Raw genomic sequence first — 68556 nt, forward strand, 5'->3', positions numbered from 1 at the left:
CGGACAGTGGTAGCGCTCAAGATGCCTTCCCCATGCGGAGGGGCTGAGAACAGGGGATAGGGACTGGCGCATGACCTTAATTTTACTGCATGCTATAGTCACGTGCCATGCCAGACACATGTGAAGATTCTCACTCTCATGATACCTACTCAGTCTGTATTACAGCTCACCAGATCCATAACTCGCTATCAAAGTCTTTTTACACACTTGGTCACAGACACATTCCAGAATGGGTTGGGAGGACATCTGGGCCTATGTGGCTTTTGCCAAGTTCCTAGTGGAGGTGGGTAAATATTGTCAATGTCATTAGCCCAGGGGAGATGAGATACTTACACCGCATGGGTCAAGCACCTTTGGACTTAGGAGTCTCTGGGGGGATATTTAGGACTCAACCCCTGGAGCTGATAGCCAGCTGCTCTAGACTTAAGTGTGGATCTCACCAGCGGGCCATCCCAGCCCAAGCAATGCAGGGAGTATCGCTCCTCTGGGCCCTGGCTCTGCTCCCAGTTGCAGCTCCAGCAACTCTGAATCCGTAAGGTTTTCCACTTTTGTTTGCTGGGGCTCAGTAGACAGGAATGTCATTGCAGGGAGAGGAGGGGAGGTGGCTGAATTGGCTAGAATCCCAGTGCTGAGCTTCTGGGAGCCTTATCTTCATGGGTGCCAAGCACCTGCAGCTCCCAGTGACTTTAATGGGAGTTGTGGCACCTATGAAAATGAGCACAGCTGTAACTAGGCATTTTAGCATCCGGGACAAGCAAGCATATTTGTGCCACCTATTGTGGGAGGGGTCATTTTTCTGTCCCACAGCTTTGTACCCTGGGCGGCTGCCCCACTTGCCTAACCCTGGTCATGGCCCTGAAAATTAGATCTTTGGTGTTGGCCTTGTTCTCTTTTTTCACACCATTCATGATTTTATAGACCTCTATCATATCCGCCTTTAGCTGTCTCTTTTCTAAGCTGAAAAGTCTCAGTCTTATTAATATTTCCTCACATTGAATCAGTTCCATTCCCTTAATCATTTTCATTGTCCTTCTTTGCACCTTTCCAATTCTAGTATATCTTATTATTGAGATGGGGCAACCAGATCTGCACGCAGTATTCAAGATGTGGGCGTACCATGGATTTATATAGAGGCATTATGATATTTTCTGTTTTATTATCTATCCCTTTCCTAACGGTTCCTAACATGCTGTTAGCTTTTTTTGACTGCTGCTGCACATTGAGCAGATGTTTTCAGGGAGCTAACCACAATTATGCCAATATCTCTTTCTTGATGGGTAACACCTAATTTAGACTCCATCATTTTGGATGTATAGTTGGGATCTTTTTTCCAATGTGCATTACTTTGCATTTATCAATATTGAATTTCATCTGCCATTTTGTCACCTTATGACCTAGTTTACAGTCAGCTTTGAACTTAACAATCTTGAGTAATTTATTATTGTCTGAAAATGTTGCCACCTCACAGTTCACCCCCTTTTCCAGATCATTTATAAATATGTTGAACAGCACATGTCCCAGTACAGATCCCTGGGGGACCCAGCTCCATTCCTCTCTCCCTTCTGAAAACTGAACATTTATTCCTACCCTTTGTTTCCTATCTTTTAACCAGTTACTGATCCGTGAAAGGACCTTCTGGCTTATCCCATGACAGCTTACTTTGCTTAAGAACCTTTGGTGAGGGACCTTGTCAAAGGCTTTCTGAAAATCTAAGTACACAATGTCCACTGGATCCCCCTTGTCCACATGCTTGGTGACCCCCTCAAAGCATTCTAATAGATTGGTGGGGCATGATTTCCCTTTACAAAAGCCATATTGACTCTTTCCCAACATATTGTGTTCATCTATGTGTCTGATAACTCTATTCTTTACTATAATTTTAGCCAATTTACCTGGTACTGAAGTTAGGCTTACTAGTCTGGAATTGCCAGTATCACTTCTGGAGTCTTCTTTACAAATAAGTGTTATATTAGCAATCCTCCAGTCATTTGGTACAGAGGCTGATTTAAGGAATAGGTTACATACCACAGTTAGTAGTTCACATTTGAGTTCCTTCAGAACTCTTGGGTGAATATCATCTGGTCCTGGTGACTCATTACTGTTTGATTTATACATTTGTTTCAAAACCTCCTCTAACGACACCTCAATCTGGGACAGTTCCTCAGACTTGTCACCTAAAAAGAATGGCTCAGGCGTGAGGATCTCCCTCACATCCTCTGCTGTGAAGACTGATGCAAAAAAATTTATTTAGCTTCTCCACAACGGCCTTGTCTTCCTTGAGTGCTTCTTTAGCACTGTGATCATCCAGTGGCCCCCAGGATTCCTGCTTCTGATGTACTGGAAAATTGTTTTGCTGTTAGATTTTGTGTTCTTAGCTAGTTGTCCTTCAATTTCATTCTTGGCTGATCTAATTATACTTTTACACTTGACTTGCCACAGTTGATGTTCCTTTCTATTTTCCTCATTAGGATTTGACTTCCAATTTTTCAGTGATGCCTTTTTGCCTCTAATCCCCTCTTTAACTCTGCTGCTCAGCCATGGTGGCATTTTTTGGTCCTCTTACTGTTTTGTTTTGTTTTTTGGTGAGGACCTGAGGAATGAACTAGAGCAGTGATGTGTAAACTGGGGGTGGGGGGGGGAGTGGGAAGAGGTTCTTGGGGGGTGAGAGGAGGAAGAAACTAGGATCTCATGCTTCCCACAGGACCCAGTGACATAATAGCAGAAGTAGGATAAAATTAGAGTGGGTATTGCGAGGACGGAAGTGGGATTAAAACAATAGTTCTCCCATGCTGCAAACAATATGAATGCCCTGGCCAGCAGCTGCTGCTCTCTGGCCACCCATATCTGAAGGCAGCGCCGCCACCAGTAGCAGCACAGATGTAAGGAATTAATTCAAATTACAAGTAATGGAGTGGAGGGGACATGACAAATTCTGTGAATGGTAAGGGGGATGCAACTGGAAAAGTTTGCACACACTGGACTAGATTACTCCTGCCCTGAATCAGACACTCATCTCCTAGGTATGATAGATCTATGCCAGTGTATTGTGCCATGTTCTGATTCCATACTGGGCACGCTGCCTCCTCCTGCCTGGGATGGGAAGGAAATTGCACCACAAATTCCCCCACTCAGGGTCTATGAAATCTCTCTGATCCATGGTGTCTTCCTCAATTGGAGCAGTAGACAGTCCTCCCTTGGCTTGCCCACCTGAGAAAATGAATTACCCATTCCTCATTTTCCCCATCTCCTCCTCTCTCCTAGTTACTATGTGGTAGTAATCCCAGCTATCATTCACCATCCTGGCCATGAGAAGGTCTGCATCCACCTCAGCTCCCTCCCTGAGACTGTCCACCTGGCTGTCACCTTGGAGATTCAAACCCAGAATCACACCCTGGTGGAGAAGGATGTAGAGAAGCCAGGAATCTTTGAGTGCATCAGCTTCAAGGTGAGCTCAGGTGCTGCTCCTGATTCTATAGGGGGCGCTCTCGCCTCCAAGTCAGAAAAGAGCCCTGTGCCCCTAGTACACACTATGTTATACCCCACTGCTGTGTGTGATGCTATCCTGAGTTCTGTAACCAAGCAGGTTCAGTCCATCCCCACCACCGCTGGGCAGAACATCCAACAGTCTAACAGACTAGAAAAGATTTCCATTATTTAAACCAAAATTTACTACTTTGCTCAGTTTCATGCCATTTAATCCTAGTTAAACCCTGCAGGAAAACCAGCCCTCTTCTTCCTTGGTGTTTACACTGTTCAAATATTTGTAATTCATTAACCAAACTAATGTATATGGACTAAGTTCTTTTCATCTTTCCACACTTGTTAAGAGTGTGGTTCTGCCCTAAAATGTGACTAGGTAAAACGGTTCCCTTCATATGCAGTAACACACAAGCTTCTATGTGCATTCAGGTTCATGGTTCCTGACTCTCCTGACACGCTGCTTTTGCTCCCTTTCACTCCTGATCTCCCCACAGAGTCAGCCCAGCCCAGTGAGAGGGAGCTGGAGTCTGGTCTGGTCTGGGTATCAGCAAAAGAATTACTAAGTTCTCATTGCAGAACCTTTATTGCAGGTGATGATGTGGGTGAAGGAAAGAGCCCAGTGTGACTCTCAGAGCCCAGGGGGAGTATGCAGTTAGTAAAGATCTTTCTACTTGGAAGCTGAGTCCCTTCAATCTAGCCTGAGAGACGATAAACATGGAGCCCAACACAGCCATTCTTACAGCGTCACTTTTCAGAGTAGAACTGCTCTCTACCCATTTGTGGTGCTCATCACTGGATGTCCCCAGGCTTTATTGACATCACCCTGGTACTGAGGTGCACCGAACTGTGCACAGTATAATAGTCGTACCATGCTGTGTTAGTTGGCTGTACATCAGACGACACATGGCCTCTCTTAGTCTCCAGGGTCCCGCTTACAGGTTGGTCTTCAAGTGGTGCAACCCTACAATAACAAATCAAGAGTCATCATTGCACGTGGGTGAGTGCCCCACCTCCCACCATGCCCCCTCCTGCTCCTTATCCTTCCAAATGTTCCTTGTAGGATCAGGTTGGCTAGAAATCGGTTCCAGCCACAGAATTTGGAGCCAGATCTCCAATGTCCTGCAGTTTCGGGGTTGTTTAGCTCTGAGGCCATTTACCATCCTGGGTGTGAGAAATAAAATCTCACTGATGTATTTGTTTTCTTTTTTCCTCTTGCCTCAACTCACCCCTTCTCCCCCTCCCACCCCCCATTCTGCAGGTGCCAGCCTTGGTTCCTAGTGGAAAACAGTTTGATGAACCAGTAAGTCTCACCTTTTCCAACCCCCTTTGTTCCCACAAACCAGAGGGCTCCAATCCTCCCCCCTCCCAGGGACTAGGAAGAGAGAAGGAGAAGATATGGAGGCTGAGATGAGACAGCAAAAAAGGAGGAGGAGGGAAAATGGAGACTTAGACAATAGGAGGAGGCTGGGCAGAGGAGGGGGAAGGGGGAACAAGGGGAGCACAAGAATGGGTATGGGAGGGAGAAGAGGAGGAGGAAAAAGCCTATTGAGGGGGAGGATGGAGAGAGATAAGAGGAATGGGGATTTTTTTTTAATCCATCATCTCCTGGGAACATAGGAGATGGCAGATAAAGGCCTGTCTCCTAGGACCTACCCTGGGTGGGTTGGCAGAGTAGCTTCCCCACACAAAGTGGCGTCCGGTTCTCAGTCCTGCCACCGAGGCACCAGTTTCCTTTGCATCTCTCAGGCAGAAGTAGTGGCCTTTGTGCATGCAGTGATCCACAGAGGGGAGAGGGTGAGCTACGAGGGCCACAAGAAGGTGCTGGTAAGAAGACAGAATCCAAGGATTGTCATCGACACAGACAAGCCCTTCTATAAACCTGGAGAGACAGGTACGAATGGCAAGAGGCCCGTGGAGCTTGGGGGTGGAGACTCTGTGGCTGTCCACAGCAGGGCATGGTGATCTCCTCAGATATAACCAGCTATGCAGGACAGGGCCTGAGGGAAAACAGGTGCTGCAGGGAGTGGGGTGTGTGTCACTACAAGGTGTTCTCCCCTCTGAGTCAGCATTGATCCCAGAGGCACTATGGTGGTGGAAGTACTGTCTCTCAGGTGGGACCTGAAAGCAAGGCCATGGCTACTCAGGTCATGGGACATCCCCTGGAGCTTTTGCCAGGGTATTATGGTCTGTATTAGAGCAGCACCTAGAAACACCACACCAGATGTCCATTGTATTAGCTGCTGGGGAAACACACAGTGAGAGACAGTTACTGCCCACAAAAGTTTACAGTTTAAAATAAATAGACCAGACAGACAACAGGTGGGAGGGGCCAAGAAGAGCTGCTGTTTTATAATAATAAATAAAATAAATAAATACAATTACATTATTATTATTATTCCAGGACACATGTAATGCGTTTGCCGGGCCTCATCTCTGTATAAACCATCATAGGCAGGTGTGTGTTATTGCAGGGGCTCTTCGGGAAAGGGTCGGCAGCCCTGAAGATAAGAACAGGGAGAGGATATCTGAGAATAGGAAGGGAGGTATAGAGCTATCCAGGGGTCTGTTGCACACTCAGTAACTTGCTTTGCTTTCTATATTTCTTCAGTGAAGTTTCGAATTGTGACCCTTGATCAGGATTTTAAGGCCATTGATAAAGTGGTGAGTATCCCTCTGGCTTTCCAGGAAGTAGGGGCCATCAGTGTGCTGAGTGTGCCAAGTTTCAGCAGATAAACAGAGTGATACCCACAGGAATGACACTTGTGAGAGACACTTAACCTGCCCCATGTGCCCCCTATTAACAGAGAACAGGGCTGGGATAGCTCCTGTTGTTTTAATTTAACTGGAACAAAGGGGCCCAGAGAGCCGAAGGTGTTAGCATAAACAGTGTCAAACAAGGTTCAGGGTTTGGCATACAGACAGCTAAGCTTGCTTATTACCAAGGCAAAAACACCATTAAAAATCCTGCCAACTTTTCATTAAAGATCCAGAAAAGAAGGCAAGACAGTTAATGCCTTTGAGATGTAAAGTATTAAGTAAAGCTTTCGTTTAAATAATATCCCTTGTTCCCTTTCCCTTTAGCTGTAAAGAGTTTTTAGAAGGAAACCCCCCTTCTGACAGGCTTTTAGGTAGCATCAAAGATGGTAATAGCTGTTCTTTTTGGGGGAAAGGGAAGTTAGTTGAAATGGGCTGGAGCTGTTGCTGCTGCTGTTGTTAAGAAGACAAAACAAGACAAACACACACAGGAAGGGAAGAGAAAAGACCAGCAAGACAGAAAATGCAGCTTCTGTCTCTGAGGTTGACTTTCACTTGCAACGTCACTGCTGGAAAAGCACAGGAGCAGCTGACAAACCCATGTGCCGTGCCTAAGGCCTGGCAAACTTTTATCAACATCGGGCTGGTTAGGGCATTGCTTTTAGTTGCCTCTTTCTGGTCATAGGCTTACAGCAGTGCTGTAAAAGATACAGTCTTGGCCAATTAAGCCAGACTCTGAGGGTGAGTCTATGCTGCAATAAACGACCCATGAAACAGCCACAGCTGGCCCAGGTCAGCTGATTCGAGCTCGCAGGGCTTGGCCTGTGGGGTTATAAAACTGCAATGTAGACACTCGGGCTTGGGCTGGAGCCTAGGCTTTGAGACCCTGCGAGAGGGTGAGGGTCAGAGCCTGGGCTACAGCCTGAGCCAAATGTCTACATTCGTATTGTTAGCCCATGAGCCTGAGCCCGAGTCAGCTGACCTGTGCTCTGTGACTCAGTGCCATGAGGAGAGGGGTAGGAAAGAGAAGAAATAAGGTGGGGAAGGAAAAGAGCACACAAAGGGGGTGACGCACTGGGGGCGGAGGTTGTGTGGTCTCACATCCTAGGTGGTCTGTTGGATTCAGCTGAAGCTGGTAGGGGTGACAGTGTCATCTGGCTTCCCTTTCTGTCCCAGTCTGGTTAGGACATCTCTCAGGACTAGAATAAAGAAGGTCCAGGGCTCCAGGGGACAGTGAGGATGGCACTCATGATGGTGAAGCTCGCTCCAGTCACCAATTTTTCTCTCCAAAAAGGAACGAGAGGTGGAGTAGCCTGTCCCCTATTATTCTGTCCACCAGTTAGGCTGAATTTCCAACATACCAATTTTGGTTCATTGATTTTCAGTCTCACTGTCTTGTTTACCAAGCATGATCTTAACACAGTGCCTGAATCACTTTACAGTTGAGCTCACAATTAGGGTACATTTGTAGGCGCAATGACCACAATAGGGCCTGGGACTCCATGGGAAACACACCTCTTGGGGTCACCTCCCCAGCACCCTCCATTCCCGTGGCAAAGGGAGCAGAGACCTTGGTGTGAAATGGGGACAGTTTGGGTCTGAGTTTAGGTAGGCTCTCCTGAGGTGGGGCCGGTGTCTGGGTGTTAACGATGCTGGGGCACGTGAACATTGTTGCTCTCTACATAAGTGATGTTGTTTCTCTCTTGTGTTTTGCAGCATCCCCTGGTGCTGATGCAGGTGAGTGACCAGGAGCTGATCTCCGGGGGCTTTCTTTTCTGCTCCATCATGCCATTTGTGCTCCAGGGGGGTGCCATGCCCTAAATTGCTACCTCAGAGATAAGATATCTCCATCTTGGCTGTACCCTGCCCCAACACCCTGCCCCTGCCGTGTTATCAGTGGTTAATGGCCCAGGGCGAAAGTAGAGGCATGACTTGAATCAACAGTAAATGAGGGAAATATCCAGCTATCCAAAAAAAATCCCCCAGAAAACAAAGAGGATGAGGCGACTCAGGGTGGACTGTGACCCCTCAGACAGCCTGTGCATTGGGGCAATGCATGGGGCTGTGACCCCTCAGACAGCCTGTGCATCGGGGCAATGCATGGGGCTGTGACCCCTCAGACCGCCTATCCATCGGGGCAATGCATGGGGCTGTGATCCCTGGTACTGTCCTCACTCATTCTGTGTGTGTGTGTGTGTGACTGTGCTTCTGAGAGGCTGTGCATGCATACATGACTGTTCGCAGCAGTGCACATTTGAACACATGTGGTTATGCATGTGTGTTCCCGCACAGGATCCCAATGGGAACCGGATTAGCCAGTGGGTGGACGTGAAGCCAAGACAAGGCATTGTGGATCTGTCCTTCCCCTTGGCCTCTGAAGCAGCCCTGGGGAAATATCAGATCAAAGTGGGCAAGAATATGCCTCAAGGGCTTGAGGCAACCTTCAAGGTGGAGGAATATGGTGAGTCTCAGAAGGAAGTGTGAGACAGCATTAGGAGCTGGGGAATGGAGCCTGTAATGGGAGCCTCCCTGCTAGAGTCCAAGTTTCTATTCATTAGATTTCTCTGCTTAGGTAAACTGCAGTTTTGGGGTACAGAGTCCCCTCCCCCCATCCAGTCCCTAGTGCTTTCCATCCTGTGCTTCATTCACGCAGCCACACACTTCTTCCCTGGTGGCACCCCAGTCCCACTCTGGAGGGAGAGAGTGGAATTCAGCTCCAACGTGCATTCAGTCCTGAGTTCCAACTACTTATAGGTACCAGTGCACAGACCTCCACAGTGGGGCCCTAACCCTGTGCTGACAGCTCCTCCAGCAATTTAGTCTCCATGTTCATTCAGGCCAGGACTTCACTTTCACACAATCAGTGCTCCTCTAGTCTGGAGGTATCCCAGTCTCCTGGGAGTGAGGAGGAATTCACTCCCCATGTTAACTCAGTCCTGACTTCCTGCTCCCTTCCACCCTTCAACTGCTCTCTCCCTGGGACCCCTGGCCTGATGGTACCTATTCCCTCCTAAGGGTGAGTTACTCTCCATATCCATCTAGTGCTGGGTCAGTGTGACAGAGATTCTGCTGTGGATGCAGTGGGTGAGTTCCCCTATTTGGATTATTCCCTCAACCTGCCCCAACTCTCTTCTGCAGAGCTGCCCAAGTTTGAGCTGGTGTTTAATGTTCCACCACTGGTCACCACTTCAGAAGAGGAATTTCACTTCACGGTTTGTGGCAGGTGAGTGGCACTGCTCTGTCACTGTCCCATCCCCCACATCGGAGAATGACCTCTTGCTGCCAATGTACTGGCAGGAGTGTAAGGACCTCCAGTGGTGTCTTCTCTCTCCTAGTGCTGGGGGCCCAAATCACAGCAAGGAAAAGATTCCTCCAACACCCAATCATTAGACATGTCTGAAGAACCACAAGGTAGAGGTGTTCGGAACCTGGAATTCCTGTTCTGTGAGAAATTCCTGAATTAAAAACAAACAAACAAAAAAACTCATTGCTCCAAAACAGAACAAAAACAATCTGAATTTACCACAGGACCACAGCTCCCAAATTTGGTTTTGACCATTTTGAAACGTTTCCAAGACTCCCCACCCTGCCCTGAGCCCTGACAACCTGCCAGGTAGGGAGCCAGACAGCTTAGAGATGCTGGGAGCTTGGAAACTGGGGCGTCCAGGGCTTCTGGGCTGCTGATGAGCCAGAAGCTTGGAAACCCCGGTAACCCCAGGTCTGCAGCAGTCCACCTAGCAGATGTCTCTGGAGCTGGGGAGCTGGAGCCTAGAAGGCTGCCCTTGGCAGCTTGCCAGGTGGGCTGCAAAGAAGTGGGGGAGCCAAAATGCTGGGAATGACTTTCCAGTGGAAAATCAAAATATTCCTGACAAAATTGAAAATTTTCCACAGAAAATGCCTTTATTTGTAGAAAGTAAATTTTCCATCAGCAAAACATTCTGACAGAACTGCCGACTAGCTCTGCCACAAGGGCTATGTGGGGAAAGCCCAGACCTCAGTGGAGATACTGATTGAGGAGGATCCTTTTATACAAACCCTGTTCCCCATTTAAAGAGGATACAGTGCAAGTGAGGTGACTTCCAGGGGTGTATATCCTGCAGACATCTCAGGCCCTCTTCCTTATTTCAACGGGGGTGCAGTGGCTCGAGAGGTAGACGCTTTTAATATCCGTCTTCTCCCTCAGAAGGGTTTGCTGGTGCCCTTCATTCTAATCTTTTTGCTGAAGTATCTGATCCATCTGTCAGTGTTTTCTGTCCTTCTGATCCAGGTACACCTATGGGAAACCTGTGCAGGGGACGATACAGGTTGCTTTGGTTCGGCAAATAGTCTATCTCCATCAAAGAGAAGAAAACATAACATCGTCTGTGAAAACTGTGGAGCATAAGAACCAGGTGAGCAGATGAGGAAGGGGAGGATGACAGTCATCTGCAAGAACAGAATGTCGGTTCATCTAATGTATCTAGGCATTTCTAACGTGCCCTGGTCCAGCTAGTCTGATTATTATTATTTCTCCTGCCTCACCCAAGCAGATCATAAGTCGAGCTGCCCTGTTATCTTGCCACCTAACTTACTACATTAAAGCACTGGTCTTGCTCCTCCTGTCTCCCATATCTGACAGAAGCCAATGCTGAATGGTTGGGGCGGGGGGTGGGGGAGGAGTATTGTAGGGCTGGCTTGACCTGAGTAACTGGAGATGGGTGAGGTCTCATTTCTTGGGAGACAGGATTAGGGAAGTAATGGATCAACAGCCTGGAAACAGAATGTCTGTGTTAGCTAAGCCCTCTAGAATGCGCAACACTATCCGACAGCAGGAATTTCTTCTTCCAGTACCCTCCGTCATATCACATGGAATCAGATCACTGGTCTCTCGCAGCTCACCTCTCATTAAACCAGATCAGACCACCAATTGTTCCATCTATTCCAGCGGTCTGTTTCCTCCCATAATCAAACAGATTACTGATCCATCTCGGCTGTCTGGTATCCTGGTTCTGACAGGGGCCAGCACTGGATGCTTCATAGCTAACCCCCATACACAATGCACCTAAATATGCAATTTGTTCTATATACTTCTTCTCCCAATGACTCCAGATTCTCCTCACTCAATCTACAAGTCAAACCAAGATTTTCTAAATGTCAGCACTCAAAGCTGAGACCTGAAAGTCCAGCTGGGTTTTTGCAGTGCTAACAACCCAACCAGCAGTAAAGGCTCTGCAGCTGGAACCCCGTCACAGTTCTGCCAAGGAGGCACAAGGCAGGTTGGATTCCAGCTCTCTGCTGTATGGACTCTGCAGTGTTAACAGAAGCAAAACTATGTGTGTTAGACACAGACCACAATAACAACACTTCTTTGCCCTCTCTCCTGCGTCGGAGAGGCTGAACATACCCTCAGAGAGGTCAGAGATTTCCAAGACCAGACGGGATCACCACATCATTTAGTCTGATGTCCTGTCTATCAAAGGCCACCAGCACCACCCAGCACATGCATACTAAGCTCAACAACTGTACTGGAACCAAAGTATTTTGGCCTTAAGAGACTAAACTATTATGTGCCACAGGCAGAGAATAGGAGAGACCCTCTACCAATACTACCAATACTACTACTCGGCCTAGCTCAAGTTGTCAAAGCCTGTGTTTTTACAGCTAAGGGCATGGGATCTGGTCCCAGTTCTCTCTAGGAATGTGTGTCAAGTATCAGAGGGGTAGCCGTGTTAGTCTGGATCTGTAAAAGCAGCAAAGAGTCCTGTGGCACCTTATAGACTAACAGACGTTTTGCAGCATGAGCTTTCGTGGGTGAATACCCACTTCGTCGGATGCAAGTAGTGGAAATTTCCAGGGGCAGGTTTATATAAGCAAGCAAGAAGCAAGCTAGAGATAACGAGGTTAGATCAATCAGAGAGGAGGAGGCCCTGTTCTAGCAGTTGAGGTGTGAAAACCAAGGGAGGAGAAATGTGTGTGATTTCTCTAATAAACGTACCTTTTGTCTGCAGCCACGGATATATCATTAATCGGTGCCTCTCTAATCGGTGTCATTTGTCCTCTCCCTAAGCGATAAGATGTACATGGGTTTGAACTTCTAAGCAGTCATGGGACAGAGGGGAGGATTTTTAGGACTACTCAACTTCTATAAACCCCAGCCTCACTAACGTGTCTCTTTCTCTCTTTCTTTCTCTCCATCCATCTGTGTCCCCAGACGAACAAGCAAGGCTGTGCCATTTTTACAGCAGATTTGGCTGAGCTAGAAATAAACAGCACTGTCTACGGGAACACTATTATCATTGCAGCAGAACTGGAAGAAGAAGGAACAGGTGCGGGGGGGGGGGATGGCAGGAGGGGAAGAGGAGAGGGGAGACACAGCCATCAGCTACCCTTTTTACGTGAAACCTCTGACTAACTGCATTTGTGTTTGGTTGCCTCCACACTTCTCCATTTCCAGTACAGGTTGTTTTTTAACCTCAGCCACCTCCAGTTTCTGGTATCTTCAGGGGGACTGAATTCCATTGTGTCTTGGTTATGGGGTTTATTAGGGGTCAGTAGTCTTCTGCCACACCAGTGATTAGAATTCCTTTTTCTAGTGTCCCTGCTCACTAGATTTCTTAGTTCCCCAAAGAGTGTCTAACAACACTCACCAGCCAGTCACTAAAGTAAGCTCCAGCTCCAAAAAATGTGACTCTCAATCAGCCACAGAACCATAGCTAGCCGTAGGCTAAGCAGCATCTTATCATTATGTCCCCAGTCAGTCATAAGACTCTTTCCCCAACAGTTAGTCCTTCACCACAGTCTCTTTGATAAGTTCCTATGATAAGGATTAGGTAGTCTTGTTCACATATTCCTGTCCTGCTTCTGCTCTCTGGCATCCCCAATACCAACACTGCTTTCTTCTAATCTGCTCCAAATGCCTCCCCATCCATCAGACCATAGCACGCCGTGCTTCAAACCCCCACCAGCTGCCCCTTGCTCACTGTATCGAGCTCTAGCTTTTCTCCCCTGCCTTCAGGGCTTGACACAGCTCCACCCCAGCCTATGTCACCTCCTATTGTGTCCTTCTTTGTTCTGTCTCAGCCCTCCATGTCCCACCTCTTCCATCTCCATGCCTTTCTCTGTGCTGTCCCCTGGGCTTGGAATAACGTCCCAATCCCTGTCTGGTTGCCTCCCAACCCTCTCCTCAGTCAGGTCCCTCCTGAAGACTTGCTTCTTCTGCGTGGTCTGCAAACACTAATCTTCATCAGTCATAAGTCCTCTCTAGGCCAACCGCACATGGGAGGGAAGACGTGGGAGAGTAAATGGAGCTTGACATGTTTTACTAAAGTAACACAGTCCCTTGGCTCTCCCAATGCATCTTATCAGCCAGTAATCAACTGCCTTAGTTGGTGTGACAAAGTGTCCCCATAGTGGCTGGCTGCAGTGACCAGAGCAGCCTCCTACCTACCCCCAAGTAACATAGTTGCTCCTTTTGCTCTAGTAATAGTGGCTGGTGCTGAAAGTTGTGGGTTCAAGTCTCAATGTCCAAATGGTTGTGGCTCAGGCTTGTTATGTAGCTGACATTTAGACTGTAAGCTTCATGGGGAGGACACTCGCCTTATTTTTTGTCTCCTCTAGTGTTGAGTGCTTAACAAATGAGTCAGTTTTTAACAGATGTCTCCTCTCTCCACCCAGGAGCCACGAACACAGAATTAGTCACAGTTGCTATCGCTACCAAGATAGTGGAGGTGAACTTTGTCAATCTCAACCCCTTTTACAAACTTGGATTTCCATACACGGGAAAGGTAACGCACATTCCCCCCTTCCCTTACCAAGGCAGTGACCTCTCTTCATACTTGGGAGGCAGGCATGGGGGAGAGGAGAGAATAATATTGCTGGTAATAAACTATGTGGAAAATACTTAGCTGGTGTAAGTTGGTGTAGCTCCACTGAAGTCAATGGTGCTATGCTGATTTATGCCAGGTGAGGATTGGCTCCTCTGTGTCCACCTGTATGAGAAATTCTGACACCCCGCCCCCATTCCCTCCTCTCTCCCAGCCTAGTCACCAAGTTAACTGGGGAGTTAACTGTTTGGAAGATGGATTCTGTGGTCTTTGGAGGGTTTGTAGGCACATTTCTCAATGTTCTCCAACAGGGATGTACTCTTCTGCTCTTAAAAATCTGTCTCTGTAAAGACGTACCTGCAAGGGATGGTGTTACCTTTGGAAAGGTCTCTGCACATTCACTTAAGACCTAGCATAGGCTACTGTGTAGTGATTTGACAGCAATCACTTCTGACCCCAATGCCCTAGTGTGGTGCTAGAGAGCATGGTACTGCAGTGAGCAGTGTCGTGGCTCAATAGGGGATGCTTTCCTCTCTGGGTCAGTATTGACCTAATGCCCCAATGTGGGCTAGGAAGAATTATGCTGCTGGAGTTTCTGATGAGATTTAAAATTGAAGTCCGAACCGTTTCTAATCTTTAAGGACTAACACTGTACTATTATGCAAAGGAAAAGACGAGTTAAACTCAGTAGCCAAGATAATTATTTTTCTTGTCCTTAAAATCCCTTCAGTGGTCTCTCCCTTTCCTTCTTGTCCTAAATTCTTGCATATTGTTTCTCTGGCACAGCTGCTGATGTTGTTTCAGCAATGGATGTTAGGACCCCTATATCCTGCCTGTAACCTGTCAAGCACTTTATGATCCTTTACATGGAAAGGGTTAGTATTAAGTGCCAGAACTCACCTGATTTCCAGCATGTAGATGGTATCACGTCTCCCAAACCCCCAAGCACAGCAATTATTGGAACAGGAGGTGTTTATTTCCCTTTCTTCTCTGCAGATGACCTTTACCATCAATAATGTTCCCATAAAAAACCACACTGTCTACCTGACTGTGGATGTCAATGATGTGGAGACGCACCTGCCATATGTCACAGATGAGAAGGGCGAAGTCCACTTCTCACTAGACACTGCGGAATGGAACAATACTCTGGTTTCTCTGAGGGTGAGTCACACAGGTGGACAAGCAGGGTCAGATCTAGGGGCAGGGCCAGCTCTAGGCACCAGCAAAGCAAGCAGGTGCTTGGGTGGCACATTTGCAGGAGCGGCAGGGATGCAGCATGGGAGCTGAGAACCAACTGGGGGCCCTGGGAGCTGTAATTCCTTGGTTAGCTTCCTGCCTATAGAGCCAGCCCTGGAGCAGGGAAAGAACTATGTTTCCCAGCATTCCCTTGGCAGTGATCAACAGGAAAGGGAGGCAGGGAGGGAGGCAGCAGAGACCTCATGCTGCAGCTTGCTGTGAATGGAGAGCTCACTGCTAGAGCGGGGTGGCCCTGTGAATGGGGGAACAAGTATGCCCAAGGAGTAGAAGGCTTTGGCCCAGATCTCCCCTTCAGAAGACATCCCCAGACTCAGGGCCAGCTCCAGACCCCAGCGCGGCAAGCACGCGCGTGGGGCGGCCCTTTCCCGGGGGGGGCGGCAGGCTGGGCTGGCAGACCTGCCGCAGTCATGCCTGCGGGAGGTCCACTGGAGCCCCGGCACGACCGGACCTGCCGCAGGCATGACTGCGGAGGGGGCGCTCGTCCCGCGGCTCCAGTGGACCTCCCGCAGGCATGCCTGCGGCAGCTCAAGCGGACCCGCCGGACCTGCGAACCGTCCGCAGCTGCGGGAGGTCCAGCCGAGCCGCGCGACCAGCGGACCCTCTGCAGTCATGCCCGCGGGAGGTCCGCTGCTCCTGCGGCTCCGGGGCGCCTCCCGCGCATGACTGCTTGGGGCGGCCAAAAAGGTAGAGCCGCCCCTGCCCAGACTGGATTAGGGATACTGGTGTGACCTCACCTTGCAGCCCCCAAAGAAGGAATTGGGTGGACTAAATGGACAGTGCACCTCTCTATCTGAAGCTTAGCAAGAGAGGTATGTGGATCCCACTAGAATTTAAAATGAAAAGTAAGGGAGGGGAGACTCTACTAGAGGACCTGGGCAGCTTTAGATACAGTACCAGGCAGGTAGGAGGATTTCCACTTCTGAGCCATGGAAGCAGAAATTGACTTTTCCTTTCCAGATTTAGCTAATATTCTGAAAGGGAATCTAGCACCTGCCTTCCAGATTTGAACACCCTCAAAATTCAGGAGTGCTCAAGCTCAGTTCGGGCAGCTGTTACTTCATTTCTCCCAAATCAAATATACTGATCCAGTATAAGTTACTGCAGAAAAAGTAGGATAAAATTGAGCAAGAAATGCTTCCCAGTGTTATTAGGACTGGAATTCCTATTTTCAACAGCCATTGCCTTTTTTTTTTAAGTTTTATTTGTTTAAAAGGAAGATAGTGATATTGCATTGGCAAATTCCCCATAGAAAGAAAGAGTGGAACAAAAGAATAATAAAGGCACCTCATTTATTTCTTCATTTATGTAGGACAATCTTATAATATGCATCCAGATATCCTTCAGTCACACAAGCTAAAAATTGTTCCACTTTACTGCAGTTCTGTAACCATATGGGAACCAATCCTGTCTGTGTTCTGTGCACATCCAAAATTCCTGCTGAATGACCTGCCCTGGGAGCGAGTTACCAGTGACCCAGGGCTGGGGCAGCTGTGGGGTGCAGGTGGGGGGGCAGAACTGGAGCGGCAGGGGGTAGGGTGGGGGGGAGAGCCCAGGGCTGGTGCAGCAAGGGGGTGTGGGAGGGAACACAGGGCTGGGGTGGGGGGCAGTTGAACAGGGGATTACTGGGACTTTTGGCACCTGGCAAGGTGGAGAAGGTAGGCTGGGAATCTGGGAGAAGTACATTAGCTGGATATTTCTGCAGCGAAATAGTTAACAATGTTGCCATGTAACTGTTATCTGTAGGTTTCCAAGTTAACACATTATTGCAATGAATGGCCAGTTCATACCTTTCTGGCTGTCTGCAAACTCAAGCCGGCATTACTGACTGCATGTAGTTCACCTTTTTAAAGTTTTATCTGAAATCACAAGTGTTCAAAATAATGTTGAAAAGAAAAAGAAAACTCATATTCTGGAGTTCAAGTCTGCAGCTAGGGCTAGATTCTGCTGTAATTTCTGCATCCGTGGATTACATGGGGCTGTGGACATATAATTCTGGTGATCGCACTGAGTGTTTCCAGCAGGTACCCCATTTGTAGGCTCCTCCATTGGTTAATTCTGACTGCTTGCCATGCATTTTTGCTCTGAAGGGCAGATACTCCATTGTGAACGTAACTGAGGAGAGTCTCTACACCGTTGTAGTAGCACGACAGGAGGCTTACAACTGGCTGAAACCCTTCTACTCTGAGAGCAACAGCTTCCTAGAGATCCAGCAGGTGGAGGAGGAGCTACCCTGTGACCAGGAACAGGAAGTGCGGGTGGATTATATCCTGGACCGGAATGAGCTGGGCCCTGGGGCAGATCACGTGGATTTCTATTATTTGGTGAGCACCCAGGGCAGTTGGATCACATGATATTTATACAACACTGGCACCTACAGACCCGTGCAAGAGGGGTAACTATTCATGGGTCTATAGACCAATTTGTGGGTTCCATTTTAGGCATCACTTTGTAGATATCTTGGTACCTGGAATGCATGTCTCTGAAATCTCCCCCAACAGCCTCCCAGCCCCACAGCATTTGACAACCATCCCAGATAGCTCATCCAGCTAGGAATGTCTTGAACCTTGGGGGACAGGCTATTTCCCCCTGTTGCCAGTCTGGCCTGACTCTGTGGGTGGTACCAGAAGGCATGGCTGCCTGGGGAGCATCTTGGCAGCCTGGCCTTGGATTTCCTACGGGTCCCATTGTTCAGAGGAAGTCTCCGAGGCAGCTGGGCCCTTGTCCATTCAGAGTTTAAAGATAAAGCACCTGTGATTGTCTCTGCCAGACTCTCCCTGCCCTGCATTTTCTCTCCTCAGAACCCTGGTTCCCTGACAGGCTGTTCTATCTCCTCCGCAGGTTGTCTCAAGTGGCAGGATTGTTCTCAATGGACAGACTCAGGTGCCAGTTGGTCAAGATGAGAGTAAGTGGGAAAACCTAAGATGCACCTGAAATAAACTCCATGGAAATCATCACAATGGATCAGGCTATTGGGATATCTTAGTATGGTAGGCAGGCTCCTGCCATGCCAGGCTATAGACAATCTAGTCCAGTGTCCCACCTCCTGCCTTGGTCTATCTAATCTAGTATCCTTCCCATCACTGGAGGTTTTTAAGAACAGGTTGGACAAACACCTGTCAGGGATGGTCTAGGTTTAGTTGGTCCTGCCTTGGTGCAGGGGGATGGACTAAATGACCTCTTGATGTCCCTTCCCATCCTACATTTGTATGATTCCTTGACTGGCCCAGGGCAGATTCTTCATAGGGAGGGATAAAACGCACACACTACACCTGTTCAGTAGTCTACCATGAGAGAGGAAGGTTTCTTGACCCTGAGACAATGAGGGGTAAGTATATCCTGGGGGGTCAATTTTATCCTAGTGAATATCTCTGTTCTTATCCACATGTCACACTGTCTAGTGTGGCTCACAACCATGAGTGCCAACCGCAGGGCAGACTGCCAAAAAGCAGGGCAAACACACCAAAATGATAGTATGTTCTGTGATTAGATTTCACCAAGCTAGGGCTGACCCATGCCAAGCAGCATGGGGATCTCTTGCTTATGTTTAGGAATCTTTGCTTCTCTCAATCCAGAGAGCATAAAAAGACAGATTTCTCCTTGTCAGGGATTTTTATCCCCTTCGTCCCAGAATCCAAGTGATGGGATGAGTTCATGCACAGGTTTCCTCTCCCTGGAGGAAGTAAGGAATGGAATCAACAAGGTCTCTGTCCTTTGGCTCTACACAATCCCTCATTTGCCTTCAATGGGCCTTCCTGTGTGCAGGACAAGCAGTTTACCTTAATTAGTGCTTCTTTTCCTGTTTGGTGAGTGAGACAGAGTGCGACTCACCACTGCAGTGCCTCCAGCTGTCTGTCTGGTGAATTAGCTCTGCACCCTCTGCTGGTGGTGTCTCGCCCACTGTCACTTCTGTTCCTGGACCCATGTCACTCCCAGGACCGCAGCATCCTCTTCATGACACTGCCCTCCAGCTGTGTCATACTCCATGTTCCCCCGTTTCTGGGGGACCTGCAGTCCACTGTCCAGCCACTTCCTTCAGTGGCCCCAGCACCCTACCTGCTCTTGCATCAGGGCCTCAGTCTGCAGATCTGTGCAGCCTGCTAGGAGCTGCCTTTAGCTTCCTGGGTCTCTGCCTACAGTACTGCTTTGCCCAGGGTACTTGCTACCTTCTGCCTAAAAGGCAGTCAGTCCTCTTCCCTTTTCAAGCTCTAGGGAGTGACTAACCCTGCTTTGTTCTTCAGTCCTTCTTATACAGGCCCGCCCGTCCCTGATTGGCAGGGCCGGCTCCAGAGCCCAGTGGGGCAAGCACCCGCCTGGGGCGGCCCTTTCCCGGGGGGGCGGCAGGCTGGGCCGGCGGACCTGCCGCAGTCATGCCTGCGGGAGGTCCACCGGAGCCCCGGGAGCAGCGGACCTGCCGCAGGCATGACTGCGGAGGGGGTGCTCGGCCGGCGGCTCCAGTGGACCTCCCGCAGGCATGACTGCGGACGGTTCGCTGGTCCCGCGGCTCGGCTGGACCTCCCGCAGGCATGCCTGCGGCAGCTCAACCGGAGCCGCCGGACCAGCGAACCGCCCGCAGCTCGGAGGTCCAGCCGAGTCGCGCGACCAGCGGACCCTCCGCAGTCATGCCCGCGGGAGGTCCGCTGCTCCCGCGGCTCGGGGGTGCCTCCCGGGCATGACTGCTTGGGGCGGCCAAATTTGTAGAGCCGCCCCCTGCTGATTGGCTACTTTTATAAGCCCTTCTATGATTGGCTACCTCCTGCACGGCCTCCCTAGGGCTGCTTTAAACCCCCTTTCTGCCAGTGTGGGGCAGATGCCCCATCACAGTGAGTTACACAATTAGAGAGGTTTACAATGCAAACACTCAATATAACTGTATACCATGGAATACAGATTTTATAAGTAGGATTAATACATGCAGTGTTCTACAAGCATTCCGTAAAATCTAAACACAAAACCCATTCTTATAACACTAGTATCTATTTTAACGATACGATCCCACAGGTAAGCCAGACTAGTTTCCAGCTGTGCATTTGTCAGTGTTCAGTGAGACCCGTGGCCTTGGCATGAGTTGGCACTGGTCTGCCAATGTCACACCAGATGCAGGAACTATGAAATCCTGTGCCTCAATAACATCCAGCAACAGTAAGTTCCACACGTTTTTTTCTGTTTCACATGGATCTAAATAACCATTTCCTTCACTTCCTGCTCCCTCATACAGCACTGAAGGGCTCCTTCTCGTTGACTCTGCCCATCAGCTCTGAACTTGCACCCTCTGCCACGCTTTTGCTTTATGCCATATTCGCGGATGGAGAGGTGGCAGCTGATGTGGATGTGTTCACAGTCAGCAAGTGCTTCAAACACAAGGTGAGGGTCGCACAGGAGGTGGGGAAAATAGAATGTGTGGCAGAGGGGTGGTCTGGCTGGGATGACATACACTCGACAATCCCTGTGCCCTTCTGTCTGTGTTTCTAGCAGGCTCTTTCTCCCTTCCGCTCCCAGTCTCTCTCTCCCTCTCTGTCGTCTGTGGCTCACATACCCTCATTGTCTTGTGCCCTTCTTCCATTTGATAAACACATCCCGTCTCCTCCCATAGGTGACACTGGGCTTCTCGGCGGAGGAGGACCTCCCAGGGTCGAAGGTCAATCTGCACCTGAAGGCCGACCCTGGCTCCCTGTGCTCCGTCCGCACTGTGGACAAGAGCGTCCTGCTGAAGGATGATAAAGTCATGACACCAGAGAGTGTGAGTAAACCTGCTGTGTCCCAGCCACACCCTGGCCAAACTAACCCTGCAGGAGGTACCAGGCGAGAGAAGCACGCTGATGTACTGGAACAGGGCTGTCACACAAGGTGGGTGAACCCAGCCACCACCAGCTTCTCTGACCCCTTACATTATGCACAGGGCCGGCTCCAGGCACCAGCGGAGGAAGCACGTGCCTGGGGCGGCACATGCTAAGGTGTGGCATTCCGTCCATTCTTGGGGCAGCACAGTTCGGGTGGCTTTTTTTTGCTTAGGGCAGCAAAAATGGTAGAGCCGGCCCTAATTATGCACTGGTTGCCAGCAAACCTTTACCTCAGTCTGTCCTCTTGCCAGGCAGGTGGCTGATTCCTCCTTGTTCCTACAATGGCTGCTCCAGGGGCCACCCTTGGAATGAAGGCTGTGGGGGCGGAAGGCAGAGAGGTGGAAGGGGCAGCTTCACAGGAACAGTGGGAGCTCCCTCCAGGGAAGGTGTGGTTTGGCAGTGGGTTCGCTGCTGGTCCTCTGCTCGCCCTCCTGGTACCTCCTGCTATTTCACCTATGCCACTTTTCTCTACCCATCTGGGCTAATGGTTCAGTCAGGGGGCTAGGAGCCAGGACTCTTGGGTTCTAGTCCAAGTTCTGCCACTGACTTGCAGGGTGATCTTGGCCCTTAGGTAACTGGACCTCTCTGTGCCTCCGTTTCCCTTTCATCTGGCATGCAGAGTGTGAGACTTAATTCACTGATGTTCATATGCTTCTGTGAGACCCTTGTGTGAACAGCTTTGGAGACAGGCAAAGTATTATTATAGAGTAACAAAACTGTGCTACCTAGGACTTTCTTTGGCACTATGCTGCAGACTGTGGCTCCTCAAAACTTCATTCTGATAGCAGGGATAGAATTTAGATCTGCTCCAAAAGGTCTTGAGGGAAAGGAGAATCACCATAAGCTTTTAGCAGTATGGGGCTTATGATGCAAAAGTTTAGCTGCCCTGCTCCTTGCCAGTAGAAGGCTATGGTTCACACACACACACACTCTCTCTCTCTCTCTCTCTCTCTCTCTCTCTCTCTCTCTCTCTCTCTCTCTCTAACCAGTTCAGTACAGTAACCTCTGTTTTCCCATTCCAGGTGTACGAGCTGGGATCTGAAGACGATTATATGATTGGCGGCCGAGGATTTGTTTATCGCTTGGAAGACTTTGAGCCATATCCTTGTCTGCCCCCTGTCCTTCCCTTCCTCCCCACTCCCCGGAACAGACGCTCCTTGATGGGAGCTCCCTGGTATCAAAGCGAGGCTGATGTCTATAGTCTGTTTAAGGTGGGTATCTTCTTTGCTCCTGCACCAAACTTCTCCTAAGCCTGTATTGATCACTGCTATGGCGTATTGTACATACATCAGAGTTTGTAAGGAAAACCAGAATTGTGAGATTTGCTAACAATCCCCTGTGCTTAATTGTTCCCAAGACCCAGGGGCGGCTCTAGCAATTTCGCCGCCCCAAGCACGGCGGCACGCCGCAGGGGGCGCTCTGGTGGTCGCCGGTCCCGCGGCTCCGGTGGACCTCCTGCAGACATGCCTGCGGAGGGTCCGCTGGTCCCGCAGCTCCGGTGGAGCATCCACAGGCATGCCTGCGGGAGGTCCACCCGAGCCGCGGGACCAGCGAACCCTCCGCAGTCATGCCTGCGGGAGGTCCACCGGAGCCGCGGGACCAGCGGACCCTCCACAGGCATGCCTGCGGGAGGTCCACTGGAGCCGCCTGCCGCCCTCCTGGTGACCGGCGGAGCTCCCACCGCGGCATGCAGCCCCAAGCACGCACTTGGCGTGCTGGGGCCTGGAGCCGGCCCTGCCAAGACCAAATTAAGTTTGATGGGGGCCCAGGTGTGTTATAGTTTGGGGGTCCTTCTCTGCATATTCAATTCCTTACCTTTGCTGTTTTACCACCACTCAAAGCCAAACACTCTATTTTTAAATTACTGTGGTTATTTCAGTCCCGGTTTTGAAATGTGCTATACTAATTGTAAAGCTGAATGAAAATTAAAACAAACGAAACCATTTTAATTCCAGCACCTACTGATAGTAATACGCATGGTGATATATGGCGTTAGTTTGTGAATTCCCTATAGCAGTGGTATTCACTTACTTTTTCTGTAAGGCCGGATAAGGCTGTGTCCAAATCTTGGCGGTAAAAGGGTGCTCTCTAGGGCTTTTTAGTGAGCCTGCCACCAGACAGGGGTTGCAACCTTCCAAGAGTGGAGTGCCAGATTGTATTTATCAATCACAGAATAAAAGGTTAAGAGTGCTGATAGAAAATATTCCAACAACATATGGCAAACAAATCCACTGTCGTGCTATTAAACCAGCATGCTATTAATATTAATTCTGTTGAAACGATGACATTAAAATTAGAAGTTAAACTCAAAAGGAATGAACTGCCATCTAATTTCCCTTTCTCATTGCCTGAAATTTAACTGACGGTCGCTCACACCATCTTTTTTTCCTGGAAAAGTACAGTGCCGCACTCAGTCAAGTTAACCCATGAAAGCACATCACTGACTGATCACTTTATGTTGCATAAGGATCTGATGAAGTGTCTGATTAGAAGTGTACCACTAAATCGAAATGTATCAACCCAGTCTAACTCCAGTGTGTTTAAACGTAAATGAAAAGTCTCTAAGCTAAATATGTGGCACAACAGTAAACAGAGGGAAAATAAACTGAAGTGCATCTGCCCAGCCCCCATCAATTCAGTCCCCCAGGCCTCATCAGTTCTGCTCTGTAGCCCCTGCATTGGCTCAGCCCCCACATCAGTTCTGCCTCTCGCTTTCCCATTTGCCCAGCTCCTGTCAGCTGTGCCTCCCCCAGCCTCCCTCTGCTGCTTATGGGGTTCGTCACCCCTGCTATCCCAGGCTGGGTTGTGGGGGCTGAAGCAAGGTCCCCCTCTTACCCTTCCAAGTGGTGGGGACAGCTACAGTGGATCACAAACTGAATATGAGTCAATGATATGAAGCAGTTGCTAAAAAGGCTAATATCATGCTGGGGTGTATTAACAGCAGTGTTGTATGTGTCAAGGCTGATCCCCACTCTGGCACTTCGAGTGCAGAAGGTGGGGGCCCACAAGGATTAAAAAAATTAATACTGGCCACCCCAGGCTTGTATTAAATTCCCAAGGTTTAAGCTTTTCTTTGACCTTGGCTTGGTAAACACTGCCACCACTCAAATGCAAAAAAACCCCACCCTTGGACCCTGGAAGGAACACTTGGGCATTCCTCCCTGTGGGGTACACACAAGCCCTTTCACACCCCCTTCCGGGGAATAGCTGAGAAAGAAAACAAAGGAAATTAGGTGTGGCCACCAGCTAATCAAACAACATGTACAAACCTCTTAAGACACCAAAAATCCAATCCTGTTCTTAAAAAAGGTAAATTTTATTCAAAACAAAAAAGAAAGAAAATACATCTGGAACTTAGGCTGTTGCTAGATTTTAAAAGAGCAATTCCAAAAACTAATCACCCAAAATAGCTTCTTGGTGGTTCAGCTTAAAGGTTACAAGCAAACAAAAGCATCTGGGGTTAGCACAGAGGAGTCCATTAGCCATAAGAAATAAACAGAAATAACCCTAGTCATGTCTTTCTAAACATTCCTCATCTACTTGCACATTTGGAGTTCCAGATAAGTAGTTCTAGGTGTGATCTGATGATTTATGATCATACCTGGCTTAAAGCTGCTTCCAGCATTGCTGCTCTGTGTCTCCGCTCTCTGGAGCACAACCACAGACACAAAGGGAAAACTTCTTTCCCAATTTTAAAAAGTTCCAGCCTTCCCATTGGCTCTTTTGGTCAGGTGCCCTTTTCTTTACCTGGGGGACTTTGTTAACCCTTTACAGGTAAAGCAAGCAGAGAACAGCCACCAACAAGGTCTTTATAGCTAAGTGGCTGGCTGAGTGTTTATAAAAGGGAGCTCCCGCACCCCTTCATTTATCACAGTATGTAAGACACAAGAGGCAGTTGTGCCACTCTACTCAGCACTGCTGAGGCCTCAGCTGGAGTACTGTGTTCGATTGTGGGCACCAAACTTTAGGAAAGATATGGACAAACTGGAGGGAGCCCAGAGGAGAGCAACAAAAATGATAAAAGGTTTAGAAAGCCTGACCTGTGAGAAAAGGTTGAAAGACTTAGGCATTTATTCTAGGGATGAGAAGACTGAGGGGGAAACTGATCACAGTCTTCAAATATGTTAAGGACTGTTACAAACAAAATGGTGATCAGTTGTTCTCCATGCCCACTTAAGATAGGAAAAGAAGTAATGGGCTTTCTGCAGCAAGGGAGAAAAACTTCCTAACTGTCAGGGCCGGCTCCATGCACCAGCCTATCAAGCACGTGCATGGGTCGGCACCTTGGGAGGGGGCGGAGATCGAGGTTTGCTTTTGTTGTTTTTGGTTTGGCAAGGTGGCGCTCGGGAGGGGCGGGGACTTGGGCGGCGCGACGCGGCACTGGGGGGCAGGGACTTGGGGGGGTCAACGGTGCGCTGGGGGGCGGGGACTTAGGCGGCGCGATGCGGCACTTGGGGGGCGGGGACTTGGGTGGTGCGATGCGGCGCTCGGGGGGACGAGGACTTGGGTGGGCTGAAGCGACGCTCAGGGGAGCGGGGACTTGGGCGGTGTGACGCGCGAGGACTTGGGTGGGCTGAAGCGACACTCATGGGGGCGGGGACTTGGGCGGTGTGACGCGACGCGGCGCTGGGGGGGCAGGGACTTGGGTGGTGTGACGCGATGCTCGGGGAGGGGTTGGGCGGCGCTCTTTTTTTTTTGCTTGGGGTGGCAAAAATGTTAGAGCCGGCCCTGCTTCCAAGGGAGGTTGTGCATTATGGTATTCCCATCATTGGACTTTTTTAAGAATGGGTTAGACAAACACCTGTCAGGGATGATCTAGGTTTACTTGGTCCTGCCTCAGCACAGGGTGTTGGACTAGATGACCTTTCGAGGTCCCTTCCAGTCCTATTTTCTATGATTCTACGACTTCTGCAGCCTACGCTGCTGTGAGAGGTGAGGTTCTGAAGACGAGGAGAGAATTATGGGAATTGTGGTTTCGTTGCAAGCGATTCTCCTCCCAAATCTTGCTATGTTTTTCCAGTGAGGTGTGAATGGTCTTTTACAAAGGCAAAGTGCCCATTGCAGTAAATGAGTTTTGCAGGTGACTTTAGCAAAAGCAGAATCCCGCTCATGATACTGACTTATACCAAGGGCTTCACAGGACAGTCTAAGCTTTATAATACAGGAAATGCCTCTGGATTACGCTACCCAGAATCCTCGATAGCAAGAAAAAAACAAACAACCCAGGAATAATGATCTTTGGGGGAATGGTAGGGAAATGACCTTTCAAATCAAGGATTTTTCTCTGTATACAGGGACCCATAATGAATGACTGTGTACCAAATGGCAAGACTCTAACTCGTCAGGAACGTGTATACTCTACAGATGCTTATACCTTACATGAATGGTTACGGCACTTTTCAAAAGGTTATTACATAACTAGAGGAGTTGTGCACTAACTAGCCAGTTTTGTCACGTATAAAAGCGATTGTTACACATAAAGACTGACATTCATCCCTCCCGAAGGGTGTGCATTCAGCCCAACATTTCATCCTCTCCTGGGGTCAAACACTGGAGTCTTTATTCAAACCAATGGGCCACATGCTTAATTAAGACCCTATTCAGATAAGTTGCCAGTAACTTGCATGGGAGCTTTCCATGAGTTAGGACTGAGTAATAAATTGCATAAGAATCCTAGGGTCTGGCCTGGTGTTCCGATACTGCATGGTCCAACTTTTGAACAGATTTATAACATAGTAAAGTTGGTTCTGTTCATGAATTGTTTTTTAATAGATTTAGTGGAGCTGATTCTGAGCTCATTGTTATCAGGGTAAAACCTGGGTAATTCCACTGATTTAGGTAGAGCTGAACTTGGTTTACTCCCATGAGAGAGAAGAATCAGCTCCAATATTTATCACAAATTTATCTGCATTTTGTCACACATTTTCCTGGGCCTGACGGTGTGAAATTTGGATTCTATATGAACATACATAATTTTGCCACACTTTGGCTGCCACTGTCTCACTAATTAGAATATGTTGTGATGGTTTTTCTTTCATTGTTCCCCCTTCCCTCCAATTTTTTCATTCTCTCCATTTCTTACAGAAATTGAGAATGAAAATTTTAACCAACACCAAAGTGAAGAAGCCCGTTTCCTGTGAACGGCCAACCTTCGAGAGAAAAATCTTGCATGCTGACGGAATCCAGGACAGTGAGAATGGTGAGAACTGAACAATCTTCTGCTGACTTCCTGCCAGAATGTGTCTGGCTGAGGGAGGCTAATCCTCACCTGACACTCCCCTGTCTCCTCTCTGAACTTGCTGCCATCCTCTCTCCTGTTGCATCTTTTGTTCTATGCACAAAAAACATAATATGAAGGACTCATGGGGCAAAGAGGGGTCCAGCTAACTATGTTTATTAACTATGTACAACATGCAAGGCCAGCTACTGCAAGGCCATTGCTGCTCTGTGTGGGTTCTTGTGGCCCCTGAATCATACAACACAATGAACACTACCAGAAGTCTAACAACCTCCATCCAACACAAACAAGTGGAACCAATTACAACTACTCCACAGCACACAGAACACCACCTCTGGGAGAAACCGTGGCACCAGTACCCACCACATGAACTCTACCAGAACATCATCAATTTATCAAGACTGCTCTAAACTAGAGCTGAATTATCTGTTCTCCCTAAGGGACTGAACTTCTGCACCATCACAGAACCTGATACCATACTAACGTGGAGAATTCTTCTGCCAACTCCACCTCAAAGAATTCCTTCATAACAATGATGACACCACTCACAATTACCATGTCCCTTCCAACAATCACCAGAAAAAAAGAATCATCTGACAGGACACCACAGAGTGGACAAAACCATACTCTTGATCATGACATTGATTGCTCCAGGAAAAAAATGACTGTGAAGTACTTAGCAAACATCACATCCACCACAATGTCTCCACCATCAAGAGGACAGCTACACAGTATCAAGAGGACAGCTATACAGTATCTGAAATCTAACCACCAGATAGTGGCTGAACAGGCAAACAAAGAGGAAGCCATCATAGTCCTTAACCATGTTGGTTATTAGGGCCCTATCAAATTCACGGTCCATTTTGGTCAATTTCACAGTCATAGGATTTTTAAAATAATAAATTCCATGGTTTCAGATATTTAAATCTGAAATTTCATGGTGGTGTAGTTGTAGGGGTCCAGACCCAAAAAGGAGTTGGGAGGGGTCACAAGGTTATTGTGGGAAGGGGTTGCAGTACTGCTACCCTTACCTCTGCACTGCTGCTAGTGGCAATGCTGCCTTCAGAGCTGGGCAGCTGGAGAGCGGCAGCTGCTGGCTGAGATCCAGCTCTGAAGGCAGAGCTGTCACCAGCACAGCGCAGAAGTAAGGGTGGTATGGTCTCATATTGCCACTGTCACTTCTGTGCTGCTACTGATGGGATGCCGCCTTCAGAGCTGGGTGGCTGGAAAGGAGTGGCTGATGGCTGGGCTCTCAGCTCTGAAGGTGGTGCCCCACCAGCAGTAGTACAGAAGTAAGGGTGGCAATACCACCGTCCCTCTAAAATAACCTTCTGACCCTTCCTACAATTCCTTTTTGGGCTAGGAACTCCAATTTGAGAATTGCTGGTCTCTCCCACGAAATCTGTATAGTAAAGGGTAAAAGCACACAAAATACCAGATTTCACTGTGGGAGACCAGATTTAATGGTCCGTGATGCATTTTTCATGTCTGTGAATTTGGTGGAGCCCTATTGATTATGTTAACAAGGCCAACCAAGAACCCTCTGACACTATCTACTATTATGAACTCAAAGAAGACCTCACACCACAATTTATCCATGAATTTAAGGGTATCATTAAATCCTTCCCCAGACAACTCCAAGAGAAACTCTACAGACTCATCCCCATGAACCTCCTGCGGGGATGTTCTACATGCTTCCAAAGGTACACAAACAAGGGAACTGAGGCAGACCCATTATATGTGGCCACGGCACTCTTACTGATGGAATATCGTGACTCATAGAAACCACCCTCAAACCAGTGAAAGGACCACCTTCCTCCAGGACACAACCAACATCCTCCAGAAACTCTGCAACATTAACAACATCCCTCAAAACACCATCCTTGCCGCCACGGATGTCATCTCCCTACACACCAGCATAACAGACTACCTCAAATATTTACAGACAGCGGACACTGCTCAGATATGCACCCCAAACACATCTCCAAACTCATCCATTTCATCCTCCCCATAACAATTTTACATCCAACAACAAACACTTTGTCCAAACCATGCAAACAGCTGTGGGTACTAGAATGGCTCCCCAATATGCCAACCTTCTTGTAAACGACTTTGAAGAAGAATTTTTGACAAATGCACCATGATATATCTGAGATACATTGATGATATTTTCATCCTCTGGACAGACAACTTAAACTATCTTATAGATGTCCCCCAAAATTTCAACAACCACCATCTGTCCATTAAACTCTCTCTGAAACACTCCCATACCAGCAGCAACTTCCTGGACACCACGATCAGCTGCAACAATGGAACCCTACAGACAACTATATATTAAAAACCCATGTATCACCACATCTACCTTCATAAACCCAGAAGCCACCCCAAATACACCAAGAAATCTGTTATCTACAGCCACTACTCAGATACCACAGAATATGCTCCGAGGAGAAAGTTCAGGATATACACCTTAGCTTAGCACAATCAAAATCACCTTCACCAAACAAAGACACTCCACCAGAGAAGTAGATTGCATCATGGAATTGGTCAACCAAATACCCCAGGAGAACCTGCTTCAATACAGAATTAAAACCCCCTCTGACTACACAGCACACACCCTAATTATCACTTACCATCCCACACTGGAACCCATATGGGGTATCATCAAATTACAACCTATACTCAGTGGGGACTCCATGCTGAAAGAAATCTTTCATGAACCCTCTCTTCTGGCCTTCAAACAACTCCAAGCTCATCATTAGAAGCAAACTCCCCAAAGACCAGGACACAACAACTCAAAGCAAAACCAGACCCTGCCAGAACAACAGATGCAACACCTACAGACATAGCTCCACTGCTACAATGATCAATACTCCCCACATCACCTTTCAAGATCCATAGGTCCTACACATACCTATCACAACATATGGTGTACCTCCTCCAGTGCACTAAATGCCCCAATAACAACTATGTGGTTGAAACCAGACAATCACTAGGCTCTCGAATGAACTCACACAAGAAAATGATAAAAGACAAAAACACAAAGCGATCACTCCGTATCTGACCTCTCAGTCCTTGTCCTCAAAGGAAACCTGCACAGCACTTTCTGAAGAAGAGCCTGGGAGCTTAAATTCAAAACTTTGCTAGACAATAAAAATCATGGTCTTATTAAAGACACTGGATTTTTGGCTCATTACAGCAATCTGTAACCCACTAGCCCCCCTTTTTTGTCCTATGACTAGAGGGGTGTTAACAGGCCCTTCACGTTGAATGTTCCCTTAGAATATGTGCTGACTACTCCTGGTAAACCCTCTGTTCAACCCTGTATGTAGCTGTGACACTGAGTACCTTTCCCGGACCTGAAGAAGAGCTCTATGTAAGCTGGTCTCTCCCCAACAGAAGTTGGTCCAATAAAAGATATCACCTCACCCACCTTGTCTCTCTAAACTCTGTAAAGGAATACTCTATTCCTATATGCTACACCCTCAACACCCATCCTCAACCTGCTGGCTCCATGCTAGACTATGTGCTCCTGAGGGCTGATCTCCCACTGATGCCTTCTTTCTCTCCCTGAAGTCATTGTCCTAGTGTCAGACTGTCCAACTGAGGGGCTGATGCCCTCGCACACCCCTCTCCTCTGCGAGAACTTGATGTCCAAGTGCTGGGCTGTCTGTGACTGAGGGGCTAATCTCCCCCTGAAACACTCAACACAGTAGCCTGTACATCTTTACTGACCTGCCACTTTACTCCCCACAGTCATTCCCTTGCCTGTTCCTCAACCGCCTGATGGTGTGGCGCCAAGCCCCGAGAAGGAAGAAAAGACAAAACCACGGACAAATTTTCCAGAGACCTGGATCTGGGATCTGGTCCCTGTTGGGTGAGTGACCCCCCCCCCACAGATCCACCTAGGAAGAAAATCATGGAGCATGAAACCCTGTGCCATCTCCAGTGGGTGCTGCGCCTCACTTCGCAGTGCCTCATGATGGGATTCAAATACTCCTCCAGCACAAGGGCTGAGGAGAGCCTTTGCTGGAAAATCCCTATCTTCGTGATTTGTGCGGTCCCACTGTAGGGAGTGGAACCTTCTGTCTATACCCAGCGGGCCTCTCATGTTTCCCAAGCAATATATCATAGTCACACATACACAACAGTCACCCAAAATTTGACTGAAACATTTAGTCCCCTCTATGAGTCTTCAAAATTCATTTCCTCCCCCCCAGTCTCTGGTCCCGGTCTTTTATCTGGGGAGTTATGAAGAGAGCTATATGAAATAATTTGCATTAAAGAAACTGGTGCCCTAGAGATGAAAGGTTTTGTACCCAATTGCCCTATCTCCCTGAGTCAGCCAATACCCCAGAGCTGGCACTGGATGGAAACCAGTGCCCTAGAGGTGAGAGGCTCCATGCCCCATTCCCCAGTGCACTGGCTTCCCCAGTCTGGTTTGTGGTGGTGCTGAAGGATCTGCTGTCTCTATCCATTCTGCAGTGAGGAGGGGAAGGCATCTCTTCAGGCCACTGCTCCTGACACCATCACAGAGTGGCAAGCCAACATGTTCTGCGTTGCAGATAGTGGCTTTGGACTCTCACAGCCAGCCAAGTTCAGGGTCTTCCAACCCTTCTTTGTGGATGTGACACTGCCATACTCTGTGGTCCGGGAAGAGACCTTCACCCTGAATGCCAGCGTCTTCAACTACCTGAAGGACTGTATCCAGGTGAGTTCTCTCCACCCCACCCCACCCCACATGCCCTAGCAAGGACATACCCACTGCTCTTGGTCCAGAGACTGAGTACACTAGACTCTGAAGTGCCCCGGTCATGCACATCTGGTTCACACCATGTAGACTGATGTCTCATAGTACCAGAGGTTCCTTCATCCTTGGATAGCTGCCAGGTGCCCACAGTGGCGCTGGAACACTTTTTGGAGTGAGGGTGCGGAGCTGCACCCCTCTTACCCCGTCTGCACTCTCACCACCCCCTAGAGCTTGGGCCAGGAGCAGAGACGGGGTAAGGCGGCCAGGATCCTGCATGTGGGGCCAGTGGCTGGGACACCATGGCTGAGTGGGACCCTGGGCCAGCAGCGAGGCCCCAGGCATGGGGCTGGTGGCTGAGTGGGACCAGTGGCTAAGCAGGACCCAGGGCTGGCAGTGAGCCACCAGGCAGTAGCGGGGCCAGCAGACGGGACCCTGGGCAGCAGGGGTGCGGAGCTGGTGGCCGGGACCCTGGGCGGCAGGGGCATGAGGCCGGCAGCTGGGATCCCAGGTGCAAAACTTGGGGTGCTGCAGCCCCCCCGCACCCCTACTTCCCACACAGATGGGTGCCCAGTACTAACATGCTGCTCCTGTGTTTGTTCCCCTCCTGCTCAGGTGCACACCAGCCTGGCAGAGTCTCCTGAGTTCCAGGTGGAGTCTTGCTCAGACTGCCAATACACCAGCTGCCTCTGTGCCAATGAAGCCAAGACCTTCTCCTGGAATGTGACAGCCACCAAACTGGGTGAGGCAGTTGAGAGGGCAGTAGGGGCAGGGGGAAATTTGAATGTCCATCTGTCTGCCCATGTGTTTCTCTCGCCCCCTCCCCTTTGCCAGTCTTGGCTCTGAGCCCTCAGTGATGCTCTCCTGTCGCCTCCTCAGGCAAGGTGAATGTCACCGTGAGCTGCGAGGCACAGGAGTCACATGATCTGTGTGGCAATGAGATCGCCGTGACGCCCCCACGGGGACGGACCGACACGGTGATACGATCTCTGCTTGTCAAGGTCAGTCAGGCTTGAAAGGCAACAGGAGGGTCTGGCCCTGGGACAGCAGGGTCAGAGAGGGAAGTGGGGCTGCAGGGGGACATCAGCCCCTCAAGCACAGATAGACCAGCACCAGGACAGCAGGGCCGGGAGGGGAAACAAGATGGTAGGGTGAGATTAGTTCTCCTTGGGCAAAGACACAGTGGCACTCAGGCAGTGGGGTTACGGAGGGGAAATGAGGTATCAGGGGGTGAGTAGCCGCCCTCAGGCACAGACAGGCTGGCATTGGGACAGCGGTTTGCCTTTCTGTCATCTCCTTTCAGACTCACACTCTTTTTCCTTCCATAGCCGGGTGGTGTTCTTGAAGAGAAGTCTCACAATGTCTTCCTGTGTGCTACAGGTATGAATGGACTAGTCCCCTGATTGCTTTGGCTTGTAATGGAGGCTTCTATGTTATTTCTGGGCCCCAAATAGTGGAGGCAACTGTTCAGAAAGTAAGCACCGTGAGCACCATCCCCTTTCGAGAGACAGGCGCTCTCAGGCATGAGTACCATGCCCATGCCGCGGTTACACTCCACGCTGACTCCGTGCTGTGAGGAGCAGCTCCCCAGGGTGAGAAGTGCATGCTGTTTGTATGCGCAGGTCATGTTGCCAGGACCTTCAGTATCTCGTTTGGGGTCTTCCTTCTTCACACTCTCTGAGTGGTGCCTCCTCCTGCTGTCTTGGGCCCTTGATTACCACTTTCCCCAATCTCCCACATTGTTAATTTTTGGGTTTTGTCTCTCTCAGAGGACCCAGTTACTGATGAAGTTTCCCTGAAGCTGCCAGAAGGAGTCTTGGAAGGATCAGGCCGAGCCACTGTCTCTGTCATTGGTGAAGACCCTTTCCCTATTCCCTTGCTCTTGGGGGAAGATATCATGCAGCATCTGGCACTAATGCTGCACCAACCTCAGGCCTCCATCAGACATGGCTGAAGCTTATAGCTCCTGAAAGCTATATCAAAAACTAGAATCCTTTTCTGGAGCCACTGCCCTCCCGGAAGAACTATCCAGAACGAAAAGGACCCCAAACGGTTAGACTGGGAAAGGCAGTCTTTTGGGGAGACCATGCCACGGATCTCAACATTAGGAAAGATTTCTTGAAACCGAGCCTGAGAATTCCACCCTTTGCACAAATTTCATCCCAGTTTCAGTCTCTGGCAATCCCTGCCACAAATAAATCCTCTCTCTCTCTCCTCGGCATTGCCACCCTGCAGATAACTGTAGAGGGTTTTCATCTCCTCACTCCCCTTAGTTATTGCTTAGCCAAAGGAAACAGACTTAGTTCTTTTAGTATCTCCTTATACATAATCCCTCAAACCCCATAATCAGTGTATTTCTTTCTCCGGGGGCTGCTCTAGTGTGGGTTCATGGGTTCAACTGCACCCACAGAAATCATGAAAACCAGGGTGGGAAAACAGGCAAACATACACTTCTCCTGGCCTGGTCTGGAGTGCGGGTCCTGGAGTGTGGTGTGGTTTTGAGAGCCACACTCACCCGGCAGTGGTAGCTCCTGTCCCACGAAGCTTGGTCCACTCCCAGGTCACGACGCCCCGAGCAGAGAGCTGGGCAAAGCCCCATGGAACAGGAGTTGCTGCTGTGAGGGGAGCGCAGGGCTGGCTCGTGCTCCAGCCCTGCTCCCTCCAGGGACCTCCCCTCTGCACCAGGCTGGGATTAGGATTGGGGTGCCAGGGTGGCATGTGCTGCTGCAGGTGTTCAGTGCCCCACAGCAGTTCAGTATAGTGCATCCCCTGAATCAGGAGGCTACATCCACCCCTGCTTTTCACTGAATTCCCTGCAGAGTATTGGTGTATTACTAGTGCTGTGGGCCCAGATCCTCAAAGGTATTTAGACCCCTAACTTGCTTCAAAATCAATGGAAGTTGGGAGAACCGAATACCTCTGAGGACCTAGGCCGTGGTGTCCAGAGCTAAACTCAGTATACCAGGGAAGAGCCACACCAGGTCCATAGAGAGAGCGATTATCAACTCTCTGTTCCGTGATGTGATGTCAGGGCATATCCAGATTCCCTTCATGGTTTAGAAGCGTTAGGAACAACACTGGATGATAGAGCTGCTCTCACGTGTTTTCTCTCCATCCTCAACTTCCAGGGGATATCATGGGCGCAGCCTTACAGAACTTACACCAGCTACTTCGTTTGCCCTTTGGCTGCGGTGAACAGAACATGGTCTTGTTTGCTCCAAACATCTTTGTACTCCAATACTTGGAGAAGACAAAACAGGATACCCCAGAGATCAGAAACAAGGCACTAGGATTCATGAAGACCGGTAAGCAGTGCCCTTCTCTCTCCTCCTCTGGTATAAGGAAGATGCTCTACATCATGGCTGAGGGGCATTGGCAGAGCTGTGTGAGGAGCCCAGGACTGGAATAGCATGGAGCTGCAGCAGGGCAGGACTGAGGGGCATTGGGAGAACTGTGAGGATCTGTTCCATAACAAGATGCCACAAGGAATAAGCCTCATGGAAGGAAAGACCATGCTTTAACAAACAGCACTTATACAGAATGATAACTCCTCTATAGTTAAAATTAAGACCAGCTTTCTGCTTAAAGCTTGACTGTGCTAAGTGCTCTAAAATCCATACAGTTATGCAGACTGCCTTGAAAACTGGTGTACCTCATGGGGATTTGGTGTAAGGTCAGTGATCCAAATTTGGGGCCATTTGACGAAGGGGTTCCTGAGATACAGCTACCAGAATAAAACCAGCCCTTCTGAAAATTCACATGTTCTGGCAACATTTTTTTGCTCACAGTTAGAGCTCAAACCAGGGCTTAGATCACTGCACCAGGGTCTCCCACACACGAGGGTTATCCCAGCAGTGCATGGTACCTACCAGCCCTTTGGAGGAAATAAGATTTAAATGCGTTTTGAAAAAGAATTTGCTTCTCCAGTGGGATGTGCTAAGGCTCAGGCACCTGTTCAAGCTGCCAGGATCTGATAGGGAACGAGATGCTCTCTGTAGGTGTGGGGCAATCCTGCGGAATTCACCTCCTGGCTATAATTCAGGGGGTGCTGCAAGTCCTCAGAATTGAGAGACCATCACATTCCTCCTGTCTCCCCAGGTTACCAGCACCAGCTGCTCTACAAACATGACAATGGCTCCTACAGTGCCTTTGGGAAGCATGATGCCAACGGCAACACCTGGTGAGTGAGCAGAACTGGGGCCACCCAGCCACGCCTATGGCCAGGAGTATGAATGGTATGAGCCTTCCTGCTTCTGAGGCCAATAGATACAAAGATCCTTTCTCCTCTGCTCTCTGTTTGCAGGCTGACAGCTTTTGTGGCCCGGTCCTTTGGCCAGGCCAGCCCCTACCTGTACATCGATGAGCAGCACATACAGGATGCTGTCCGCTGGCTGGGACAGAACCAGCTGCCCAACGGCTGCTTCCGGAGTGTGGGGAAGCTCTTCAACAATGCCCTGAAGGTATGGACAGTGGAGGAGTGGGAGAAACCCTAGTAGTGAGGAGGAGAGCTGGGTACCCGGCAGCTCCCACAGAACAGCTCTCTGCTCCCACTTGCCACAGGGAAGCACTCTCCCACCACACTGCTAGCTAGAATGAACTGTAATTGAAACGAGTGTGTTATAACATCAGTGTCCTCTCTCTTGCTGATTTGATCTCCTCTGGACCGCCTCAGGGGATTGCCTCTGAATCTGAAAAGTGACTATCAGAACGGCACCCTGGGGTGCCATGTTCATTGTCTCTGGGAGAATCCACATCAAATGGGCTCTGTTTATAAAATGCAGATACTATTTTCTAACTAATGCCCCAGAAAGCCCACTTTAGGCTCGAAGAGTCAGTCTGGGCTCTTTTCTTCTCTCACATCATCACCGGCCATAAAGGTTCTGCAGAGCACGTTACATTCTCATTGACACCTGTGCAGCCCCTTTTCGTTAAGTTTGCCTGGCTGTAAATGATAGAGACTCAGAAAACCATTCTGCTGATGACACACAGGCAGGAATAGAGCCCAGCGCTCTCTCTGGGCTATGCTAGCTCTACAGGGCTATTCTGACTGAGGACACACAGGAAGCCAGTCGAAGAAGGGGCCATTTTTACATGGTCACTTTTCAGAATAGAACCGCACTTGTAGTAGAACAACTGACTGCAGATTGGTGGAGGGAAGCAGCAAATAAGCCTTGTGCAAAGTGAGATTTTCCTCCCTGAGGCTGTATTTCCTGAGCCTTAAACCTGGGTTTTACTCTCGGTTACTCCTGGGTGAGTGTGGAGCCCTGCATTGATGTTAATGGAGTGAGTTACTGCAGATTTGTGCCGGTCTCACTGATCGGAGAATCTAGTCTTTACTGTGCGCAGCTTGTAACAAAAGATTTGAAAGTTTTTTCTAATCAGCTAGAATTCCTTGAGTCTGTCAAAGAGAAAAGGCCCAGCTCAGGCTCCAAGCCAGCTTTCTGTCAATGAGATGGGGAGCTCCACTCTCCCTCTCTGAGTACCGTGGAGCTGTAACTGTCACATTCCCTGGCTCTCCTCTGAATGCCAGATTGGCCCTGCAGGCTCAGCCCTGCCTTGCTCCTTTACCCTTGGAGATACCTGAGTGAGAAGTTCCCTGTCTGGTAGTTCAGGTAGTGTGGCTGCACCCAGCCACAAAGAGATCTAAATCTCCAATCTCCTTTCTCCATACGTCCCCAAGAGGAAGCAGAAACTCCTGTAAGGCATAAATTGCTGTGATGCTTCCTGGAGTATACAGAGTTGTGAAGCATCTCTCTACTACCTGCCCTTAGCATGAGGAAGCCTTGTCTGTGCCTGCCATTGGTCAGCTCCCAGCTCCACTGGCAACACAAGAATTCCGCTTTAGGCTTCGCAGGGCTCACTGTCACACTACAGGTTGGCGATAGGCACACAGTAGCCCACCGAGCATCGCCCTGGAGTGTCCAGCCCCTGGTCCACTGGGCACACAGAATTCACAGAGACATTGCTTCCAAAGAAGCAGTATGCTCCAGCTTACCAGTTCCACCTCAGATGTCCGCTCCACTTAACACACAGCACTTAGACATGTTTACAGTGAAAACGAGGGAAAGTTTATTTAATGAAGAGAAGAGACTGGACTGACAGCAAGCAGGAGTACTGGAAATACAAGGTTATATCTAAAATAAAATCATAACACCCATTTGAGAATCTAGGCTTGACTGACAACTCTTACAGAGCAATGATCGACCCCAAAGTCCTTCCAGCATTTTTCAGCCAGGCTCGGCTGGGATCTTCCATTCATGAGACAAGTCATGCTGCCAGTTCGCCTCCTAGGTGAAAGATGCCAGGTGTACCTCTGCACCCCCAGTTATCCTCAAAGAATTCATTGCCTTTACCGATGAACAGGATGCTCCCCACCCCCCCAAACTGGTTGTTTCTTCCTGTATGTTCCTTTCTTGTTGATTGCACAATCTATTGATTAGCATTTGGCTCAGTCTGTAGATTGGCCTCAACTGCGACGCGGACAATACATTCTATACATATATTTTGACAGAGAGATAAGCGTCCTTTACCTCCTGCCTAACAGGAACCTGTCTGTTACTTTCTGGTGACCAGCCCTAAGTCACAGACTTTAAAAACATAATTTTCAGTGTACATACACATAATTCCTTAAATATTATCCATGCATACATTTTGTAACGATTATGTCAACCAGTGGGTTACTGACTTGCAGAAGAGCATGCACCCCCTTATCTGCACAGTGAGACAAGTCGCGCTGTTCACAGTGAGAATGATGACCACTGGTTTGCTGGCTTTCAGCAGGAACCTTACATATCACCATTGTTGAACTATTCAGTAGATATCAGACCCAGGGGATCCCTGTAACTCTTATGCATCCCTTATGCCCTCTGCCAGTTGGCACCAAGGGGTCCTTGGGTCACTCAGGCTCAATTCACCTGAGATGACATCTCTGAGCTGGAGGTGAATGAGGAAGGATAGATGACTGAGGCTAAAGTATCTTTTTTTTGCCTCCCCTGATAGTCACCTCTTCATCCTCGCACCCACATGAATAGTGCTTCAAGCTACGAGGGCATCTTTGGCTCAAGTACTGGCCACTTCTGTATCATGAGGCCAGCAGAAGGCTCACCCCCAGTAGAAATACATATAGATGCCATTAGAAAACTTCCATTAGTCTCTGTTGGTATCTTCTGGTTTCTTCCGGAGGACCGGTAGTCCAAGAACATTCCTTGGCTCTATTCTGAAACTTAGTTGACCAAATGGAACAAATAAAAACTGGATGGAGATTTTTCAGTAGAATTTTGACTTAGGAGATGTCCTGTGATAAGGGCAAAATAGTTCTGATCAGCCAGGCCCTACCAGGAGTTATGGTTACAGCCTGTCAGTGGTAATGAAGTCAGGCCAACTCCTTCAAGCCCCTCAACAGAGCTTTGGCTTCTTCTTTACTCATCCTAGGTGGCATAGACAGCCCCAGGCACATATAGAGGAGGAAATTCTTTCAGATCTGCTTCCCAGGAGAGGGAGTTGAGGAGGCTCAGGTAAATGGAGAAAGAAGGTTTAAGGCTCAGCTGTATTGTTTATGAGCCTAGCAAATCTCCAAGCTGCAATGGATGGAGCATTGTGTGAATCTTTAGAGCCAAATCCTTTCTGGGATCCCATAGACCAAGAAAATCCAAATCTGGGGAGATCAGGACCTGGAATTGAGACAGGGTCTCTGCACCTCCTCTCATTAACCTCTCTGGCTAAAGATTTCTCTAACCCAATTTGCAGAGCATGAAAATTTGGCCACAGTGCCGGTTGCTTCTCACTGCTCCCTCTGTGCCAGCATTAATCTGACAAAGGGATGTCTCTTACTGAGGGATGTCTGGAAGCAGTTTCCACATGGTAAGGAAGTAATGCATGCCCCTCTGCTCTCATTTCACCTCTTTCTCCTGCTTCTCTGTGCACCCCACAGGGTGGCGTGGACGATGAGATCTCGCTGACGGCTTACATCACTGCTGCGCTACTGGAGCTCCACCTGGAGAAGAATGTGAGTAGCTCCTGAACGTTCACAGGGGTTGGGGGAACCCTCCACCCAGCCTCCTTCCAGAGCTGTAGGGTACAGGGAATGGTGGGCCCAAGTTAGGGAAATCCACTGCCACTTCATTTCTGCTTTGTATGTCATGGAGAAAGCAAAGGGCTGGTGATTCAGAAGTGAAGAGCATCTCTTTGAGGAAGAATCTGCCAATCCCGTGCTGGGTGGATGTTGTGTGAAATTCAAAGTCCCAGGTTCTTATTTCCCCCCAAAGCTGCTGACTGTCACCATGGGACTGGAGGACCAAGATAATTTGATCTTCTTTTGCCTGGGTCACTTGACTGAAATATCAGGTTATAGTGATAACACATTGTACAGCCCAAACCATGTTCCACCTATGAATCAAGCCTCAGAATCCCCCGCTGAGGCAGGCAAGTACAATCTGCTTTTTATAGATGGGAAACTGGCACAGAGAGAAAGCATGTGACTTGCCCAAGATTGTACAAGAAGTCAGTGGCAGAGTCAGGAAATGAACCCAGTGGCCTTATCTCACAGTTCTGTGCTTGAGCCATAAGAAATCCCCCATCCCTAATAAACAGCAGGGCCCTCACTGGAAACCAGGCTCTGTGTGTGAAAGTCAACCTTCCTTGGGAAATAACATAACATACAAATAGTATCCACCTACCCAATGCAAGATGCAGTATCTGATCCACGCTTCCTAGGGAAATACCTTAATTAAATATGGGAACTGTTAGTATCCTACATTATTGGGAGACTGGAACTAATAGGCCATGAGTAAGATTGTCAGCACTGGCCTTCATTCTTGCACCTGTAAATTGTGGTGTAAATAATCAGAGGTGTAGTTTTGCACCTACAGTTATGTGGGGGCGCATGTTCGGCTATCATTTAAATATCTAGCTACTGGTTTCATGGGTGCTATCAGGTGCTTAGAGTGTGCCTGCAAAGCTGCAGATAGAAAACCAGAAACTCAGTTAATGCTGACTTGAAAATCTGACCCTGAGACTCAATATTAAAGAGCCAAGCAGCAGAACGTCCAAACCTGGGTGCTGAACATTAGGGGCCTTAATAAAACAAGGCTCTGTTTTCCAAGCTGCAGTACTCCCACCACTCCCATTGACTTCAAAGGGAACAGGGAGTGCTCAATGCCTCTGAAAATCAGGTCATTTCTATTTAGGAGCCGCATCTTAGACATGCAGGTTTGAAAACATTTTTCCAGGAGCATTACTGGGTACATCCACCTGACATGAATGCTGTACAGAAGTGACCACACACGGCCAGGGTCCTGTCCCAGGTTACAATGTTTCTCATGGAAAATCCAGGATGATTCTTTGTGAGCTGTGTCTCTGGGTATGTCTAGTCTACATGGAGCTGGGGGTGTGATTCCCACTCGAGCAGACATACCTGGCTGGCTCTGATCAAGCTAGTGTGCTAAAAATAGAAGTGTTGCCATGGTGACATGGGCAGCACTCTGCATATGCTTCACATGTGATCCTGTCTGAAACCCAAGATACAGACTTGGGCACCACTTATGCCTCCGTGGCTACACTGCTGTTTTTGGTGTGCTCACTCAGTGAGAGCTAGTAAGAGTACATCTACCCAAATAAGAAATTACACCTCCAACTCCATCAGAGACATACTCTACTTCGGTTGTTTCCAAGCTCGACTTGGGGCCATAAGGGGAGATCCTTCCAGGACATGTTCCTTGGATGTATTAGAATGACTGGGGGATTGAGAACAGTTCCTGGAAGCTATACGTGGCCTAACCATCTTCATGTTCCTTTCTAAGGGCACCATGGTGGATGACGCTTTACTTTGCCTCAAGAAGGCATCACACGATGTGAACAGCACCTACGCCCAGGCCTTGATGGCTTATGTCTTCACACTGGCCAAGGACATGGAGACAAGGCAGCAGCTCCTGGAGCCGCTAGACCAACAGGCTGACCAGCTTGGTATGGTGGCTTCTTTTAGTAGCTACTTGTTCCCAAAGGGAATTACTCTGGCTGTTGGTAACACTTGATCCTGACAAGTTCTGAGCACTGCCAACTTCCTGGGATGTCCATGGGCCAAATCCTGAGGTCCTTATTCAGTTTGTTTTGCTATTAGTCGGGCACCCCCCCCCCCATTGAAGTGAAGTCAGTAGGAGTTCTGCCTGAGTAAGAACTAAGAGCTGGAGAATTTCAGTTAGATTTCTGTGTTCCTGATTAGGTGCTTCTGAGAATCCCACCCAGTAAGAACTGAACAAAGACCTCAGGACGTGGCACAGTGTAAATATACACCATATAATTAATGAGCGACGGGTTCACTCAGCTTCATTTGCACTGAACTAAATTGGGAATATCTCCACCGAGAACAATGGAGTTACACCAGAGTCAAACAGATGTGAGAGGAGAAAATCATAGCTCTCTGGCAGTGCATTCTGCCTAGTCTATCCAAGCATTTTAATGCTCCCTGAGTAATTTTTAGAGATCTTAGACTACATTTGAGGGCTGTATCCACTGCTGTCCTGAAACAGAACTTTTTTTCTCTTCCTCCCTTGGTTTCACTCGCTGGTGGTTTCTGTTCACTTAATGAATATAGTTACAATTGGCACCCAAGTACTTGAAGCCAGAGCCACTTATTGAAAGAGCTCAGAGATAAACTGTGGGTCAGATGGAGTTGTATTGACTCCAGAAAACCCTCTGCTACTTCTTGGAAAAACTGTTCTGCTTGTGTCACCTTGGAAGTAGCTAATCACAAATCTTTCCTGCCAGAACATTATTGGTTGCCATGGTAAATATCCCATATAAATATAATTAAGCAAATTACAGAACCTAGAGTCAGTGGGCCAAACCCTATTGTCTTTACTTGGTTTTTACTTAGTCTTTGCACCACCATATTCTCAGTAAAGCCAGTGGGAGGTTTGCCTGAATGAAAACGTTAGGATTAGAAGGTGGCAATTAGAAGGTAGAGAGGGCCCTCAACTTCTGTCAGCTTTAATGGTGGCCAGGGTACTCTGCACATTGCAGAGTCAGTTCTTTAGGATTCTGTCCTTTCCGTGTGAACAAAGGCCACATGGAAATCATGTTGGGGATGTATTGCTATATGGACCTGCAGGCTGATTAAAATCTCTGGTATGTTCTGTTAGTTTAAAATCAAATTCTATGTCTTGTCCGAGGTGCGATTACAGTTACTGATCCCAAAGACCTTCCAGTTAACGATGTCCAGATATAGGTGTTACCAGATTCCATATGTTCTTACCTTACCCACATGAAGTTCTTGAAGCATTCCTTAGGAGTGAGGGGAGAGCTGGTCAGAGGGACTTAGCCTACTGGGCTTTCCTATAAAACAGCCAGCCTGAGCTCTGGGACCCCACTAGGTGAGAGGGTCCCAGAGCCTGGGCTCCAGCCCAAGCCCAAACATTTACACCACAGTTTTTCAGCCCCACACTCCGAGCCCTGTGAGCTCGAGTCAGCTGACCCAGGCAAGCTGCATGTGTTTAATTGTGGTGCAGACGTACCCTGAGACCACAATGTGGCCCAGAGAGCTACCAGCTTCTGCCCTTTCTAGCGCTGATTTCTAGCCTGTCATAGAGCGGTGTGCACAGCCTTCACCTAAACGAGTCACTGTAAAAGCTTTTTTCTTGTTTTGTATCTCTTCCTTAAAGTGCCTGGCCTGCTCTGAATAATGACTCTACTGTTCGCATTGTAGGTTCCCATGTCTGTCTCTCAGTGATTAAGCATTACATGGGTTCCGTTTCAAAGTTTTTGTTTCGACCTGCCAGCCCTGCAAACACCCTCATGGCTTTGAGAGTCAAGTTGGGCCCTTTCCTTCTCTCACATCATCATCTGCTACGAAGATCCAGTGAGGCAAACTCTGCCCTCACTGATGCCAGGGCAGCTCCCTAGTCTTCTGTGGGTTTGTTCTCATGTCCCTGATGGGGCCTTACTGAATAATTCCATGGATGCACAGGAAGGACTGGAATCCTGCTCTCTCCGTCTGAGCCGTGCTGGCTCTGCAGAGCGGACGGGGTTGAAAAACATGTTATTGTTACCACTGAAGCCATGGAGCAAAGCTCCTGAGTGAGAAGAGGCCATTTTCACATAGTCACTGTTCAGAGGGGAACTGCACTTTAAATACAAACAACCCTCCGTTGAAAGGCCACTATCATCTGGATTTGGGGGCCACAGCAGTTACCTGCATGTCCCTAGAAATGAAGGGATCGGTGCTCTCAAGGGAGAAGTGAAACCAGGCCCAGTAGCGTGCAATGTAATAAAGAGGTTCAGGAGGAGTTACAGTCACTGCACAGCCCCCAGAACATAGTGAGCTGCTGTTCTGTCAGACGTATATTCTCCTCCACTGTTTTCCTCCCACCTCAGGAGAGGACTCGCCCCAGAAAGATGATGAGGACTCCTCTGAAGAGGTGGTGGAAGATTCTTCATTAATTGAGACAGTGGCCTACATCCTCCTAGCTCACATTTCCAAGCCAGAGGTGTCAGCTGCAGAAATCGCAGCTACCTCCCGGATTGTGCGCTGGCTCACCAAACAACAGAACCCCTATGGGGGCTTTGCCTCCACTCAGGTACCACCTGGCTCCCTCAGAAATGGAGGGAGAGAGAGACCCTGCATGCTTGGGGAATCAGGGGCCATGAGCCTAACCTGGGAATGAAACCCTAAAGGGAGGGATACAAGTAACCTGCCGTGCTTGGAGGATTGGAGTGTCAGTCCCCATGCTGGTGACCTGTGGTGAGGATCATGCTGTAATGAGAGCTGGGGGTGGGAATCTGGCAGCTTGTGGCCTGGATGATGTACATCTTGTTTGTTTGTGAGCCGAGAGTTGGGATCTTGGCACTGGAATCAGGGCTGGAGTGTGCATGCTGGTGCAAGTGCCCCACAGCGCACAGACCCCGTCACTCCAAAGTGTTGACTCTTGATTGCAAAGACATGACACACACAGCGAGGTGCCTGTCTCTCTTTCCCCAGGACACAGTGGTTGCCCTTCAGGCCTTGGCCAGATACGCAGCCCTGACATACCACGAAGCAGAAGGGGTAAAGGTGACGGTGAAATCCAAGGAGGGCTCCCCGCAGGAGTTCCACGTGGATAAGAAGAACCAGCTGGTGCTGCAGCAGGCATCGCTCCATCAAGTCCCAGGGGAGTACGTGGTGCAGGCAGTCGGGAATGGCTGTGTGTACGTGCAGGTGAGTGACGGCCCATTGGAATCAATAGGAGTTTTGCCCTGTCTCCCAGGGGAGCAGGATTTGGCCCAACTCTGTATCTGTCGGTCTTTATTCTGTGTCTGGGTCTGCCTTTGACCCTGTCTGTGCTAAAGGTTGAGCCTCAGGGGGCTTTGGCATGGGCACTAGCAGTAGTTACAACAAACACGGCTTGAGTGCCTCCACACAACAGCATTTCCCTGCAGGAGCATGTGTCAGCCCTGCTGGCCCATCCACAACTACTGTGCTGTGCCCTGGTATGTTCTGGGAGAATATGAGCGGTTCTTTGTTCCTAGATTCTATGCAGCTATGATAAACCTCCTGCAGAATACAGGCCATATAATTTCACCCGTGGTTCCTGCATCAAGTCCCAATAATCCTTGTAACAGCTGATGGGGTGAGGACTGTGGCTACCTGCCCCATGATGCATGTCCCTTGGGGATGTCATCCCATACAGAGATGGGGAATGGAGGAGAACTGTCTAACCCTGATACACTGAGAGACAAGGTGGGCGAGATAATATCTTTAGTTGTGTAGCACCCCCACAACACACCTTTCAAGACCCCTGGGTCCTACATATGGCTATCACAGCATGTGGTGTACCTCATCCAGTGCACTAAACGCCCCAATAACAACTATGTGGGTGTAACCAGACAATCACTACACTCTCAAATGAACTCACAAGGAAAATGATAAAAGACAAAACACCCTAACATCCGTGGGAGAACACTTTTCACAAAGCAGTCACTCCATATCTGACCTCTCAGTCCTTGTCCTCAAAGGAAATCTGCACACTTTCTGAAATGAGCCTGGGAGATTAACCTCATAACTTGGCTTTGCTAGATGCTAAAAAACAAACATGGAATCAAAATACTAGATTTATGCCTTATTACAACAATCTATAACCCCTAATCCTCCCCTTCCTCCCATCTTTTTTTCCCTTTCCCGCCTATGACTGGAGAGGTGTTAACTGGCCGCTTCACCTTGAATGGTCCCTTGAAATATGTGTTAAGTACTTAGTTTAAACTATCTGTTCAACCTTGTATTTAGCTGACACTCTGAGGGCTTGTCTACACTTAAAACACTACAGCTGTGCTGCTATAGCGGGTCAGTGAAGATGCTACCTATGTGGACAGGAAAGGTTCTCCTGTCAGCGTAGGTACTCCTTGTCCCTGAGATGCAGTACCTATGTAAACAGGAGAATTCTTCCATCAATATAGCACTGTCTATACCGGGGCTTAGATCAGTTTACCTGCATCGCTCAGGGTGTGGATTTTTTCACATCCCTGAGCAACCTAATAATACCGACCTAATTTCCTAGTGTAGACCGGGCCTCAGTACATTTCCCAGACCTTAAGAAGAGCTGTATGTACCTCAGAATCTTGTCTCTCACCAACAGGAGTTGGTCCAATAAAAGATATTACCTCACCCACCTTATCTCTAATATCCTGGGGCCAGCATGGCTGCAACAACGCCTGATACACTAACACAGTTAGTCCTGCCTATATCCTTAGAATCCAGCTACCATCTGACAGCTGTGCAAAGCCAGGCTCATGAGCAGCTTCCCCACAGAGTTATCCCTGGTGTAACCATTGAAGTCAAAGGCCTTATGCCAGGGATGCATTTGGCTCCATAGGTTAACCATGTTGTATTTGGACACAAACCCTTGTGTGGGGTCAGCCAGGTACCAGCTGGTGACAAACTGGTGAGAAGCCTGTGGTGTAGATGGGTCTGTTTACGTAGCAAGCCCTCAGGGCACTACATAGACAAATTCTTCCCCCCAGACGACACTGCGCTATAATGTCCCGCCCCCAGAGAGCAAAGCGACCTTTGTCCTGGATGTGAAGACAGTACCTGAGGAGTGCAACTGGGCTGCCAGGAAACGCTTTGAGCTCCACGTGCAAGTCAGGTATGGGATCCCTGCCTGTGCTGTTTCTGTGCTGTCTCTCCCCTGGCTCCCTTTTCTGCAACAGGGCTGGGGAAACATTGGCAACGCCATGAAAAGCTGCCCAATGGAGCTCTGTGGCAGTGGGGACTGAGATGCACTGTCTGACCTTCTCCTCTTCCCGTGCTTCTTCCATATTGTGCCAGCCCTTATAATATGTCCAGAACTGGGGGGAAGGGAGGGAGGAGGGGACTAAGAGACAGCAGCTGCAGATTTTCTTTTACTCAGGAGAAGGGAGCAACTTGCATCATGCTCAGGGTCTCAAGTAACCTCCCAGAGATCTCAGTCAGCATGAAGCAGCTCATGGGGCCATAAGCAGTGAGCATCACACTCATAATGGGCCTCTGGGAGCAGGAGCTCCCCTGCTGCTGCAGGCTTGTGGCAATATGGGCTGGAGCAGCCCAGAGTCTATAGGCAGGACATGGCTGTTCAGGACAGTCCTCATGCAACCCCTCTGCTCTGTGTGAGAACCACGAGAGCGTTGTGGAAGAGGAGGAACACATGGAGGGAGGAGAGAGTCCAGTTCCACCCGTGTTCAATCTTCTGGATGGGGAGTATCCTGGTCCATACTTTCCATGCTCCTGAGACCACTGGCTGCTCTGACCTCAAACAGCTTCACCCATTCTCCCTCCTGAGGCCTAATGGCAAGAGGTGAGAGGCTGGGGACCAGGCCTATCACCAGCTATGGAGCCTAAGATCTTTTATCACTTCTTGCTCAGTGACCTCATCCCTGGGAAATGGCGATTGGGACGGGGGAGAGTGAAACATGAACCCTGACTGACCAGTGTTACTTCAAGATGGACAAACCCTCTCCCACGCTGACAAGGCAGGGTAGAGAGTACGAGGGAGGGGTTTCTTGCTCTCTCTTCCATTGGCTGGAGGGGACTCAGCTTTTCTGGAACTGGGTGATAGGGGGTGTTCATCACCCACTCCAAGGACTGCTACACTGACCATCCCTCTCATTGCACTTTCTCTCCCATCTTCCTTCAGCTACATCGGAGATCGGGAGAGTAGCAACATGGCCCTGATAGAGGTGACGATGCTCTCAGGGTTCATCCCCGTGAAGAAGTCCTTGAAGAAGGTGAGATGTCCCCACCCCAACTGTCCTTCCCCAATCATACAGGGACCCTATGTTCCGTGCATGACTCAGTCAGAAACCACCAGCGCTTCAGGACAGTTTATGGAGAGAGCTCCACCCATGGTACATACTGTATATTGAGACTCCACTAAATGCAGAGATTGGCCATGTTCTCAGTTACATCACGAGGCAACATTGAATCCAAAGGAGTTGCACCACGACACATCCCAGTATATCTCAAAACAGCACTGCCATGCGGTCTGTCACGATGTCTAGGGTTATATCCTAAGGCAACACTGAGTCCAAGGAAGTCACTATGGGACATGTCACACGATACCAGAAGGAAACCAGGCAGCTCTGTTGTGTGTTCCTGCTGAAGAGATCGAGCTGGCCTGCATTTGTTTATGGGGGTATGTTCTAAACCTGACAGAGGCCCCCACCTTGTAGCCTACGTTCTCCCTGCAAACCCAGTACTGTCGTAATCAGGAAGGCCACATTCCGCCTCATGGATGGGGAGGGGGCAGCAAGTTTTCCAGCACTCTCATGTGCTGGAAAACTTGCTACCCCCTCCCACATCCATGAGGCAGAATTTGTTTATCTAATGGAGCAAAGAGATTTGTGAAATACAGTCATGGGAGGAGGGGGGTCTGTAGAGTGTGACACCCTCCCTAGGCCGGGGCCATGAGACTCATTGGGCCTGGCTCTGATGTCACTCACCAGTTTTACACGGATGTAACACCATGGGCCCCTCACCGACACTGGCATGGGTGAGTTCACAGTAAAGTCCAATGAGCTGATGCTAAACTGCGCTCATCTCTCCTGCTCCCTGGCAGCTGGAGAGGATGCCCCTGGTGAAGAAGACGGAGGTCGAGCCCAGCAAACTCACCATCTACCTGGAGGAGGTGAGTGCAGTGCAGGGCTCTATCAGTTCAACACGGAATAGGCGGGTGCACGTGAGACAGCCAGGGTGCACAGGGTGGTGGGGATAAGGGCAAGCAGGAGAGAGTGAATGGGAGACCTGACACTGTGGAGACAGGGGAATTACTGGGGGGTGGGGGAGATACAGTTGGGATTGGGGTGAGCATGATCATAATCTTCCTCGTTCCCTTCACTGTTCTTCCTTAGCTGGACAAGTCGCCAGTCAGCTTCAAAATCTCTGTGAAAAAAGAGATCAAAGTGCAGAACCTGAAGCCAGCGACAGTGACGGTCTATGATTATTACCAGCCAGGTAGGATCTCACTGTCAGAGAGATAAGTCACCAGCCTCTCCTCTGTCCACACACACAGCTCTGCCCCTTCCTCTCTGTCCTGCGCCCCCCCCCCCCGTTATTCCAGTCCTGGGGCTCCCACATACAACCTCCCAGACTTGACTTGCATAATGCCTTGATCATGCCTTTTTCCTCTCTTGAGCAGAGGCAGGCTGTCACCATGTTGGTTTTGTGATGTGGAGAAAACCAAATTCGATGCAATTGTGGCCTGCTCTGGCTCTTAACTCAGGTCTCGGTAGAAATGGGGCTTTTTTGTTAATCTACTCTGTCACCTCCAGCTCCTCAAGTCTCCTGGCAATATTTGGCTCTTGTTTAATGAGATAGGAATGGGACTTTACCCCAGCTATACATTTAAAGCGGCCTTTAACGCTACAAACCCTGACCAATCTGGAGGCAGAATTTAAGTTTATGCCTCTCATGAGTATTGTAGTAACCCCAGTGGCCATTGGTCACTCTCCTTTCCCAAGGGATGTTGGGAAGATGCTTGTCCTGCCAATCTAGGCACTGAAGAGAATGTGGCAGGGAACTGAAGTCACTAGAGATTGCTGTCCTAAAGGGGAGCAAGCTCCAGGTCTTGTGCAGTTCTGCATTTCACAGCAAATTCTCCTCCCTCATACAGGTGACAGTGCGGTTACAGAATACAACGCTCCCTGCAGCTCAGGTAGGTGTGGCATGGATACCCCCTCATAGGGGCAGCATCTTGAATGGTTAGAACAGGGGCCCGTAAGTAGAACTGATGTGTACTATTCCTTGCTCTGCCACTAACCTGTTGTGTGACACTGGACACATCACTGCACCTCCTGCTGCTCGGTTTCCCCATGTGCTGTGTACCCTAGTGGTACAAAGTTCCACATCTCATTCCTGCACAACTCTAGGCATTCAGTCCTCTCTGATGTAGGACTGAATTTCAACCAGTGATGGAGAGGTTATGGGATCTGTATCCAAGCCCCTGAGACCTGGTTAATGGGCTGGATCTAAACATGCCACCTGGAGATGAAAGACTATGTCCCCCATTTCCAATCCACTTTAACGATGCAGTCCCACACCATCCCAATTTAGCCCAGGACTGGAACTGACCACATGGATATTAGTGAAGACAGAGTATCTCATTCCCTGAGTCCTTTAAATTCATCCAGCATCGTGGATGTTCTTATTCTTTTAAAAACGAGGAAGAAGTGGATTTTTTACCCACGAAAGCTCATGCCCAAATAAATCTGTTAGTCTTTAAGGTGCCACCGGACTCCTTGTTGTTTTTGTGGATACAGACTAACACAGCTACCCCTCTGATACTTATTCTTTTGTTCTGCAGATGTCAAGAAGGAGGATTCCCAGTAAAGCCCTCTGGCTCTGGGCCCTGAATTCCTCAATCTGGGCATCACTGCTGGTAGGGGAAGAACTTCCCAGCTTTGGCCTCTTTTCTATGAGGCTCATTTCTGTTCCCCTTCACTTTTTCTCCTTCTTTTGATCTGCACTCATCTTCTCAAGGGGAAACCTGGCTTGAGGCGCAATAGCATGGAACTGGGCTGTAACCCAGGAGAGCCAAATTAATGGGTCAGGACATGCAAAGAGGAGAGCAAAGCCATTGGGGGGCACATCCAGGTGGGATCCATCTGCTGGAAGCAAGGAGGTAAGAAAGAAGGAGGAAGAGCTGGAGAAAACGGTCCCCTCAAGATGTGCTGGGACCTCTATGATCTCTTCCTTGCCTTGGTTTCTTCCTTTGCGTCGGATTTCTTTAGGACTCAAGGAAAGGCCTGACCTGCAAAGTTCAGATTTGGATCCTGATTCCCCCAGAGCAGCAGGGAGTTTGCTTCCAGGGTTTTGGTTCAGTTCCTACTGTATTAAAAGCAAAATGAATAAACTGTACTATGGATGCCTGTGTGCTGTGTGCCTATGGAACCCGTGTTTCCTGGTCCTTGTCTCAGAATCTCTTCTCTTCCTAGAGCAGATTGAACATCTTTACATCCACGAGGTTCTGGTTTTTGTTTTAAAACATAGCACTGGTAAATGCTGCCAGATTGACAGCCTGGGGCACTAATGGCTTCTCTTTAACCTCAGACCAAGCAGAGCAAGGACAGTAGCAAGGGCCAGCTTCCTACACATGCACACCCTGGGTCACTAGCATGCATCACTCTGTCCTGAGGGAACTCCTCTGGGATGACAGGCAGTTCAGTGGCTGTGGTCTGTCCATCACTGCTGGGATGAGACAGTAAACAAGAGGCTAATATCCTGACGGTGGTTCTAGGGAGCACCTGTCCCATTAGGTACTGGACCGAGACAGGTCATTAGAAGCCAGAAAATTGAAATCATCTTCAGTTCGAATGACAGTTTTTCCCACAATGCTGGTCCACCCTGACACACTCAGCAAAGAGCAGGAGCTGTTGCAGAGCAGGACTGAGGGGCACTGGCAGAGCTGTGGGGGGAGTTCAGCATTGGAATAGAAGGGGGCTGCACATCAGGATTGAGGGGCATTGGCGGTCAGCTCTATCTGGCATCCAGGGACCACCCAGAATGGTCACATCAGCAAGCGACTCTGCTTGGCCTCCACCCAACAGCAAGGAGATTCTGTTCTAGCACCATTTTCCTGCAATAGCCTTTTCCTACCCATGGCACCATGTCAGAAAGGGAAGCACAGCCACATCTAATAATCATTGGTTGCTATTTTCATGCAGCATGTTTAGCTATTGGTTTGTCTCTCTCTTCTTGGGCCTCATCTCCCTTAGCTCCTATGCAATAGCGCTGCCCCCCCCCGCACTTGCATCACTCCAGTCGTGGAGGGAGATGTCTCCTACTCCTCCTGTAGGTGCTGTCGCCCTCAGTCATGACATCCTGGGATCTGCAGCATGGGCTACTGCTCCACTACTGCAGTGCTCTTAGCACAGCAGCCAATGCCTGGGATTTCATGGCTAGTGACACAATTTTGGCCCCAGCTGGAACCAGTCTGGGAATGACTCAAGGTTCCAGCTCTTGTGCATTTCAAATCCTGCCCTGGGGAAATCCCTCTGATTGGCTGCCTTCCCCACTTAGAATCATAGAATACCAGGGTTGGAAGGGACCTCACCTCAGGAGGTCATCTACTCCAACCCCCTGCTCAAAGCAGGACCAATCCCCAGACTGATTTTTACCCCAGATCCCTAAATGGCCCCCTCAAGGATTGAACTCACAACTCTGGGTTTAGCAGGCCAATGCTCAAACCACTGAGCTATTCCTGCCCCCCTTGACCCCCTCCTGGGGAATAGCAGCCAACCAGGGCTGCTGCAGGTGTCTGACAAAGCTGTCCCCCCTCCCATCAGGGGCCAGAGCTGTTTTTGGGTAGGGGAGTGGGAGCAGGAGCAGCTGACACGATCCTCACAGAAGCGGGGCGGGGTGAGGCCAGAAAGAGCAGCTCAGGGTGAACCTGCTCCCCCTTCTTGTGAACAATGGGTCAACTTGCTCCCTGCTTCTCCCCTCTGCATCCCTGCAGCACCCAGTCTGGGAAGGGGCAGAGGGGAGTGAAGACCCTGTGATACTGCAGGAGGAAAGAGGTGCACTGAGGGACAATGGGTAGACATGGGGCTGGGCCAGCTGTGGCACTAATTGCTGGAACCTGGGTGGGGGGGGATGGCCAATGTGGGACTGGGAGGCAGAACTGATGTGGGGACTAGTGGGTGCAAAATACAATATAATGTTAAAAAATCTCATGAATGTTGAGCCAATGCCATGAGTTTTGATCGGACTCCTGATTTCCGAACCTTGGGAGTTGGCGAGACCACAGCCACTGGAGATGGGCTGGGTCCAGAGGGTTTTATCCTGCCCCTGGTGGTGAAAGCAGGTTTGTTTATTCCAATTTTGAGCAATTCAAACAGGGGGGCTTCCCCCAGCTTCCATGGGGCTGGGCCCTGTGTCCACAGGAAAAGCAGGGGTTGTAGGAATGTTTGCAGAGTTCACCTTTAGGGTGACCAGACAGCAAATGTGAAAAATCGGGACAGAGAGTGGGGGTAATAGGAGCCTATATAAGAAAAAGACCCCAAAATCAGGACTGTTCCTATAAAATTGGGACATCTGGTCACCCTATTCACCTTTCACTAAGGGCCTGCGTAAATCTCTCTAGGTGCCTTTGAAGGGGGTCTGCGTCCCACAGGTGCCACCTAGTGGTCAGGCAAGGGAGTGGTGGGTGCTCTTCTGTCTTGGCACTCTCTGTTGATAGCCATCCCTGCCCTGCAGTGGGCTTTCCCTTTCTGTGACTCGGTCCTCCAGCTGGGACACAAGTTGTTTCCACCCTTCCAGGTTATCTAAAGAGTCCAACAAAGGCTGGTTCTGCTGTCCAGCCAGGAGCTTCAGGCCTCACCCAGCCAAAGACCCAGAGTTGGACTCTGGGATATGGGGGCTCCCTAGTGCTGGGTCTCTGGTACCAGGTATAGGCTTTTCACCTCCAGCCCTGGTGATTGGGGGAACCCAGCCCCACCAGGGCCCAAAGTTAGGCAGCTGAGTCCTGCCTCCTAGAGTGCTATGTGCTGCCTCCCTGGATCACTTCCTACCAGCCTCCCCACACAAGAGGGAAAAGCAAAAGCCAGTAAATGAAATAAATCAAAGAATAAATCTCCAACATTACAAATGGCCCGAGTTCTTTTCCCTCAGCAGGTCGGCTAGACCATCAATAGTCAGGACCCCAGCAGCTGGGCCTCCCATCATGCTCCTTTGCAGAGCCTGTCCGCTCATCTCCCCTGGCTTCCTGCTAGTGAGCTACTCCGCTTCCTTCCGTGCCCCCTTTCAGCTCCTCCCCCCAGCCTGGGCATGCACTGCAGGTGGAGCGGGCCCAGAGTTGTTCCTTAACCCCTTCCTCTCCTGCATGGGGTTTTTACTCCCCATCACAGAGCCACGTACAACATAGTACCAAAAATGACCATTTCCCTCTGACTCTCAGCTGCTCAGTGTGGCTCTCCTCTGTTTACAGAGCTCCACTGCTGGGGGAGGGTTCATCTGGCAGGGACTGCTGGAGGAGAAGCCAGGCACAAAACCAAACACCCCTGACCCACCCCTTCTCCGAGGCCCCTCCCATGCCCCACCCCTTCTACCCACTTGCTCCATTTCCCCCACCCATCGCCCACTCTTCCCCACCTTCATTCACTTTCACTGGGCTGGGGCAGGGAGTTGGGGTGTGGGACAGGGTATGGGCTCTGGGCCAGTGGCGTAGCCAGGTTTTCAGTGTACGGGGAGCAAAAAAGGCGCCCCCCCCTTGGCTCCTCCTCTGGCCATGCCCCCAGACCGGACCCCCCTGCCGCTCACCTTCCCTCCTGCACTGCCGCCTGTCCCCGGCTCCTGTCCCAGTGCTTGGCTGTTCCTGCACTGGCCGGCAGGTGCAGCTTCCATGCCTGCCTGCCGCCCCGGGGCTCCTCTGGCTGTGTGGTGGGCAGCGCAGTGTCTAGGGACCACAGGGACCTGGTGGCCGCTTCTGGGAGCAGCACGGAGCCAGGGCAGGTAGAGAGCCTGCCTTAGCCCTGGGTCCCCACTGCGCTGCCGACTGGCTTGTTAACGGCCCAGTCAGCAGTACCGCCAGGGTCCCTTTTCGACTGGGCATTCTGGTCATAAATCGGACGCCTGGCAACCTTAGTGATCGTGTGAGCTGCAAAAGGATTTAAGCACAGCCAGGAGGCAGCTGTCATCCAGAGCTCCTGAGCCTCCTAGGAGCAGGCCTCACTGGGGCAAGAGCTCTGCATGAAGGGGCCTCTTGGGTCCCCCGGGAGCAGAACCCGGGATTGGAGATGAGAACTGAAAAGGGGCCTGACGCTGTCCGTGGGCACCACACTGGTCACTGCCCAGTATGGGCCCTGCCCTTGCCTAGTGGCAGTGTAATCAGGCAGCAGATGGTGTCAGAGTGAGCAACGAAGCCCTGGAAGATCAGCAGCCAAGAGGGGCAAGAAGCAGGAGGACTCCAGGACAGTTGGGAAGAGCTGGAGGGTGGGAATCTAGGTGTAGTTGGTGGGGCGGGGGAGACTGTGTGGAGGGACTAAGGACTGTGTTGGCCTGGGTGTGAGGATGTGCAAGCCGGGGGAAAGGGCTGTGATGGAGGCTGCCAGACTGGGGCTGCGGACCGGGAGTGAACCCCTCGGACACAGATTTGTGTGTGCCCCGAGGGCAGGCAGAGGCCAGGGAGCAACATGCCCCACCAACCCGGAGTGCTGACTGAGGAGCCAGCAAGCTGCTACCTCGCCAGGCGAGCGCATCCAGCTTTATGTGGGATTAGAGGCTCCGGTGTGTGTGTGTGTGTGTGTGTAAGTTTTGGGCACCTCCAGAGGTGGGAGAGGGATTGGGCTATTGTTTCACTGTTGCTGCAAATTTCCCCTCGCCTGTCAGGTGGTTGGTATGTTCCCATCCCCCTGCCTAATATTTTGTTAGAGCAATGGTCTCAGAATGCCACTGGGTCTTTGTGTGAGGAGTTTCCAGACCCACGTAAGCAAAGGGGGTCTCTGCCTGAGCTAAAGAAGAATGGCTGCAGCAGCCTCACCACCCTTGGGCAGCTACCAGCACCTGCGCTGCGTACAGTCCAGCAAAGGAGCAGAGGGTTGGGACGGTACTTTCTCTCTGCTGGCAAGGGGCTGGGCAGTTGCAAGCGATTCTGGGGACACATTCCTGAGCTCCCCAGGGCAGTGGCTCTCAACTAGGGGTCCACGTTCCCTTAGGGTACGCAGAGGTCTTCCAGGGAGTACATCAACTTATCTAGATATTTGCCTAGTTTTACAACAAGCTACATGAAAAGCACTAGCAAAGTCAGTATGAACTAAAATTTCATACAGACTATGACTAGTTTATACTGCTCTACATACTATACGCTGAAATGTAAGTGCAATATCTATATTCCAATTGATGTATTTTATAATTATATGGTAAAAAATGAGACAGTAAGCCGTTTTTCAGTAATAGTGTGCTGTGACACGTCTGAATTTTTATGTCTGATTTTGTAAGCAAGTGAGGTGAAACTTGGGGGTATGCAAGACAAACCAGACTCCTGAAAGGGGTACAGTAGTCTGGAAAGGTTGAGAACCAGTGCTATAGGGTGTCCAGGGGTTGAAAAGCCAGCTCCAATCAGGAGCTGATTCAAGGAGATTCCTTGGAGCCCTGTCAATTTTGGGGGGAGCAGGAGGGGAAGGGCCAGAGGAGAATAGTATCTGGTTAGAAGAAGCGCTTTGCTGCTGCAGTATGACTGGGAGAGAAGTGAGTTGCTGGCTGTTGTTGTGTATTGGAATTGTTTGCGGCATGCATAGTATGATTTCACTCTCTCTACACAGTGGGGTTTTCACAGTATCTAGTGGTTGGATTGGGGTCCTAAATGGTCTCCACAGTGTAGGACAGCATGAAGGAATCTCCCCCCAGTTGCTGCACCACACACAGTGCTGAGCTCTGCTTTCACATTACAGGCCAGGGAGAGGGATTACTTTGGGGTTTGATTCTTATTGCTTCTTAATGTCCCCGCACCTCACCACAATCTTTTTCTTTCTTCAACAGCCCTTTGGGGATGTGGCTTATCCCTGCTTTCATGTCAGGGTTTCCCACGTGGTGGTGCAGCCCTGTTGTTCCCATTCTACAGGTTGCACTGCAGAGTATGTTGTGCTAGTGAATACCCAGTACACATCCAACTGCTTTGTGTGACACATGGAATCTAGAATATGAATCAGTCTTCACATCCCTCTGATCCACCCAGACTCCCTTGGGAAAGCCCATCCCCCTTGGCATTACCTGCCCCACCACTTGATCTCATGCTATCTCCAAAATCCAAGGAGAGGGCCCACCTCACACATGCTTAGACCCTCTCATGAGCACCCTCCTTCTCCCGCTACACTCCAGAGAGAGACAATGCTAAGAAAGCAGCCCTGATTTCTGTATATAAAACTGGTTATTACTGTTTGCATCGCAGGTTAGCTATGACATCACAGAACCCTTTCCATGTCCATGCCACCTCTAACAGCACATGCTCTCCTGCAGCCGTTTAACCCCCTTTCTCATGTTTTTGGAGCCATTGGTTGCATTTGCAGTTGACTCTTCTCCGTGTCTGTTTACTCTGCACTTTTGACCTTTGTGTCTGCCCTGGGGCTTGGCAGCAGACCAGGTGCAACTGGCAACTCTCTTGGGAATTTAACAGACTCTTTTATAGCCTTTCTGTCCTATGATAAATTGTCACTAACATCAATGCCAGAGCAAGGGCTTCCTCACACTCTCTGATAGGGGGATGAGCACAAACTGGGCCTGGGGCCTTGCTGCCTTTTGGGGCATCTGTCATGTGCAGCCTCCTGACCCAAGCACACTGGGAATTTGTAATAGCTCATTGCACTGTTATGGAACCTGAGCTGGAGGAATCATATCAATGCCTTTAATGGTGGACAGGGGTACACCAGAATTTTACTAAAGATGGGGCCAAGAGCTCTCCCTCATCTGCTCTGCATCCAGTCCCACATACTCCCACCTGCCCTTCCTCCCAGCCCCACACACTCCCAGCTGCTGTTCCTGCAATCAGCCCTGCACTCTCCTCCCTGCACAGACCTCTACACACATTCCCCTCCTGCTGCAGGGAATACATCACATCTCTCTATGTGAGACAGATGCATGTATGTCTATCATTCTCTATAGCGATAGAAAGATAGTCATGTACCTTTATTTGCTATTTTTCTCACTGTCGCTGATACTATGGGATAGTATTAAAATGGAAAAAAGTCAATGATGGTTATGAAGGAGATTAGAGAGATACAATGGCAGACAGTAAACAGTCAGTATGAAAGTTTTAGAGTTCACTTAAACAGCTGAAAGCTAAGAAATAAAAATGATGACACAAGATGACAAAGCGCCAGGTTTAATTTTTGAAGCAAATTTTACTTAACATTTTCTGATGCCCAGGCAAATTTCCGTCTATGCAGAGCCCTTCCCTTCTAAGGTGACAATGAATACAGGATGTCAAGTAATACACAGACTGAAACAATGTTAATGTAGAGCTTTTGCCCTTTGGCCCGACTCCCCCTGCCAGATCCCCGCAACCCCGCAGCCGCGCTCTTGCTGTCAGAGACCCGCACCCCTGCGGTCCTGATACCCCGGTCACAGCGCGGCAGATCTCACGGCCCCGCTCTTCCTGCCGGAACCCCGCAACCCCGCTACTCCGGTCGCAGCGCGGCAAGTCCCGCGGTCCCGCGACCTCTGCCAGAGCCCCCCAACCACGGAGCCCCGCTCTCCCGGCCGAAGTCCCGCGGCCCCTCTACCCCGGCCAGAGTCCCGCAATCCCGTAGCCCCGCTCTCCTTGCCGGACCCCCCGCAACTCCGCGATCCCGTTACTCCGGTCGCAGCGCGGCAGGTCCCGCGGCCCCGCTACCCGGGCCACAGCCCCGCAACCCGTAGCCCCGCTCTCCAGTCCAGAGCCCCACAACTCTGTAGCCCCACTCTCCCGGTCGGATCCCCGCAACCCCGCGGTCCCGCTACTCCGGTCAGTGTGGCAAGTCCCACGGCCCCGCTACCGCAGAGAGAGCCCCCCAACACAGAGACCCGCTCTCCCGGCCAGATTCCCGCAACACCGCGGTCCCGCTTCCCCGGTCGGAGCCCTGTAATCCCGCAACCCCGCTCTCCCGGCCGGATCCACGCAACCCCGCGGTCCCGCTCCCTCAGCCGGAGTCCCGCAACCCCGCTCTCCCGGCCGGGTCCCCAGCGGTCCCGCTACCCCGGCCGGAGCCCCGCAACTCCGCATTCCCGGTCCCCCGGCCTGAGTGTGGTAAGGGCTTCCCCCGCTCCCGCGGCCGGAGCCCCGCAACCCCGTGGCCCCGCTACCACCGCCGGAGTGCGGAAATCCGAAGTGCCCCCGGAGAGTATATGCCCCATGAATCAGGCCTGGCACTGGAAAAAGCCGGCCCTGCTGCTACCCCCACACCCAGCCCTGTACTCTTCCCCCACTGCATATTGTCTGGACCCCTGCTCCAAGCTCTCCCCACTGCACCCATCCCCTTCCTCCCCCCGCAGTCTCCCTGCCCCACACTCATCCCCGAGTTCTTTCCAAGAGAGGTGGTCAGGCTGAAAAGCATCATCCCCACCATGGGTCAGGCAATTCTGGGATCGCAGACTGCATCCTCTTCCTGCGTCTCCACTTCCACAGAAAGCACTAATAGCCTGGATTCAACCCTCCCGGCCCTGGGGGTCCTGGTGTTCCTCACCCCACCTCTCACCAGGGGAGGGGGATGCCCGGTGCCCATGAGCACTGGAAGCTGGGCCGGCTCCAGGCACCAGCATTCCAAGTTGGTGCTTGGGGCGGCACTCTGCAAGGGGCGGCAGTTCCCCCTTGTTTTGCTCCCAACCGGCACACCGAATTGCCACCGCGGGGGAGGCAGTCCGTGTGCCCTTAGGGCGGCAGGCGCGTTTCTAGGACGGCGGCAATTCGGTGGCAGCTTCTTTATTTAGCTGTCCAGGGCGGCTTCAGCTAAACATAGAAGCTGCCGCCGAATTGCCGCCGCTGCGGAAATGCGCCTGCCGCCCTAAGGGCACACGGACTGCCCCCGCCGCCCGCTGCTTGGGGCAGCGAAAGCTGTAGAGCCGGCCCTGACTGGAAGGACTGCAAAGGTCGGGTGGCCAAGCAGGTACATAAGATTGCAGAGCCACTACAACTTGCTTGGCTGCTCTCTGTCCTGATGGAAGGGCATCTGGGCCACCTTTACAGCTCTGGCCAGGGGTCAAGCTCCCCCTGAAACACATCCTGGTCATCCCTGGTAACTGTGGAGAGTCAGGAGCTTTATCACCCCTCGACAATACCTTTGGAAATCTGCCCCCTAGTGATTTCTTTGCAGTTCCGATGTTGGCCACTAGATGCCACTGTAATCTCATATGAACAGAGCTGCCAATAGTCGCACAGGCTAAGAATGTGATGTCTCTTGGTGCCATCAGGTGGCCATTTCTGCAGGTTCTGGGAAGGCAGGTGTTAATAACGGAACCTCTTTCCCATTTCCGTGTTTAAAGCTTCAGGATGATTGTATGGTGACACAGGTGGAAACTAAGAACTCCTCTTCTTTGTGGGCAACATAAATTCAAGGAAAGGTGCGTTTTAGGGTTTTTTTTCTTGATTTTGTACATTTTTAATTTTTTTTCCTGAAGATCAAAAATCTGAATAAAGCAACTTTAAGGCAACCAGGTTAGGTGAACTGGGACTCTCCGGGTGAATTGTGTCATGCAAGGTGGGAGCGCCATGTGTTTGGAATCCACCACTGTGGGTCTTTGGTGGAGAGAAATTGATATTAAAGGAAAATATAACACCTTCCTCTGTCCTGTCATTTCCAGGATTCACAAAAGAAAATCTTTCTCAGGGAGGCTTCAGGGTCTCAAAGGTATTTGTGTGTTGGGAATATTCTGCAATGGGACCGAAGATATTTATGTGGTAGATACAGCAATGGTTTGACAGAATATGTTTGGTTTTTTTTTCTTTTGCAGAAGAGCATGTCTTGCTGAGTACAATACCACCTGTGTTCAGACTTCCCCCCCCCCACCCCCGAAACCTGCTACAAGTCTCCAGGTGGAGTTAATTGTGAGTAATACTCTATATAAGCAGGAGAATGGTACTGCTATTGTGGGGAACTTTCCTAGTTTATAGACTACCCCGGTGGAATTGGCTAGTGAAAGAATCTGAGGCCTCGCTCACACTTCCTTTACCCAGAGGCCTGCCTGACCTCGAGGACTCCCCTTCCACTCTCCTGTGTGGCAGAGTCCTTGTAACCCTGACAAAGCTGGGCCCAGGATTCCTGGTGGCTCAACCCTCAACCTTGTCGTGGTCAGTTAGGACACAGACTAGGATGTCCCCACTCTGGGGTGCTTTCTCCAGTCTGGACACTTCCCTGACCCACTGATCATTAGATATAAGCAAGTATGATTTATTAAACAGCAACTAATTAAAAAAATAAGGAAAAATGGGAAAGGTTAAAGAAAAACAAGTAACCCTGCTCTGTGGGCCCAGGAAAACCACAAACAGCATCTCTGGAATAAAAGTAAAGTTCACAGTCTGTTCCTCACACGTCCCAGGCCTCCTGCCCAGGTCCTGGCTCTGCTGTGGGTCAGACACTTACTCTGGTGGTAGCCACATGCCTCATGCTCTAGGTGGCAGGGCCCTTCTCCTCAGCGTCAGCCCCGCCCCCACCCCATCAGGGTCACAGTCTCCTTCCCAGTCCAGCCTACAAAGCCTCTTGGCTGGTGGCGTCTCCCTGTGGTGGACCCTCTGCCCAGAGCCCATTCGGTCTCCCCAGCTGCTCTCCTCTGGCTGCTGCTGCTTTGCTCAGCTCAGGCTGCTTCTCTGGGTCTCTCTGGCTGGTGTGGCTCTGCTTCCCAGGCTCCTGCTCTCCCTTTAGCTCGGCCCCACTCTGGCCCAGGCAGCTCCCACTAACATGGAGGACAGGACCCCCTGGCCTCCTGACTCCCTCATTACCCTGCCTGCCCTGTCAATCAGGCTTACTCTGGGGCATTTACCGCTCCCTATTGGCCTTGGGGACTGTCATTGTCCCTTCCCCTTTGTTTTGGTACTGGGAGAGGGCCAACCAAAAAACCCCACTAAGTTTCAGTAAGGGGCCAAGAGTCCCTTTATATTCCCCCTTGCCAAAAGCCAGAATGTTCACATCAGCAGATTCAGTCCCATATTAACAACATTTACCAGCATCATGTTTTAGATAGATAGATAGATAGATATTAACAATTAACAAAAGACCAATTAACATATTTAACATTCCATGTCCACTTCTTTATACTGTACATGATAATATTGATTGACACAATGCATAGAACCAATAGCATAATCATCTCTAAGTTTAACAGGTGTACAGTCATTAATTCTCAGGGACCTTCTTAAGACTGATAGTTCATTACTCATATTTTCTATTCCCCTGTCCCCAGGTAACACCAGATCAATTTGAGGGGTTTGGTCATTTTCATCAGGGTTTGGATTTGCTCCATTGGTTTCAGTCTCCTTGGGACAGGCTCCTCTATGCCTCCTATGAGCCTTTATCCGACTAAAAGTCCAACATTTTATCTGGTCCTTATGTACTACTCTCTCAGAACCTCTTTGTTCAGGCTGGGTAGTTTGAGATTGTTGTGAGTGACCACAATGTGGGGATTTGGCTCCCACTTGTCCTGTATTTTATGATGTCCCCAGTGTCTATGGTTACAAACTGGTACACAGTCACCAGGTCTGATGAGAGCCCCAGTGGACTTGCAATCATAAGTCCTTTTCCTACTTTGGGCTGTGTATTAGTTGTACTGAAAGCAACTTCGCTGCCTGTCTTTGGCCTGTCATGGACACCTTTGACCCAGTCATCGAAAGTGGTCACTTCATCCTTAGAAAAGACGTCTTGATGCTTCTCTGGCAAAGCCCTTAAGTTAGCCACATCTGCGGGAATCAGCCCTTGAAACACCACTTGAACTGGAATGGCAGTCTCCCACCATGTCTTTCTCGAGGAAAGGTATCCTGTTCTCCTTTCTCCCTCCTTGTCACCTGCAGCTCATCTCCACCCTCTTCAAATGTCACCTTCACCTGAGGAACCACCTCCTCAGGCTGGTGTACCTCTGCAGTTCTGTTCTGAGGCTCCACAGCCTTCACACTTGAGTTTAGAAGACTCATTGGTACACTTCCTCAGATAGCATTAGTCAGTACTTTGGCTAGCCAGAGCCCATTAGGTAGGCTTGACCCCTGATGTAGGCTCTCAAGCCCTCAATATCCATTGGTATTTCCTGGTACCCAGCAGCATTCATCAAGGATCTTGCTGCTCCAGGGAGGAATAACCCCCTTCTGTCTCCCAGCCACTTTAACATTTCCAGTCTGCCCCCTGGGGCTCAGGGAATGGCTCTGTCTCTCCACTCGAGCCAGTACTTTACTCAGCACAACATTCTTCTTAGAGTGCCCATGATGGTTCATCCTCCTGGTTCCTTCTCCTGGCAACAGTAGCCCCTTCAGCTCACTCATAATGTTCATTCCTAGAATCCCTGGGACTCCTTCTCCCATATGACTCCCTTGAGAGACTTTGTCGTTCAGGATAAAGGTGCATTTTCTTGGCATTGTCTAGCCCGTGTACTCTGTGTCTGCTTTGAGTTATCCCACCAATGGGATTGCCAGTCCATTACCTGCTCCTAGATATGTAAACCATGTGCTGTGCATAGTCAGCTCCTTGTCCTTCAAATATTTTTGAAAATGCGACTCAGTAATGGTGGTGACTTCTGAGCCAGTATCTAACAAACAGCTGCTCTTCACCCCTGCTATACATACTTCAGCAGTTAGACAGTCTCCAAATGCTCGCTTACAGAAGTCACTAGATATGCTGGCACTGCCCACATTCCTTTCAACACTGTACACAGAGTGATTGTCCAACAAGGACAGGCCTAGGAATCCTTCTGCCACTGCTTGGCCTTCTACTGTAGGTGGGCCACTCACTCCTGGTGCCCCTTTCGTTCCGAGTGCCTGGGACTCTGTTCTCCTACTCAGTGGACATTCTCAGCTAGTATGCCCTGGAGTTTCACAAGTGGAACAAATGTACCTTCCCAGCTCATCCTTCAGTGGGGCTCTTCGGGATCCCGATGCCCTTGGATACTTGGGCATACTAATGAGGATTTCTTTCTTTTTATCTCCTTAGTCGTCTCTTTCAGCATCTCCTCCTAGTGGCCTGCCAGTTTTTGGACAGCTTCATTTAAACTTTCCAATGTTAACTGTGTGTGAGGCGGGGTCTTTTCCGCAGCAAGTGCATTCACTAGGTCGCCACTTCATGTACCAAAGTTAGGCTTGGCTGTCTCTTCCACAGGAACTTCCTCTTCTTCGGATCAAAAAATGGCAGCCTGCATGAATTCATGGTTCTTCTTACTGGGCTCTTCCTTAAACCTCCTTTTCATTTCACGGCAGAGGGAATCAGTCCAGAGCTCTCAGCACCAACTGCTCTTTCAGAACCATATCTGGGTCTGGAACTCGTTGAGGGTCTCGCCGCTCCACTTTGCTCATTCTCTCCTGGAGGTCATACTCGTATGCCCAGACAGTTTCACCAGGCTCCTGCTTTCTCTCAAAGAACTCATGTAGTCAGGTTCCAATAAGTACCTTGTCTCCATACACTTCTAGGAGGAGTTCAAATATCTTTTCCACATCTTTCTTGTCTGCCATTGCCAGGAATTTTACTGTGGCCTTGGCCTGGCCCTTGAGGTATTCCCTATGAAGTACACACGATCGTCTTCAGGTACTCTTAGTATACGCAGAGCCGCCTTCACAGACTTGACCCACTCCTCTACTGTAATGTCTCCTGGTCTAGCTGGGAAACCACTGAACTCTGTGACCTTCTTCTCCCTTGGGAAATAAATAGTAGGGAGTTTCTTAGCTTCTGCTGCCTGTTGGTCTATTACTGCCTTAGCAAGTGAGAAGGCTTCTCTCTGTTCAGTTCTAGCTTGTTGTAATGCCTCAGCCTGCTCTGATAATTTGTGCTGAAGTTCAGCAAACTGGGCCTGTAGTTTTTCAATTCCAACCATGGTAGGGTTCTTAACCAGAACTGGACAGTACTACCAGAACTCAACCAGTAAACCGAAGGGGTGGAGCCTATGAATTAGATCTTGTTCGTGACACCAATTATGTAAGCAGGGGAACGGTCCTGCTATTGTGGGGAACTTTCCTGGCTTATACACTACCCCGGTGGCACTGGCTAGCAAAAGGATCTGAGTCCTCGCTCCCACTTCCTTTACCCAGAGGCCTGCCTGACCTCAAAGATTTCCCTTCCACTCTCATAACCCTGACAAGGCTGGGGGCTTGAGCCCCAATCTTCTTGTGTTCAGTTAGGACACGGATTAGGGTGTCCCCACTCCGGGGTGCTCTCTCCACTGTGGATGCTTCCCTGACCCACTGATCATTAGATATACTTAAAAGCAAATATGTTTTATTAAATAGCAACTAATTACAAAAATAAGGAAAAAATGGGAATGGTTAAAGAAAAACACATCATCCCACTCTGTGGGCAGGGGGGAACCACAAACAGCCGTCTCTGGAATATAAGTGAAGTTCACAGTCCGTTCCTCACACGTCCCAGGCCTCCTGCCACAGACCCTCATGCTCTAGCTGGCAGGACCCTTCTTCCCAGAGTTGCAGGGCCGCCCAGAGGGGGGGGCAAAGGGGGCAATTTGCCCCGGGCCCCGGGCTCCGCAGGGGCCCCCAAGAGAAGAGAGGAGGCTCCTGCCTCCGCCCCTCTCCTGGAGCCTCAGCGCATCAAGCGCCGAGTCTCTGGCCGAGCCCCTGAGCCCCTCCCCGCTCCGAGCCGCGTGGTAAGGGGGCGGGGCTGGGAGCTCCAACGGGGCCGGAGCCCCGCCCCGCTCAGAGCGCCGTGGGGAGGGGGCGGGGCAGCTGCCTCCGCTCGGCGTGGAGCTCCCAGCCCCGCCCCCTCACCACACGGCTCTGAGTGGGACGGAGCTTTGGCCCCGCCAGAGACGCGCTCGGGTAAGAGGCTGAGGCTGAGGCTGGGGCCGGGGCGGGGGAAGCGGGACCCACCGCCGCCGCTGCCGCGCAGCCCGGTCTTCGGCGGCGGGGGGCCCCTTCTGTTCCGGGACCCGCCGCCGAAGTGCCCCGAAGGCCCGCGGCGGGGACCCCCCCCGCCACCGAATTACCGCCGAAGACCGGGCTGCGTTTCGGCGGCGGGTCCCGCTTCGGCGGTAATTCAGCGGCGGGGGCTCCCGCCGCGGGTCTTCGGGGCACTTTGGCGGCGGGTCCCAGAACGGAAGGGCCCCCCGCCGCCGAAGACCCCGGGCCCCCGGAATCCTCTGGGTGGCCCTGCAGAGTTGCCCCACCCAGTCATGATCTCTGCAAACCCTCTTGCCTGGTGGCGTCTCCCTGTGCTGGGCCCTCTGCCCAGGGCCCGTTCGCTCTCCCCAGCTGCTCACCTCACTTGGCTCCAGACTGCTCCAGCGCCAGCTCCACTCTGCCTCAGCACTGCTGCTGCTCTGCCTTCAGCGCAGCTCCCTGGGTCTTAGGCGCCAACTCTGTGGGTGCTCCGGGGCTGAAGCACCCATGGGGAAAAATTGATGGGTGCTCTACACCCATCAGCAGCTCCCTGCCCCGCCCCCCAACCCCAGCTCACCTCCACCTCCTCACTTGAGCACGCAGCACGCTCAGGGAACAGGTGGGGCCGGGGTGGGGATTTGGGGAAGGGGTCCAATGGGGCAGGGAGGGGGTGGAGTTGGGGCGGGGACTTTGGGGAAGGGGTTAGAATGGAGTTGGAGTGGGGACGGAGAGTAGGCACGAGTTCCCACCAATGCCCGGGAAAGTTGGCGCCTATGCCCTAGGCTGCTCCTCTGGCCCCTCTGACTGCTGCTGCTGTGCTCAGGCTGTTTCTCTGATTCTCTCTGGCTCTGGCCAGTGCAGCTCTACTCCCCAGCTCAGCTCCAGCTCCTGCTCTCCCCTTAGTTTGGCCCACTCTGGCCCAGGCAGCTCCCACTCACATAGAGGATGGGACCCCTGGCTTCTTGACTCCCTCATTAGCCTGCCTGCCCTGTCAATCAGGCTGACCTGGAGTGCTGGCTTCTCCCTATTGGTCTTGGGGACTGTCAGTCTCAGGGTCCTGATTTCTCATCAGCCCTTCCCCTTTCTTTCAGTACTGGGAGCTAGCCAACCAAAAAAACCCACTAAGTTTCAGTAAGGGCCCAACAGTCCCCTTACATCTACATAGAAAATTATAGACAGGGGAGAGGATGAGTTGCATATGTAGAGCTGTAAGATGTAATACAAATGAATGGATGAGCCATTCAAAATCTGTGGGCTCTGAGTAATTTTCTGACAAATTTGAAAAAGGGCTGATTTCACTGGAAAAATATAGAAGATTTTGTACATATTGAGTTTTGAAATGGATCCCTTTACAGAGAAAATGAGTCACTTTCTGAGCACGAAATGGGCCCATCAGGCGGAGTTTTCCAAAACAAATCAATGACTTAGGAGCATAAGTGCTATTGCAAGTCAGTGGGACGTGTGCTCCTGAGGCACTTCTGAAAATCTCACCTGCAGCCAAAGTTGACTCTGGAATCGGAACTCTTGCACATCCAGGATGCACGTGGTGCTGATGCTGTAACCGCGATTACAGGGTGTTTAGTGGAAAAGTGAAATTTGTGGGGTGTGAAAGTGCCTAAAACATTATGAATATTTTTGTGCTTAATTCTGCAGTTACACTTTCAGCTGTTTCGTGCAGCTGCCGTGGTTTGTAGAGCAGGAGAAGAACAGAAGAAGAGTTAAGTGAATTTTGAGTTCCTGGCACAACCAAAATTCCCATTAAAACCAATAAGCCAAATTCTGATCTCCCTCACTCCAGTGTAAATCAAGAGTAACTCCCTTGAAGTCAATAGAGTTAAAGCAGTGAAGCCATGGGTGGAGATGTAGGATTGCTCCTCATGGGGCCAAACAGGCTGATACATAGATGCTGAGTTTTATTTTTCCCTGGGGGTGCTCCATCCCCGCTCCTCCCCCGAGGCCCCACCCCCACTCTGCTCCTTCTCCTGAGGCCCCCCCATTGCTCTACTTCTTCCCACTGTACTTCAACCCCTCCCCCATGGCCCCGCCTGCCACTCTCCGCCCTCCCCTAAGTGCCTCCCCCAGCTGCCAAACAGCTCACAAAAAACCCCTTTCAGGACTAGCCTGTCATCATTCCATACAGCTTCTGGGGAGAAAATTGGGCTCTGCAAAAAAGGAAAAGAATCTCCATTTTCATCATTCGCATGTTTTTCATCTGTGTTTTTCCTCGTTTTCCCTTACAGGACAACCCCAGCCTGAGAAAAGAAGCCAGAGACAGTTTTTTCCCCTCTGCAGTCCCTCCCACTCTAGCCTGTTTGTAAATGTTACACTTACAACCTGACTGAACACACGTTGTGACTGTGCAGTAGTTCACTTGCTAGATTCAGCCCTGGTGTGTAGCTCCCCTCCACAAACTAACTCCAGATCTACAAGACCACACACTGCCCTGGTTCCACACTCAGACTGA

At 50.1% G+C, this 68556-nt stretch overlaps 1 protein-coding gene and 1 long non-coding RNA gene across 2 annotated transcripts in view; both read left to right on the forward strand.

Moving 5' to 3' along the window:
• Window positions 1–388: 388 nt before the first annotated feature.
• LOC123355555 (alpha-2-macroglobulin-like protein 1) lies at window positions 389–51476 on the forward strand. Its single transcript, XM_044998161.1, has 37 exons — window positions 389–532; window positions 3262–3445; window positions 4739–4780; window positions 5227–5371; window positions 6089–6141; window positions 7951–7971; window positions 8527–8695; window positions 9373–9457; window positions 10502–10625; window positions 12425–12539; window positions 13888–13997; window positions 15033–15197; window positions 17381–17614; window positions 18132–18195; window positions 20509–20654; window positions 20884–21030; window positions 22153–22341; window positions 27215–27329; window positions 31125–31245; window positions 31854–32079; window positions 32731–32857; window positions 32995–33116; window positions 33444–33495; window positions 33885–33968; window positions 35244–35420; window positions 36214–36295; window positions 36419–36575; window positions 40046–40120; window positions 41913–42075; window positions 44482–44684; window positions 45086–45301; window positions 47101–47225; window positions 48252–48342; window positions 49173–49241; window positions 49465–49567; window positions 50226–50267; window positions 50916–51476. Exons 1-37 carry the CDS (start codon window positions 465–467, stop codon window positions 50939–50941), a joined length of 4437 nt encoding a protein of 1478 aa, XP_044854096.1. The 5' UTR covers window positions 389–464; the 3' UTR covers window positions 50942–51476.
• A 9030-nt stretch (window positions 51477–60506) lies between these two features.
• LOC123355725 overlaps window positions 60507–68556 on the forward strand; it is an 8114-nt gene continuing 64 nt past the window's right edge. Inside the window, exons 1-4 of the long non-coding RNA XR_006575188.1 lie at window positions 60507–60637; window positions 61028–61121; window positions 67746–67809; window positions 68333–68556. The exon at window positions 68333–68556 is cut by the window's right edge and continues 64 nt beyond it. This is a non-coding gene — a long non-coding RNA (uncharacterized LOC123355725). The remainder of the gene's footprint in view (window positions 60638–61027; window positions 61122–67745; window positions 67810–68332) is intronic.

This window comes from Mauremys mutica, chromosome 1 (genome assembly GCF_020497125.1).
Source record: "Mauremys mutica isolate MM-2020 ecotype Southern chromosome 1, ASM2049712v1, whole genome shotgun sequence".
Classification (NCBI taxonomy): Eukaryota; Metazoa; Chordata; order Testudines; family Geoemydidae; genus Mauremys; species Mauremys mutica.

Excerpts from the sequence above, each read along its gene's own strand:
- LOC123355555 (XM_044998161.1), top strand. The coding sequence starts at position 465 with ATGCAGGGAGTATCGCTCCTCTGGGCCCTGGCTCTGCTCCCAGTTGCA. Across the intron at positions 533-3,261 it reads GCTCCAGCAACTCTGAATCC|TTACTATGTGGTAGTAATCC; the intron begins GTAAGGTTTTCC and ends CCTCTCTCCTAG. Across the intron at positions 35,421-36,213 it reads ACTAGGATTCATGAAGACCG|GTTACCAGCACCAGCTGCTC; the intron begins GTAAGCAGTGCC and ends CTGTCTCCCCAG.